The 68,032-nt window shown below is 36.6% G+C and overlaps 1 long non-coding RNA gene across 2 annotated transcripts; it reads left to right on the top strand.

The window, feature by feature from the left end:
• Positions 1 to 17,844: 17,844 nt before the first annotated feature.
• LOC308610887 lies at positions 17,845 to 43,866 on the top strand. Of its 2 annotated transcripts, none has more exons than XR_014014686.1 (3): positions 17,845 to 17,859; positions 42,051 to 42,272; positions 43,790 to 43,866. It is a non-coding gene; the product is annotated as an uncharacterized lncRNA (long non-coding RNA). The 2 variants fall into 2 exon arrangements; XR_014014687.1 differs by lacking the exon at positions 17,845 to 17,859 and adding an exon at positions 32,592 to 32,705.
• Positions 43,867 to 68,032: the final 24,166 nt, after the last annotated feature.

The raw sequence follows: 68,032 nt of genomic DNA, 5'->3' as shown, positions 1-68,032 counted from the left end.
TGAATGAGCTCAAACTGAGAATGGACTAAGGTTTCCAGTCCCTATGGTAACTGTCTGCCATGGGCAAAAGGAAATCTTTTCAAGAAAATGATAACAACATCCAGAATATGGAGGTATCTTTACAGTTTCCTAAAATAAGTTAAGCCCAATTTTAATATAAAAATAATTGGACATACCAGGAAAAAGACTAAATGATCAAAAGCTCAAAAAAAAAGAAAGAAAGAAAGAAAAAAGACAATATAAATAGACACAGGAGGACAAGAGTTAGTAGGCGTTGGTTAAAAAACAAAACAAAACAGACACATGGCAAATAAGCATATGAAAAGATGCTACACATTCCATGTCATCAGGGAATTTTAAATTAGAACAATAACGAGATACCACTACACACCTATTCAAATGGCTAAAATTCAAATAATGAAATACCAAAGTGGTTGACTATGCAGAACAACTGAAATTCTCATTTGTTGCTAGCAGGATACTTGGCAGTTTCTTACAAAACGAAACATACTTTTACCATACAGTGATCTAGTAATCATGCTCTTTGGTATTTACCCATAGGAACTGAAAAGTTATGTCTGCATAAAAACCTGCACATGGACGTTTATAAGAGTTTCTTTCATAATTGCCAAAACTTGAAATCAACCAAGATGTTTTTCAATAGGTGAATGGATAAACAAACTATGGTATATCGGTACAAAGGAATAGCATTGGGCAATAAAGGGAAAAGGCTATGAAGCCATGAAAAGACATGGAAGAAGCTTGAATGCATATTGCTAAGTGAAAAAAAGCCAATCTGCAAAGGCTATATGCATATTATATGATTGCAGCTATATGAAATTTAGGAAAAGGCCAAAGTGTGGAGACAGTCAAAAGATCAGTGGTTGCCAGAGGTTGTGGGGAGGGAGAAAAGGATGGGTGAAGCGTGGAATTTTAAAGGCAAAGAAATTCCTGTGTATGGTTTTGTAGTGGTGGATACAGGTTATTGCACATTTGTCAAAAATCATATAATGTACAAACCAAAGAGTGAAGTCTAAAGTAAACCATGGACATTAGTTAGTAATAATGTATCAATATTGGTTCATTAACTATAACAAATGTCTTACGCTAATGTAAGATGTTAATAATAGGGAAACTGGCTAGAGAGGTAAGGAGGTATGAGAACTCTGTCCTTTCTGCTTAATTTTTCTGTAAACCAGAAACTTCTCCTAAATAGTCTGTTAATTTAAAATACAAATCTAGACCTGCATACAAAACTTGCACATAAATCCAACCACAGCAGCATTATTATTCACAAGAGCCCCAAAGTGGAAATAACCAAATGGCCATTTACTATGAATGGATAAATGAAACACAGTAATATCCACACCATGGAATATTATTCAGCCATAAAAAGAAATCAAGTACTGATGCATGCTACAACATGGATGAACCTTGAAAACATGCTAAGTAATTGTATGATTCCATTTGTATGCAATGTCCAGTCTAGACAAATCTGTAGAGACAAAGTATATTAGTGGCTGCCTAGGGTTTGGAGAAATGGGGGAGTGAGTGACCTATAATAGATTCTTTTTCTTTTTGGGGGTGGATGAAAGTTCTAAAATTGATTGTGGTGGTAGATGCATAACACATTAAATTGTACACTTTAAATAATATGGAAAGTAAATTATATCTAAATGAAACTATTATTTAAAATTATGATTAATGTATTAAAAAAAGGACATGTACAATTTAAGCAAAAATTATCTGAAATGCAACCAAAAGAAACTTCTAGAATTAAAAAAGTTGAAATTAAGCACTCAGAAGATTGGTTGAAGAGTACCTTAGTCAAACAAAAGAAAGGAATACAAATGTCAATTAAAAAATAACTACACAAAAATTTGGAGGGAAAATGATGGAAAACAGAGAAGTAAGTACTTAAGACATATAGAGTATATGCGAAACACCGTGTCTAGCCAGCCGCAAGTCACACAGCCTAGGGAGGAGACACACAGCCTACCTGAATCACGAGGACTTCTCCAAAGTAAAAATGAGGTTCTGATGCCAGAAGTGGAAGGAATGAATTACAAAGAAAAAGAACAATGGTAAACTATAATGTAGATACACATCGGTAAATACATAGGTTCCCTGGGGTTGTGATCTGGTACAAACAATAAAAAAAAAAGATAAGACTCATAGTAGAGGCTGCTAGATTCTGCTGAGGAAAATGTCCAGGGAGGGAAGAGTTGATTTATTTCATTATTTTTTTAGAGTCCACATATAAGTGACATCATGCACTATTTGTCTTTGTCTTATTTCACTTAGCATAGTGTCCTCCAGTTTTATCCATTTTGACTTAAATGATAGGATTTTCTTCTTTTTTAAGGTTGAATAATATTCTATTGTATATATATACCATATTTCCTTTATCCATTAATCTACTATGGACACTTAGGTTGTTTCCATACCTTGGATCTTGTGCATAATGCTACAATGAACATGGGAGTACAGATATCTCTTCAAATCATGATGATGTTTCCTTTGGATATATACTCAGAAGTGGGAGTGAGGAGGAACTTATGACACAAATCGACCATGTGTAAAAGATATTGTAGGAATGAAAAAGTCTGAACACCTAGGAAGAGTGTGGAGTATCTGGAAAGGTCATTGTTCAAGGTCATACATAGTTTAAAATTATGACATTTCAGTGAGCCTGTGTGCATGAAGGCTTCCTTATATTTTGGGATTTGAATACAGTGCAAAGAAGTGTTGCTAAATTTTCGATCAACATCAAAAGAAGGGTGGAAATGTTTTTTCTTTGATTATGAAACTGCAGGAAAGGCAAGCCTAGAATTCTAGGCCCACTAGAATTTTCCCTGATGATAGTGCTAATTTAGGAGAAGAAGAAGGATCCAAGGCCATAGAACAATTTTGAAAGCAAAATAAGACTGCTGAGTCTTCACCCAGTGTATGAGATTAAGTTTTAATGGCGTATGATGAAGTGGCCATGACACAGCCGGCAGAGCTCGTTGAGTTGTTGAAAATGGCTCTTGAAGCTACAGAAAATGGACAGTAGACATAGAAAAAGAACAAGGTAAATCCCAAAGAGTGGAAGGACAAAATTAATCAAGAGGAAAGTCAAAAATAGAGAAGAAAAGCAGTAAACTTGACAAATAAAACCAAAAGCTTGTTCTTTACAAAGATCAATAAAATAAGCAATATTTGGCAAATATGATAGAGATGGGACTAGCTATAAAACAGAGAATTTTTTTAATTATAAAAGAATACTATGGTAGCTTTATACCAACACATTTGAAAATCTGGACAAAATGGCTGATTATTGATTAGTTATATGCAGCCATTATTTATACCTGTTTTGAGTAGAGAATACAAGAAGCTTTATGAAAATAGAAAATATAATCAAAGATATACACCTTAGAAAGACATGAGTTATTTTCCAATGTATATAAAAAAATTAGACGAGTCCTAATACAAAAATCAGATATGGGGCTTCCCTGGTGGCACAGTGGTTGAGAGTCTGCCTGCCGATGCAGGGGACACGGGTTCGTGCCCCGGTCCGGGAAGATCCCACATGCCATGGAGCGGCTAGGCCAGTGAGCCATAGCCGCTAAGCCTGCGTGTCCGGAGCCTGTGCTCTGCAGCGGGAGAGGCCACAACACTGAGAGGCCCACGTACCACAAAAAAAAAACAAAAACAAAAACAAAACTGAGTGACAACTTAAATGATATATGAAATATTTTGCTGACTTACAAGAACATGCAGAATTAAATATGACCCAGTTGAAATGTTAATTTTATTTTAATGTGTATGTTGGGGTGGAGTCTTCAAGGTGCCAGAAAACAAGCATTCACCCATCCTGTTTGGAACTGCAGCACACAGACACCTTCAATTACCAGTTCTGTTTATTCTACAGAATCATCTTGAGAAAACATACTGTTTTTTATGGACCTGGTATATATCTTAATTAGTTTGAAGAATTTCCCAAATACCTGTTAATATATAGTTCTCCAATTCCAATCTTGTCACGTCCTGTACCAGTGACACAGCACATAGGAGTTTTATTTCTCTTTCTTTCTCTGGGTTGTTCACAACCCAATGAAAGAACAATGGAATAGCATCAAAGAGATCAGGGTTCTTGACTCAGATTTACCATAAAATAATAGTGTCCTCTTGGGAAAAGTATAGTTATTCTAGGCCCCTTTCCTTTTCTTTCCTTTGACAGAGCTGCACTAGATGACCCCAAGTAACATTGCACTCTTTGCAGTAGTAGCTTAGATGTTATTGGTTTTCTGAAACAAATGAAGACAATGACACATGAAACTGTGCAACATCTCTGTAACTATGTTTTCTTAGAGTTGCCTCCATTTTGCAGATGATAAGATGGCTGAGCACAGAAATAGATGTCTTGACCAGAGGTTCCAGAGTAGATGGAACTGAACCTCAAGTTTCCTTCTTTCCTGAAGCTCACTTAGCCAAAACATAGGCTTCTGAATATTAAGCTGTAAAGCATATTATCAGTATGCTTTAAAAGAAGCGGTTCTTCTAGGATTTCCAATTAATAGCAGGAGGTTTTGAAATTCTTCAAAGATCATCTAATTTTGTGAGATTTACAGTTCTATTTTCCTGTCAAGCAAGTTGTATTAGTGCCAGATAATCATGTGAGCTTCCGGATGCTTCTCTGAACCTCTTGAAGTTTTCTTCTTGCTATCTGAAATTCATGCCAGATAAGCCTTTTTCTAGAGCGTAGGTACAGACTTGTGTGTTTTTATACAGAAAAGCGATGCAGTGAGTCAGGACGGGGGTTAAGCCCTCATTCTCAGAGTGGTGTTGAGCTCCTGGTGAAATATAATCATCATTTCCTCAGAATCGAAAAGCAGTTATCTCTAGTTTTTAATCCCATTAACTATTTATACATTTATGTATGATACATGTATTTATTGTACCTACTAGGTGTGTTCTCTTTGGGAAGTACAAAGCTCTTTGAGACATAGGTTGTTCATTTTTTTGTTTTCCCACAAATACTGTGACCTTTTGAGCAGGAAGGTCTATATTTTACTAACATCTAGAACCAGCAGTTAACACGGTGTCTAAGATGTAGTCAATAAATATGAAATACATAAATGAACACATTTTTAAGGAAGGGCCAGGACATGAACAAATAGAAATTTTTCATTTTCAGTCACAAAGCAACCAGAGACATAAAACTGATACAGACAACAAGTGCTGTGGTCATTCAAATAAGGCATAGAATAGATAGAACAAGGATCTCCTCTATGGCACAGGGAACTCTACTCAATATTTTGTAATAACTTATAAGGGAAAAGAATGTGAAAAAGGAATCACTGTGCTGTACACCTGAAAGTAACACAACATTGTAAATCAACTATACTTAAATTAAAAAACAACAGACAACAACAACAAAAAAAACCCGAAAGAGGTCATAGAAGTTTTTATGAGATTCCATAAGAGAAGCCAAATGAGGACGGGAGAGACGGCTTTTGAATCAATTCGGAGGAGAAGTTACAGAGAAACTTGTCTTGGACCTGAACTTGAGTTTCCATTAAAATTGCATCGCAGAGATATTACAGATGAAGGTAATCACATAAACTTACTACACTGAGACTTGCAGAGGTTATGAGTGTTGTTCAAGATCCCAAAGCAAGCGCATAGTGGAATCAGAATTTTAAGTGAGGCCTAATGAACTAAAAACAAACAAACAAAGAAAACAAGCCCTTTCTGTGATACCATGTTGCCTTTGAAGTCGTTATTTTGGTGGGTTGGTAGAAACTGGTTCCAATGTTTCTTACAGGAATGACTAGTTCTGTCCCCACAGCGCCCCCCCACCCCCGAGTTGATCCTCAAAGTTTCCTTTAGAATGGACTTGCTAAAATGCAGACCTGCAAGTATTCATGACACCTGTGTCCAATCATTTCTCCTGCCATTGCCTACTTCACTTCTGGATTATATGAACAATTCACTGTCTTCATTTATGCTTTTCCCTCCTCCAAGAATTCCTTTCTCCCTATAGGGTACCTGGGCAACCCACTTCATTTTTCAAACCTCAGTTTACACATTATGTCTTTTGTGCAGTCTTCTTTTTAGTGTTGTGATCACACGCTCCTTTTTGCTACCCTTGCACTTCTGCATTCCTGGTTGTTGCACTCGCTACACTGTATTGTGATTGTATTTTTTTCATATATCTGTGTTCTCCTGGGCAACATTCCTTGGGGCCAGGGACTACCTTTTTTCATCTATTGATGTTGCCTTAGCGTGTTACTTGTTGCGAAGTAGTTAGTTATAAAAATGAGATTTGATTAAATTGAAAATTGTTATGCACATATTTGTTATTATCATTTACAGATATAACAGGAAAAAATATTAATGTTGGTGCTGAAAGTTCACTTCTAGTAAATGGTGGTGGTACATGACTTCACTTATATTATTTTCTCCACTATTTTATATCTTTCTACCTAATATCTCTTCTTCATTTCCATCTCTTTCTTTATTACTAAACCAAGAAAAACAGGGATGAGGGTAGGGCTAGGCCATACTTGGCTGGAATAGTAAAGAAATTGTGTGGGGTTTTGGTGAGAAAATCCTGAAGCATACAGGTCTGCATCTTCCCTTTTTTTTTTTTTTTTTTTTTTCCTGTACGCGGGCCTCTCACTGTTGTGGCCTCTTCCATTGTGGAGCACAAGCTCCAGACGTGCAGGCTCAGCGGCCATGGCTCACGGGCCCAGCTGCTCCGCGGCATGTGGGATCTTCCCGGACCAGGGCACGAACCCGTGTCCCCTGCATCGGCAGGTGGACTTTCAACCACTGCGCCACCAGGGAAGCCCCTGTTTGAAGTTTTTTGATAAATAAGATTCGATAACACCATTTTATAAAAACTTAGTTGGACATTTCTGAACCTCTTTTCTTGTTTCCTTATGGAAGAAAGCTGCTTGTTAAGGGTTAATACTAATTCAATGGGGGCAAGATTTACACAGGACCAACCCTAGCATTCATAGTGTGTGGCACAGGAAACAACTTTGAATGGCCATTTCAAGGAACAATATACTTAAGTGTATACAATGAATAAAATGGATGAACTACACAAATTTATGAGTTGAAAACCATAGAATCATAGAATTTTCTCACTGTAAAGGCTCTTACTTTTCCAACTGCTTAACTTCAACCTCTGTTAAAGCACTTCAGTAACAGGGAGTTCTTGAGTTTAAAATTCAGTCGGTCCATTTTGTAGTTGAAAGGTTCTACTTGTCAAAATATTCATCCTTTTATCAACCTAAACCTGTCTACTTGGTCTAAAATCTTCAGTGTGGGACAGTCTAAACCCTTTTTCATAGGACAACTCCTAAAATAGTTTAGAGCGACCACCTACTTCTCTCCTGGTCTTGCTTCATGTCATCTATTCCCAGTTCCTTCAATTACTTCTTATATAACAATATTTTAGATTCCCGACACTTTACTGAATTCATCACTTTCTTCAGTATAATAACTCATTTGCTGAATGGGATATTTTGATCCTAAAGGGATTTGTTTACTGTTTTCTGAAAAGAATTAAAACATAAAATGTCCAATCAACCAATAATTCTTCACCTAACATGATTCATATACACCAATTGATAAGGAAAATTTAAAAATTCAAATTACTTCATTCTTAAAGAGTGATCATAGTATGTCCTTATTTATAATGTGCAGGAAATATGAATTTTCTTTCTGTGCATCTGTAACAGTGCCCTCTTGCAGGGTACAGAGGATACTCCATTGATGCTGCCTAATGATGTGTATGTGATATCCTGATATTTACTAAGAAGTTAGACATTCAAGAGGATTTTTTGTTCCCAACAGACATACATATATGAATTTTTATTCTCTATGTTTTGTGTGTTTCTAACTTTTATTATTCATCTATTGGCACTTAAGTGCATTCACCAAACTGCATCATAAACATCACAGCAGATTACTTCACTTTACCTTTTATGAGATTATTATACTTATCAACCAATATCTGAGCCCTTAATATGGGCAAATCATCCTAGCCTGTTAAGCACAGAGGTACAGAGCATGGAGTTGAAAGGGCACACACCAAGATTTGAACAAATTACTTAATCTCTCTAAGTCTTCATTTTTGTATGTGAAAAATGAAAATAATTACAATGATTGAACTCATAAGGTGGATCGTAGAAAACATCTAGGTGCTACATGTAAAGAGCTTGTTTGACTACCTGACAAAAATATCCATTCTTTATTAACATGATGGTGATGATGATGATGATGAAGCTACCAGCAGGTGTCCTTATTAGGTCGGTAAGAAGGGTGAATAAGCCACAAGATCATGTCTGTGAACATTTGCATTCTAAGGCTACACGGCCTTTGCCTTCCCAACTCCGGCTCCACTCCTCATCTGTTTAAACATCTCCCAAGATAGCTCAGGTCTTCTCCTCTATGAGGCTATTCTGAACGACTCCTCTAGAATGAACTTAAAGTACATTGCTTGCACTCATATTAATTTATATCCAGTACAAACTTCTGCAGTGGAATTGATTACACTTTATTGCAATTTTTGGCTCTATATCAACTTGCAACTCTTTTGAGGAAAGAAACTGGGTCTTATTCCTAGAAACGAAAACAGTGACAAGCAAATAAGTCATAAATGTCTAAATCAGCACATTGAAGTTATTTTTTCTAGAATGTTAGGGAAAACACTTAAGGGAAAGTCAGATTCATTGTTGTTCACACAGTCCTAAGAATGGACTTTCTCATAACTTGTATAATTCTATATGTAACAAGTGAAGATTAATCAATGGCAGGTTTTCCTTCATTTATATTTATATAATCTTAAGCTAATTTAAGAAAAGCCATCTCATCCTTCTGAGTTAAGTTACAAACATTAAGCATTTTAATATTTAAATAAGAGTGAGACTAGCTTTCTTCACAATTCTGTGTTCTCATATTTTAAAAGGATGTCAAAATTTAAACTTTTTTGTCTATCATCTTCTTCCAGATTCACTTAAAGTGTGGTTCTTAACATAATCCCAAGTTCTGAAACTAATTGAAGGTTAAACATCTAGTGATTTCAACCTCTTTTGGTCAGCCTCAACATTTCCTTCAAAAATAATTCCCACTGACCACAATATCTATACTTCCTGTCTATTTTTCCCTATAAAAACAAGAAAAAATTCATGGTGACAGTTCCAGATTCATCCATGAGGGGGCAAACATGTCTCATACACACAATGAAGGGAAAACTAGTAATAAATTAGTTACACTGGGAAAAAAATGGACATGGTGTCAATAGCAAGATTTGGCCCATATTAGAAAGAAAACAGTGATCCATATCTGTTTGAAGATAATATGTTTGTTTAATTTTTACATTTTACTCCTATTTCCAATGCCAGAGGAAGAACACCTGAAGGATGGTGCTCGGTGTAATAGTCAAACAAATGTCTCTTTAGAGAAAAGAAAAGCGCTTGAAAACATTGCAAGCTCTGTTAAACTTATTTCTAGTCTAACAACTTTAACATTAAAAGTAGTCTTGTAAAATGCATTTCTGAAAGACTTTATCAAAAATGCATACCTCACCTCAGATAATGTCACTGAATTAAGGATCAAGAAATTAGAGACAGGAATTCAGCTGAAAGAAACATGGAGAATTCCTGTGTAACAGAGTGAAATGTGGAGGTTCTAGCTGTGTTTGCCCTTACCATACCATTATCAGTCAAGATTTTCAGTTTTGTGTTCCAACCTGCAGTTAAAATCAAGTGTAGCGCTCAAGGCGTAATTCCTCAGTTCTCTGCTTACCCTGATTAGAGCCCATGGTCTGTCATTAGAATCACCCTTTTGCAGAGACACTGTGAAGTCCCTTGGCCCTCACTCTTAGTCATATTGGCAGTGCAAAATGCCAGCCCTAGTGAAATAGAACTTATGCCAATTCAGCATCTGGGCCAAACAATTAAACATGGCTGGAGAAAAAAACGAGCAACCTTTCTAATTTGCCTCATTGAAATTCATAATCATTTTACCCCATGTGAACTCTTAGTACTTACTAGAAAACTGATTGCTGAATCAATTCTCTTTTCTTCTGTCCTAGAGAACAATTTCATAACTCCTCTTTCTTTACGTCTATAACATGTCTTCCTCTAAATTCTCAGCTGCTTCCTAATTCTCTGAGAATACAGGAGGGATCAAAATCGAATATCCGTGAACTCCAAACACCAAGTCTACCATCCTGCCGGGATCTATCTGAAACCACGTGTTCTGCCTTCCTTCGTCCTTGGGCAGAAGAAATGTTTGTCCTCTGTTCTAAGGCCGAACCGTCTACTCTGCACTGGATCCCTCCCTTCTGGCCGAATCAGGGATTTCTCTTCCACTATGTCTCCTCTTCCCTGTATCTTCCATTGTTTGCTCTCTCCCAGATGCTTTCACTAGCATGCAGAGATCTAATCCCGCTCATCTTAAAGGGAAAAATTCCTTCTCTCTTCCCACATCCACTTCGAATCATGGCCCCATTGCGCTGCTCCTCTTTAGAGCAAAATGACTCAAGCAATACAGCTCTAATTGATGTTTCATTGCCTTATCTCCCACTTACCTATTCTTGTCCTCTCCACTACACAGAAACTGTTCTTCTTAAGGTTATTAGTGACATCTATTATATGTTGCCAAGTCCTATATTAAAGGATCAGTTCTCATCTTAATCTACCAGTAGGATTAATAATAATGCCCTCTTCCTTCTAACACCTGCCACTTGGCTCATGAGACAATTCGTCTTATCTCCCTGCTCACTTCTTATATCCTTTGCCGAATCCTCTAGAGGATGGAGTGTCTCCTGGCTCAGTCCTTCAACGTCATGTATTCTCTGCCTACACCTACTTATAAAGTGATTTCATCTTTAAATCTAGAGACTTTAAATACCATGATTTACCGATTTTCTTCTACAGCCATGATAATCTCTTGCTGCTGAAATTCAGACTAGTATATCCAGTTGTCGACTTCACACGTCCACACATGCCATCACAAATTTAGTATGTCCAAAAACAAATTCTTAATCCTCTAAAGTTCTCTCTTGACCATCGCCTAAAAGACCCTAAGTGATTTTTCGCTAACCTAGCTTTCTAACCTTATCTTCTAACAATTTCCCCTTTGATCATTTCACTACAAACAAACTAACCTCCTAGTCTCTGGAACACATAAAGTATAAGCCCACCCACCTGCATACACCAAGCCTCTTTTTCAGTGTATTCATACGGTTTGCTCCCATACTTCTTTCAAATCTCTGCTCAAATGTTCCCTGACCACCCTATATACTTGCCCTAAACCTTGCATCGTTACGCTGCTCCTTCATGGTCCTTCCACTAACTAACATGCTATATTTATGTATTTATGGTGGTCTCCTTCCACTGGAACGTAAGATCCATAAAGAAGAGATTTATTTGTTCACTCCTAGAGCCTAGTGCTCTAGTGCCTAGAACAGCAGCACATATTAGACACTCCATCAATATCTGCTGAATGGATGAACATCAACTTGCCTGATGACCAAACACAGTTCATTGAAACTTACTTTTTAATCAAATTTCAATTTCCTCTTCTTATTAGCTTAAATTTGATTTGAAAAGCTGAATGTTCATTTTTATAAAAAATGAATAATTATAGAGACATAATTCTTTATAAATACTATTTAATAATCTATTCATTACAAAACAAAAGTTTTATTCAAAGTATACCTTTCTCCAGAAGGGATTTTTTGGTTTTCTTAGATTCTTTAAAAACTTAAGGTTAAAAAATTTAAAGAGCAATGCCTAAGTACATTGTTTTATTTCATGACTTTTACATGATGATTTATTTTTAAAAGGGTTTATTTGAGAATTACTTACACCACACTATTGAATGTATCATATGCCATTTACCAAGCATCTCACTTAAGTACACATACATTTCTCAATTAAATCTAGGCTTCCAATTATAGAATACTACCTGTATTATATAGGTCTGGTATTATATGTGAACTCCTTACCAGGAAAAACAAGGTGAATTCTTAGCGATGTCTAAAGAAACAGTTACTGTTCTGTTTGTAGTCATTTCCCTTCTTCCATTTTCCTATTTCTGTTACAGATATTCAATATGAAATATCAATCTTCATATGAATGATCATTTTCTTGTATTCTTGTATCTGTGCTTTCATATTAATGCAGGAAATTTTTAGTCCAGCTATAATTACTTGAACGCAATTCTATTTCTATTACTATAGCTTTGCCATCCCTGGACTACATTTGTGCATATTTTACATGATACACTTTCTGGCCTCATTGAAAGGGTAGATGTTTATCATAAAATTTTAAGATTTCTGTAGAGTATGATTAATCAACCTAAGCTGAGCAGCTACCACACACACACACACACACACACACACACACACACAAAGGTACTATTAGTATAGAAATTCTCCTCCTACCCTTTCTCATAAGTCAAAATTATGTAAAACAATATTGATTGTCATGCAGTGAGTGCCCAGTTCTTTCCTAGTAAACTAAGTTCCCAGCTTTAGGCAGACCCCTATGTAGTGAAGAGGGCAGGAGACTTGGCAGTCAGTGGATGATAGATGCCTGGGCCAAATCACCCTGACAACTCCTCTCCATAATAAATCTGAGAAGCTAATCTCTGCTAAATTGTTAATGGCTGCTAATCAGATACTGGATACATGGTTACCCCTCTTGATAGTATATTTGCATTTAAATGAGTCCTTTCTGGAAGGACTCCTTAACCCAAAGGAGTGGTTCTAATGCTGACAGCTTCAGGCACCCAGGGCCTCTGGCTCAGGTTTTCATATTGTCCTTTGCGGATACCCATGATATCATGAGGCCATTTGATCTCTAATTCCAGAATATCAGAAAGGAATTACTGCAGACCTCAAAGTCATGATCCGAAGATTGTTTTTTAAAAAAGGGTTGTTCAATGAAAAGTCATAGATTAAAAAACTGATCTATTTCACCTCACCCTAGCCACTATTCATTAAATTAAATTATCTGGCAGACTGGTGTATGTCAAGTTCCAAGCAGATAGATTCAAACCGTACATGTTGACGTAAGACATTTCTCATCTCATTTTTTTTCTTTCTCTTTTCCCTATGTCTCTCGCCATGGTATAGTATCTGAAGCAGTTATTTCCTGCCATTTAATATCTTTAATTTTTGTTTTTTCCTAAGCATCATCAACACTGATTGATTGTCTTCTATGAGTAAAAAGCACCTGGCAAGGGTACTTTCATGGATGAAGGAGCCTGAATTATCATGAGAAACTATCTATACCTCCAGTGAGTCTGGCTTCACAGAGTGAAAACTATACAAGGAAGGACAATCCACTATGTTATGTAACTGTCCCAAATCGCCACACTTAATCCCCACTGTCTCAAACAAATTGAAAGAAAAGATTAAACATCTACTTTCACTCTTAAGGACAAGCCTATGTAATAGCCATTGTTCTCCTTATTTCAAAAATGAGACAAAGTCAGGCTGTGAATGGAAGGATCCAATCCCCAGTCTGTTCAACTACAAAACCCCTGACCTTCAGGGTCATCCTTGTCTTCTTCTCATCCTCTGTCAACCTTATATGGACCTTTACCTCCAACACTGATACCTAGCAAATCCTTCCACTACATTATAAATTATTAACCATAAGGTTTAGCATGTTCTCTCTTCCAAGGTATTTAAAACTTTAAAGGAGAAAGAAGCCTGCCCAAGTGGACAAAGCTAACACTTATCAAGCATGAGCTCCCAACATTTGCACCAGACAATTTCACATCATCTCCTTAGAAACTGACAATAATCTTTGTGAGGTTGAGATCCTAACCTTCTTTTTACTGTGGATCCCTTTGACAATATGGAGGCGCCCATTTAAATAGTCTTAAAATAACACTTTTAAGTTCATAAAATATAATAGAATCTCAAAAGAAACTAGTTACTATGTTTTTTTTTTTTTTTTTGCGGTACACGGGCCTCTCACTGTTGTGGCCTCTCCCGTTGCGGAGCACAGGCTCCGGACGCGCAGGCCCAGCGGCCATGGCTCACGGGCCCAGCCGCTCCGTGGCATGTGGGATCTTCCCGGACTGGGGCATGAACCCGTGTCCCCTGCACCGGCAGGCGGGCTCTCAACCACTGCGCCACCAGGGAAGCCCAGTTACTATGTTTTAAATGCAGTCATTAGCATATTTTAAAAACCAAATTTGTGATATAGAAACGAATGGGTATTTAAACTCATTAAATAACAAGATACAACAGAGACTCTATTAACTACTATACTTAAAAATAGTGATGTTGGGGTGATGGATTAACAATTCTGATACATGTGTACTGAAATTGAACAATTAAATAAATAGATGGTGGATGGTCGTAGCCACATTTCTCAATATTGAAGTATGAATTTACAGATAAACAAGAGGAGAAAGCTAAACTAATCTCAGCATTAATGGATTATAGTTGCAGACATCAGTATACACTCAGCTCAATATAGATATAGATAGTTATATATAGAAATATTTATTGATATGTGTATATACATGGGTTACTATACATATATATTTCTTTGTTCTCTCAGTGAAGAGAGCCTAATCAAATAATACCCCATTAGCAACAGCACATCTAGAGCCCAGATCTTGGTTTCTATTACTACTCTCCAATAAAAGGAATCAGGGCTCCTCAGAGAAATGACTACTTCTAGGACTGGGGCAGGAAATACACAAAATGAGCCTGGAGCACCTTGTGGTACCAGAAAGTCAGGAAATGTTAAACACACACACAAACATGCATGCTAAACACATATACACACAGATACACACACACACACAAACTCACACACCCCAAAGGGAGTATGTCAAAGGAGCACAGGCGCCAAAAGCAAAAGCTCCCAATGGCCAAAGCTGGAACAATTCAAACAACAAAATAAAGTAGTATTGGATTATAACCCAAAGGATAAAATAGATATCCACGAGTCTATACTGATATAAATAAATATCAATAATTGAATAAATTAATATTTTGGGGAAATAGACAACTCTGTGTGGAAGAATTCCAAATACTTTATGTACATATCTGTCCTCAAGGAGGTGGATCATAACTCTCCACTCCTTGGGTTTGTGCTTCACACAGTGACTTCCTTCCAACAAGTGTAGTGTGGAAGGGGTGGGGGAGTAACTTTACAGTGGAGAAATCTGAGACATGACCCCAGCCAGGTTATCAAGGTCAACGTCAACAGCCAAATCACGTTGACAGCATGTACCCTTGAGAAGATGTTATAAAAAAGGCACTCTATCTGGTTGTCCTCCCAATAAACCATAATCCCAGTCTTACCATGAGAAAAGTATTGGACAGTTTACATTAGTGAGGTATGCTACAAAACACTTGATCACTGCTCCTCAAAACCGTCAACGTTGGGGCTTCCCTGGTGGCGCAGTGGTTGAGAGTCCACCTGCCAATGCAGGGGACACGGGTTCGAGCCCTGGCCTGGGAAGATCCCACATGCCAGGGAGCAACTAAGTCCGTGAGCCACAACTACTGAGCCCATGTGCTGCAACTACGGAGGCCCACGCGCCTACAGCCCGTGCTCCACAACGAGAGAGGCCACTTCAATGAGAGGCCGGCGCACTGCAACGAAGAGTAACCCCCGCTCTCCGCAACTAGAGAAAGCCCGCGCGCAGCAACGAACACCCAACATAGCCAAAAATAAATAAATAAATAAATAAATAAATAAAAAACTGTCAAGGTTATCAAAAACAAGAAAAGCCCGAGAAACTACCACAGCCAAGAGGAGCCTAAGGGGGCTTGATAACTAAATGTAATGTGGTGTCCTGGATGGAAGCCTGAAATGGAATTAAGGACACTAGGCAAAAGCCAAGGAAATCTGAATAAAGTACAGACTCTGGTTAATATTATTGTATTAATATTGGCTCATTAATTGTAAAAAAGGTACCACATTAGTGTACGGTGTCAATAATAGAGGAAATTGGGAATGAGATATATAAGAACTCTTAATTTTTCTGTATATCTAAAACCATTCTAAAATAGATATAGTCTATTAGATAAAACAAAAAAGGTAATGATGATTTGATTGTAACATCAGAGTAGGGATACTTTGAGATATCTATAAAAAGTGCCTTAGGAAATTGTCTGTGACATCTGCTGGGGATATAGTCACAGGTACTCCTAATATTATTGTGGTTTGTTGTCTGCATTTAGATTTAAAGGACATGCTAAATACTAAATTGCAGTTAGAGGTTAGTGAAATTAAAGATGTAATATTCCCATCCAGATTCCACATACACTTTGATACATATTAAGAATCCCCTGCTCTTTGGTGAGGTCTAATTTTATGAAAGTGAAACTCAGAGAGATGAATTAGGTTGTTCCAGCTTTTAAAAAGCCCACATTCTAGGGTCAAGAATTCTTACTGAGCCTTGTTGAAACTGTTTGCTACACTACCTCCTAATTTTGGAACTGCCAAACAGGGAGCTGGGAACTCTTCCTAGATTAAAAGTACTGCCTTGGCCTTGTGCAATTATACTGTTTAGGTTGCTGGACAAATCCAAGGATAAAACTGGCCAGGACCTAGTGATGGGCAATTCCAAAAGCAAGCTGAATGTGAGAAGTTCACTCACAGAGAACCCTAGTGTCAAAGAGCCTCTCTACTTGGGAATGGCTCAACACTGGGAAAATAAACCCTGGTTCAGCTGTAAAGAGAGCACATCCTTGGCCTTTTTTCCACCCTTAAGTCCGGAAACTGATGATCTGGTCAGCTTAGGAGAGGGAGGGAGGGAAGGAGGGAGGGAGGAAGATGAGAGAGAGAGAGAAACCTGTTAATAGCTGGTGCCAATTTAAAGAGAGAAGGAAAGGGCTTATTATATACGTATATGCTAATATTATTCTTAAAGCCAATTCTGATCAATCCTTCGGGAAAGAAAGAGATGCAGCCATCTGTTAATGTGGCTTCAGCCTCTTTGTTTCCAAATGTTACAGCTGTCACCAGACCAGCCATTCCACTTGGGGCGAGGCCAGGGGGTTAGAGGGGGAACATCTGTCCACTAAGGACACCACTAAACAGCAACAAAATCTTGGGGCGACCCCTCTCTCTTTCCTCGAGTGCTTTCGCTAGCCGGTCCTACTTCCCCACTCCTTTGGGAGTTTCCTGTTCCATTACGTAGGCAAGAGGGCGAGAGGTCCCAGCTTTCCTAATTGTGAGTGGTTTGGCTGGGTGTGTACGTGCGAGTAACTGTGTGTGTGTGGGGGGGAAGTGGAGCTCGCTACAAGGGGCTTAGAAAAACTAGTCGCCAATTTAAAATATTTTCGGAGTGTTTGAATGATATCTTAAGAGCGAATCCCACTCTCAAATTCAGCGAAATGAACAATACAGATAAGGACGATGAACAGGGTGGAAAACCCACACAGCGGAATGGAGCCGTCCATGCCGCGGGAGTGACGGGGGAGCGCTCCGAGGAAAGGCGCTCTGCAGGGAAAGTCACTCTGGCTCTTCTCTCTCGGTCCACCAGCCGGCGACGCTTCTTCTGTAAAAGCATTCCTAGAAAATAACCCTACAACCGGGAAGGGTAGCGATCGTGGAGCGCAGTTTCCAGGAGCCGGTCCCCGGAGCCGGGAGAGGTCCCTCTCCCCCCGCGGCTGGCGCGGAATGTGGCGATACGGCCTGGCGCGGGGGATGACTTCCGGCGGCCGGCGCTCGGCGGCGGGAGCAGCTGCTACAGCCGGCAGGTGGGGTGGGGGCCGGCCGAGCTGACCACGCACAGACCCGGCGCGGCGGCACTGTGGCCCCGGGACAGCCCGCGCCGGGGACATGCGCTGATTCGATCCCTCCGGAGACTGTAAGCACCCCGGCTATTATTAGCCTTGGCCCCACTGCGCGGTGCTTTCTGCTTGGTTAGTAACGGGGTTTGTAATACAGAGGGAAGAAGGGGAATATCCCTGCCGCCTTCTGCAATGGGCAAAGGAGCAACAGCTGGAATTGAAATGTTAATCAGCCAAGTGCTTGAGATTATTGGAGGAGCGGTGTTACTGGGCAAACAAAGAAGGCGGTCAGCCTCTGTAATCTTAAGATAATCAACCATTGCCGTGCCACACTCGCTTAGATATTGAAGAGGATTCAGAATGTAAAATAATTTGAGTTGCACTTTTACGTTGCTACCTTCAACCTTCGCTTGGTTAATTTGTGGTTTGCGAGCAGCAGGTTCTTGTCAGCAGCCTGGAGAAGTAATCGGAAATCTTCCCTCTCCTTTTGCCTTCCTCAGTCTTCTCCCTTTCCAGTTATCAGAATGGGTCTGCACATTTCAACGTCAAACACCCACTTCAATATTGAACCTTTAGAAGGAATCTCAAATTAGAGGAGAAACTTACCTCCTGGAGTTCAGCTTGGGTTGAGCAGCACTTGTCCCCACTTTTCCCTTCATTTACCATCTTCTCTTGTCAATCATTTCATTGATTCCTCCCACCCCCACCCCGGGGATGCTGTGCCCATTAATAAGCCAGCTCTTGTCAGCTCCTGTCCACCACCTCTGTTCCGTGACTGATTTTTCAAGGACCCAGAACGGGCATTGCCTTATACCACGTTTGGACTATTACCTGTGTCCTTCCCCAAAATGCATGGCATGAAAAATCCTTTAAGCCCAGTACCAACATGGTTTCCGATAACTCCCTTCATTGTAGTCACTGCAGCTACCAGATGGGTTTCAAGGACAGCAGAATCTGTTGGGGTGTGAGAAAGAGGGCTCTACCTACATATTTTACTCCATGTGCATAAGAATAGGTGGAAGTAGAAATGCAACTGTCAGTCTATCCCGTTTTTCTTGAAGCTTTTTTAGTCCAGCTAGGTTGTGAGACACCTAGCTGGGTAGGGTATGGGGCAAGTCCTCCTGCAAAAGCAAGCAGTGTATTTGTCCTAGGATTCCCCCAGTAACCTAAAAAGAGTTTCCAGAGAGGCTTTTCCCACAGGTAGTCAGAAAGCCAGGGGAGGTGGCCAAGGTAAACCTCAGGTTATTTGGGCATCTTCAAGTTAGTCTCCCCTTTTATGGGTTCTGACCTAGGATTTCCCCACAGACGCCTTTCTGCTGAGCTCAAGTGCCCATTCTTGTTGCCCACCTAGGGATGTACAATTGAATGATATTCTGTGAAATGGTGAAGATTGCTATGGTGGGGATTGCAAATGTGCCACTTCACCAACAGAGAACAGCTGCAGTAAGCCAGACTGTGTGGTGTCTGTGTGCCAATATTCCATTTAAAAAGAGATTTGTTATCTTTAAATCTGAAATTAAAGAGACAGTTTGACTCAAAAGACCATGGATTTTATTTTAACAAATTAAAATAGGAGATCAATGAAAAAGAGGGCCAGGGTTTATAGCTAACCTTCTTACCTTCTTTTTAAATATTGCTTTTAGAACAAGATACTGGTTCTGAAAAATCATGTTACTTCTATTATATATCATTATTGTTTTTCTGATTACAAATTCTCTTTGTAAATACACTTTGAAGAGATTTGAGTTGGTTTCTTTGTCTCTATCTTCAGTATATGAGGCAGAAGGAGTGGAGAGGGGTGGGCAAATCCCACTCCAAATGGCCCACTCAGAGAACTGTTCCCCAGACCATGCAAACCTCTGGACCAAAATTTTTTTGGCTTGTTGTTATTATCATCTTTAAATGTGGTTTGGGTTTGAAATATTAAATTTTCAATATTCTAAAATTTTGACTCAGGCACACCAAGTAGAAGAGAGAACAGAGAACAAGAATAGCAAAACTGTTTTCCACCTTTCTTACCTAATTGTAAAATATTTAATTATATGAATAATTATTCTGAATAATAAGTGAAAACATATTAAAATAATAATTCATTTTTAAGAAAGTAGCCCAAGGTTTATGAAATACAGGTTAGTGCAATTGAGCTTAAGTACAGTAAAAATTTCTGTAATTTTAAAAGGTGTTTTTATGTTGACTATTAGTACATGAAAATATGCTAATGATGGTTAGAAATTGAAATGTCTGTTACTTGGTTTCTGAAGAAACTGAATTCTTTGGCAAGAAATGGGACAGGATTAGGGGACTGGAGACGCCAAAGCCGGCATCATACCTGCCAGTGATTTTATAGGTGAGATGAATGCATTAAGTTATGGATTAGGGCTGGAGAAACCTTCTGGGGAAGAAAGAAAACAAGATAGAAAATAGAATTTGTTATTTTAGTGCAACTAAGATAATTAAATTTAAGGTATTTCTGAATTTGGACTTCGTTATATTTCAACAATTTCTGAGGAAAGTTTCTAAATTCAAAGCCCTAGGTAGAAATAGTTGTATGATTTCCTAACCGAAACTGATTTATGACTCTATTTCCTTTGTTAAAAACGTTTCCCAGAGACAGGCAAAATTAATTGCCCGGTGTTAAGGAGGAGGAGTAATACCAAATAGAAGGATTTACACTATTAGTTTCTAAATGAACTGTAGGAACTTTTTTGTAGATTTGACAAGATAGAATTGAAATCAATCTGTTGCTTTCCAATCACGTAAAAAAAAAACATTTAGTCTGGTGGGTGGTCAGTGTTCTCAGTAATTTAAGACTTGAGTACCGATTTAGGATTCAAAGTTACCTCTCCTTACTTATCAAAGATAAGTTGACCATATGTGCGTGGGTTTATCTCTGGGCTTTCTATCCTGTTCCATTGATCTATCTTTCTGTTTTTGTGCCAGTACCACACTGTCTTGATTACTGTAGCTTTGTAGTATAGTCTAAAGTCAGGGAGCCTGATTCCTCCAGCTCCATTTTTCATTCTCAAGATTGCTTTGGCTATTCGGGGTCTTTTGTTTTTCCAAAGAAATTTTGAAATTTTTTGTTCTAGTTCTGTGAAAAATGCCAGTGGTAGTTTGATAGGGATTGCATTGAATCTGTAGATTGCATGGGTAGTAGAGTCATTTTCACAATATTGATTCTTCCAATCCAGGAGCATGGTATATCTCTCCATCTATTTGTATCATCTTTAATTTCTTTCATCAGTGTCTTATAATTTTCTGCATACAGGTCTTTTGTCTCCTTAGGTAGGTTTATTCCTAGATATTTTATTCTTTTTGTTGCAATGGTAAATGGGAGTGTTTTCTTGATTTCACTTTCAGATTTTTCATCATTAGTGTACAGGAATGCCAGAGATTTCTGTGCATTAATTTTGTATCCTGCTACTTTACCAAATTCATTGATTAGCTCTAGTAGTTTTCTGGTAGCATCTTTAGGGTTCTCTATGTATAGCATCATGTCATCTGCAAACAGTGACAGCTTTACTTCTTCTTTTCCAATTTGGATTCCTTTTATTTCCTTTTCTTCTCTGATTGCTGTGGCTAAAACTTCCAAAACTAGGTTGAATAAGAGTGGTGAGAGTGGGCAGCCTTGTCTTGTTCCTGATCTTAGTGGAAATGGTTTCAGTTTTTCACCATTGAGGACAATGTTGGCTGTGGGTTTGTCATATATGGCCTTTATTATGTTGAGGAAAGTTCCCTCTATGCCTACTTTCTGCAGGGTTTTTATCATAAATGGGTGTTGAATTTTGTCGAAAGCTTTCTCTGCATCTATTGAGATGATCATATGGTTTTTCTCCTTCAACTTGTTAATATGGTGTATCACATTGATTGATTTGCGTATATTGAAGAATCCTTGCATTCCTGGAATAAACCCCACTTGATCATGGTGTATGATCCTTTTAATGTGCTGTTGGATTCTGTTTGCTAGTATTTTGTTGAGGATTTTTGCATCTATGTTCATCAGTGATATTGGCCTGTAGTTTTCTTTCTTTGTGACATCCTTGCCTGGTTTTGGTATCAAGGTGATGGTGGCCTCGTAGAATGAATTTGGGAGTGTTCCTCTGAAATTGTTTGGAAGAGTTTGAGAAGGATGGGTGTTAGCTCTTCTCTAAATGTTTGATAGAATTCGCCTATGAAGCCATCTGGTCCTGGGCTTTTGTTTGTTGGAAGATTTTTAATCACAGTTTCAATTTCAGTGCTTGTGATTGGTCTGTTCATATTTTCTGTTTCTTCCTGATTCAGTCTTGGCAGGTTGTGCATTTCTAAGAATTTGTCCATTTCTTCCAGGTTGTCCATTTTATTGGCATAGAGTTGCTTGTAGTAATCTCTCATCTTTTGTATTTCTCCAGTGTCAGTTGTTACTTCTCCTTTTTCATTTCTAATTCTATTGATTTGAGTCTTCTCCCTTTTTTTCTTGATGAGTCTGGCTAATGGTTTGTCAATTTTGTTTATCTTCTCAAAGAACCAGCTTTTAGTTTTATTGATCTTTGCTATTGTTTCCTTCATTTCTTTTTCATTTATTTCTGATCTGATCTTTATGATTTCTTTCCTTCTGCTAGCTTTGGGGGTTTTTTGTTCTTCTTTCTCTAATTGCTTTAGGTGCAGGGTCAGGTTGTTTACTCTAGATGTTTCCTGTTTCTTAAGGTGGGATTGTATTGCTATAAACTTCCCCCTTAGAACTGCTTTTGCTGCGTCCCATAGGTTTTGGGTCGTCGTGTCTCCATTGTCATTTGTTTCTAGGTATTTTTTTATTTCCTCTTTGATTTCTTCCGTGATCACTTCGTTATTGAGTAGTGTATTGTTTAGCCTCCATGTGTTTGTATTTTTTACAGATCTTTTCCTGTAATTGATGTCTAGTCTCATAGCATTGTAGTCGGAAAAGATACTTGATACAATTTCAATTTTCTTAAATTTACCAAGGCTTGATTTGTGACCCAAGATATGATCTATCCTGGAGAATGTTCCATGAGCACTTGAGAAAAATGTGTATTCTTTTGTTTTTGGATGGAATGTCTTATAAATATCAGTTAAGTCCATCTTGTTTAATGTATCATTTAAAGCTTGTGTTTCCTTATTTATTTTCATTTTGGATGATCTGTCCATTGGTGAAAGTGGGGTGTTAAAGTCCCCTACTATGATTGTGTTACTGTCGATTTCCCCTTTTATGGCTGTTAGTATTTGCCTTATGTATTGAGGTGCTCCTATGTTGGGTGCATAAATATTTACAATTGTTAAATCTTCTTCTTGGATCGATCCCTTGATCATTATGTAGTGTCCTTCTTTGTCTCTTCTAATAGTCTTTATTTTAAAGTCTATTTTGTCTGATATGAGAATTGCTACTCCAGCTTTCTTTTGATTTCCATTTGCATGGAATATCTTTTTCCATCCCCTTACTTTAAATTTGTATGTGTCTCTAGGTCTGAAGTGGGTCTCTTGTAGACAGCATATATATGGGTCTTGTTTTTGTATCCATTCAGCCAATCTGTGTCTTTTGGTGGGAGTATTTAGTCCATTTACATTTAAGGTAATTATCGATATGTATGTTCCTATTCCCATTTCCTTAATTGCTTTGGGTTCGTTATTGTAGGTATATTCCTTCTGTTGTGTTTCTTGCCTAGAGAAGTTCCTTTAGCATTTGTTGTAAAGCTGGTTTGGTGGTGCTGAACTCTCTCAGCTTTTGCTTGTCTGTAAACGTTTTAATTTCTCCATCAAATCTGAATGAGACCCTTGCTGGGTAGAGTAATCTTGGTTGCAGGTTTCTCTCCTTCATCACTTTAATTATGTCCTGCCGCTCCCTTCTGGCTTGTAGAGTTTCTGCTGAGACATCAGCTGTTAACCTGATGGGGATTCCCTTGTGTGTTATTTGTTGTTTTTCCCTTGCTGCTTTTAATATGATTTCTTTGTGTTTAATTTTTGACAGTTTGATTAATATGTGTCTTGGTGTATTTCTCCTTGGATTTATTCTGTATGGGACCCTCTGTGCCTCCTGGACTTGATTAACTATTTCCTTTCCCATATTAGGGAAGTTTTCAACTATAATCTCTTCAAATATTTTCTCAGTCCCTTTCTTTTTCTCTTCTTCTTCTGGAACCCCTATAATTTGAATTTTTGTGCATTTAATGTTGTCCCAGAGGTCTCTGAGACTGTCCTCAGTTCTTTTCATTCTTTTTTCTCTATTCTGCTCTGCATCAGTTATTTCCACTATTTTATCTTCCAGGTCACTTATCCGTTCTTCTGCCTCTGTTATTCTGCTATTGATCCCATCTAGAGTATTTTTAATTTCATTTATTGTGTTTTTAATCGATGCTTGATTCATCTTTAGTTCTTCTAAGTCCTTGTTAACTGTTTCTTGCATTTTCTCTATTCTATTTCCAAGATTTTGGATCAATTTTACTATCATTATTCTGAATTCTTTTTCAGGTAGACTGCCTATTACCTCTTCATTTGTTAGGTGTGGTGGGTTTTCATCTTGCGCCTTCACCTGCTGTGTGTTTTTCTGTCTTCTCATTTTGCTTATCTTACTGTGTTTGGGGTCTCCTTTTTCAGGCTGCAGATTCGTAGTTCCCGTTGTTTTTGGTGGCTGTCCCCAGTGGCTAAGGTTGTTTCAGTAGGTTGTGTAGGCTTCCTGGTGGGGGGGACTAGTGCCTGTGTTCTGGTGGTTGAGGCTCGATCTTGTCTTTCTGGTGGACAGGTCCACGTCTGGTGGTGTGTTTTGGGGTGCCTGTGGCCTTATTATGTTTTTAGGCAGCCTCTCTGCTAATGGGTGGGGTTGTGTTCCTGCCTTGCTAGTTGCTTGGCATAGGGTGACCAGCACTTTAGCTTGCTGGTCGTTGACTGAAGCTGGGTGCTGGTGTTGAGATGGAGATCTCTGGGAGATTTTCGCCGTTTGATATTATGTGGAGCTGGGAGGTCTCTTGTGGCCCAGTGTCCTGAAGTTGGCTCTCCCACCTCAGAGGCACAGCACTGACTCCTGGCTGCAGCACCAAGAGCTTTTCACAATGTAGAGAACATATCATGGGAAGCACATAGAGAGTTGTTAAGCTACTCCACTGTATGATAAAATTCTTGAATTATTACATTATAAACCGGTCCGGGGAGGAAGGCGCCATCCGGGAGCGCGTAAGGGCTGCGCGGCGCAGGCGGCAGGCAGGGCCGAGCGGTGGTGGCGGCGCTGTCCTAGGAGAGGTACTGGAGCCGGGGGACGCCGAGGCGGCGACAGCGGCGGCGGGGGCGCGGGGCCCTCTCTTAGTGTCTTAATGAACAAAGGATAACTGGGCCTTTTTTGAAGTCTTTGCTTGAGTTGAAGACACAAAATGCAACCTGTACTCTTATAGTGTTTTCAGTTTATCAGCACACAAACTTATAAACCGTGAATTTCCCTAAAGTTATTATACCATTTAGAAGATGTTTGCTTGGACGTTTACTTAAAACCAAACAGTTGAGGTCTATATGTCCAAATAATTTCCTTCTCTCTTGCTGTCTCCATTTCAGTTTCCTGAGTTTCTGGGAAGGCCTGGTCTCCCCAAAGGAACGATTTCTGGTAGAAGTCTGAAGGTCTGACCCAAGAAAAAAAATCCAGTATAGCCAATGAATTGAGGACAAGAAGGTTTCCAGTGAGGAACATTTAACCTCATACATTACAATCACCTTAAGTAAGGTGTGCTGATAGCTGGATATGATTTAATTTCTTGGAAAAAGATGCATACATAACCTACCCCACAAGGAAGCTGTTCTCAATTCCCTTAGTGGTTGTGGTGTTTATCAGAGAGTGCCTTGGGGGAAGATGAATACAATAGCAGTATGATGCTTTTCTTTTCATTTTTAGCTCATTGTTGCCACGTACACTTGGTGATCTTGGTGCCTGTGGTTTAATCCCAGGAGGTTAGACATGTGGAACAGCACATTAACCCTTTTTAGTATTTTCTCCCAAGACAAATCATCTTTATAGGTTGTCTCCATGGTCTTCTAGTTGCTTATCAAAATTAAGCATCAAGTCTTCTAAGTGAGCAATACCCCAGTCAGTGTGAGGAAATCAGCTTGGTTCTTATTGGGGCACAAATTCTTGGTCTTGGCACAAAGTGAGTTCACATAGGGAGTTAGAAGGAGGAGAATGGGGCATGCGAAAGGGGAGTTCTCTGTTCTCATTTACCTATGCATGTTGAAACTCCACTAACAGTTTTATTTCCATTAGCAATTTGTGATAAAAACTTAGGGTAAAGGGAATAATGAAGCTGTCCCATTATATGGCAGGACAAAACATAGTAGTGACATCAAAATCAGGGCCTATCCATCTCATTTGCAGTTATGTACTCAGTGTTTAGCATAGCATTTGACCCCCCATCAGTATTCAATAAGAAGATGCGTGTTGAATGACTTAGGGATGAATTAATGAATGAAAAAAGTTAATATGGTAGAAAATGTGTTTTATCCTTGTATTTTCGTGTGTTGACTTCTGTATTTCAAGACCCAGCACTGTAACTGACACATAGAATATAAGCAGTAAAATTTGCTGAAAGAATGAATGAGTCCCCACAATTCTAAGAATAATTTTAAGACCAACACAGACCCCATATGTGCCAAGGTCTATGACAGAAGTATCCAGAGAAGAAAGCCTGATCTCAGCTAGTGGTAGAGCTGACAGAATTTATCTAGTTTTAATAATTTACAGCTCATCCCATTACATCTAGGCATAGTACCTTCGTGAGCCATACTGTTAAATGTTGACTGAAAAAAAATGCACAACCTAAAAGTTGAGAATTATGTTTTATTTGGAGGACATACTGAGGACTTAAATCAGGAGACAGCCTCTCAGATAGCTCTGAGGGACTGTTCTGAAGAGGTAAGGGAGGGCACAGGATATTTAGGGGTTCTTGCAAAAAAACCCCAGGTAGTTGGAACATCAAAAGATTACTGTTAATTAAAGAAACTAGACATCTTAAGTTAATAAATTTAGTACTTTTCTATATATGGTGAGATGCAAGAATCTGGTCTCATGGAAATCATTCCCTTGATATACACTTTAATTATCTAGGGCCAGTATCCTGTTTTCTCCATCCTGAATCCCCTCAGGGTGCAGCATTGGTGGTGGCTTCAGTGGCTGATGGCTTGATGGCTATAACATCCTTTGTTACTAATACCACAGGCTACATTCTTTGTCCACGTAAATGACTTGAATATGGATAGTAAATCTGTGGATTTGCAAAAGGTAATTCTTGGAGCATTTTTAGAAGGACAAAGTTAAGGGCAATTTCAGAATCACTAGCAGCTAAAATTGCTATTTATACTTTTCCACCGGTAGGTAGTAATCTGCTGTTTCTATCTTCAGTATTCCCAAGGGATAACAAAAGCCATTTAATTCAAGAAAGAAATGTAAACTTTAGCACAATGCAACTTCCACAAAACCAAACACACAGACACACACCCAACTCTCGCAGATATGAAGTAATAATCTAAAATAGAATCCTGGAACTAATTGCAAAAAAAGAGCAAATGTACTCATATTGGATTTTATTCTTTTATTAATGTTTGATACATATATATGTATTTATTAATAAAATTCAGAGTTGCTATATGGAGAAATAGCTTTGTACGAATATTGTCTTTGTATGTGTTTATCAATAATGTATGAGATTGCCTCCTATGCTCCTTTTCCTTTATTCTCTTGCAGGCAGTAGATGTAGTTATCAGTTGTTTTTAAAATTTCTAGGCAGCCAAAGGACTAGTATCACTTAAATAAAGAAGGCAAATTGTCCCAAAGTAGGAACAATTTTCCTTCATTATGGAACATAAAGTCCTCATATGAAGGAGGAAGAATTTCATAGCTAAAAGCTTTCAACTACAGAAGATTTATGAGTAACTATGTATGTTGTTTCAAAGTGGACTCTCTATAATTAATGTCTAGGGGTTATCTTTGGTATATAATGGATTTTGATTTTTTTTATATTATTAGATAATATACAGAAGAATATATTTAATTGTATGTAACTTATGAGAAATAATAAAAACTCCTGCAAACACACCACCAAAACTAAGAACTAGAATCAAAACTTCTGCGTCTTCTCTCTGTTCTCTACCCTGATCCCACCTTCCTGCTTTCACCAAAGAAATCACTCTGATCTTGGCTTTATGTTCAACATCCACATAATTTTGCTTATTATTGAGATTTATAAAATTGATATCATACTTTAGTCTTCTGTGCTTGCTTTTTTACTCAACATTATGTTTCTAAGGTTCATCCACTTTGCTTTAACTAGTGTTCATTCATTTGTACTACTGTGTAATATTTTATTGTATAAATACAAGAAAATGTGTTTATTATTCTATTAATGATATTTGGGTTGTTTTGGGCCTATTACGGACAGTACTTCCATGAACATTTATTTTAATGTTTCCTGGTACACATGTGCAAGATTTAACATAAGTAAAAGAGTAGACATACTAAGAGTAGAATTGCTGACTTGTAGGGAATTCAAATATTCAACTTTAAAAAATAATGCCAAAATGTTTTCCAAGTTATGGAATCAATTTTCAGCCCTTTTGCTCTATAGCTTCACCAGTTAGAATGGCCATTCTAGTCTTTTGTTCCTTGTATTAGTCTGCTCAGGTTGTCCTAGCAAAATACCTCAGATTCAGTGGCTTAAAAAACAAGAGATTTATCTTCTCACAGTTCTGGAGGCTGGAAGTCCAGTATCAAGATGTTGGCAGTTTTGGGTCCTCCTGAGGCCTCTTTCCTTGACTTGCAGATGACCACTGCTTTCTAGCTATGTCCGCACATGGCCTTTTCTCTGTGTGTATACATCCCTCGTATCTCTTCCTCTTCTTACAAGGACACCAATCATATCAGTAAGGGCCCCACCATTATGACCTAATTTAACCATAATTATGTTTTTAAAGTCCCTGTCTCCAAACAGCCACATTGGGAGATGGGGCATCAACATACGAATTTTAGGGAACACAATTCAGTCCATAACAGTTTTAATTTGTATTTCCCTAATTACTGACAGGCTGAGAATCCTTTCACTTGTTTAATAGTTGCCTCTGTTTCCTATTCTGTGAAGTCCAGAGAATATCTTTTGTCCATTTTTCTACTGTTTATCTTTTTCTTACTTATTTCTATGGTTCTTTAAATACAAGCAAATAATCCTTCATCAGCTATATATGACACAAGTAAGTTATTTCATTCCTTCTCACTTTCTTAATGTTGTCTTTTGATAAATAGGGGCTCTCAATTTTAATGAAATCAAATGTATCTTTTAGCTTAGTGTCTTTTTGTTCTACTTAAAATGTCCTTCCCTAGTTTAATGCTACCCAGATATAGTATATTTTCTTCTGAAAGTTCTAGTGTATCTTTGTTTTATATTCAAGCCATTAATGCACTTACAATCGACTTGTCTGTATTATCCAATTTCTTTGTTTTCTTATGAATAATTAAGTTTTCCAGGACCATTTTGGAATGAATGGATTTTTTAGGTGTGTCTGAGCTGTTCTTGACCATTCACATAAATTTCAGAATTGGCAATCCTGTAAAACCTCTATTAAGTATTTTTATTGTAATTGTATTGACTATATAAATTAAGTTGGGGGAAACTTACACCATTATGATGAGTCTTTTCTATCCATAAACAAGATGTACCTCTCCATTTATTTAAGACTTCTTTAATATCTTTCAGTAAGGTTTTATTTTCTCCATAAATGTCTTGCACATTTTTATTTAGATTTATTCCTAGGTAGTCTTTTTTTTTCCATTTTAGATAATTTTTAAGCTCTCTCTTTGTTCCTGGATTATAGAAATCCAATAGATATTTGCATCTTGAGCTTATATCTAGCCATCTTGCTAATATTGTTTTTTAGTAAGAGAGGATTTTCTTAGCAAAGAGGAATAAATGTAAAATTAAATAAAAAGGTTATGGGTCAGCTCTGGTCAATAGAACTTTCCATGATAATGGAAATGTTCTTAGTGCTGTCAAAAACTACAGCCATTAGTCACATGTGTTTTTAAATTTTTAAATGTAAGTTCAATAAAATTAAAATTTCAGTTCCTAAGTCAAACTTGCCCACATTTCAAGTATTTAATAGCCACTTGTGACTAATGGACACTATACTGGACATTGTATCTCTAGACTATTAGACTGTGAAGCCATGGCGTCCCGGGATTTTATCTTTGTCAATGGCATAGTGAGATCTTTCATGTGACAGTTATTCTGTTATTAAAAAGAGAAGTTACTTAACCTAGTCATCCCTAACTTTTTGAAATAATCCAACATAGCTTTCACCATCCATGAATTTCTTGAATCATATTTATGTTTCTAAACTATTTCTTGTGTCAAGTGTTCACTTTGTAGCAAGTTCACTGTCCTAAAATGGCACATACCAAAGTATCAAGAGGTTCCCTTATTCCTGATAAGCTGTGATTGGATGAAGAAGACCTTGTTACCCTGCCTATCTGATTTTTGTTATAATCAGATGTTAACCTGTATCAGTCTCCATATTCAAAATTCACCTTCAAAATTATATGTTATTCACATGATGGTTGTCTTTATTTCATTTAGCTAGTATCATGACCTTATAAATGCAGTTTTGGTCATTTTCTACTAAAACCTCATATTTATCTGTGTGGAAATACATCTCCTACTTGTTTGCCCTCTTATAAACTCTTCCTGTAATTTAATCCTCATGAGCTTTATTTCCTGTAATTTTAATTACTTAATATTTTGTAAAACATTTAAGAGATCACTGGTATGCTCTTTTTTTCAATCATCTACACATTTAAACAGTGTGTTGCAATAAGAAATAGTACTGGTAATCAGAAGACCAGAGTCCTAGTTTTACCCATAAAAATGAACTATATGTGCATTTAAATAAGTTTTATATAAGGTTATATAAGGTTTATTCTGATTCTAAAATTGTTATGATTATTTAGAAAATTATGTTTGAAATATGACATTATTCAAAACCAATAGAGGTTTGAAATCTATTAAAAATCTACAAAGAATTCAACTATTTCACCTTTTTCCCTGATTTGATATTAAACTGTAATCCTTCATCTTTCACTTACAGCATGCTGTAGCTGCTGTTGACACAAAGACAAAATATAATGTCTAAATATTGTGTACTTGTTTTTTAAATGAATACTTTTGTTTAAAATTGTCTTTTACATAGATTCTTGATTCCCTTTTCACAACTTTTCCATTCCCCATGCTACTGCAATCAATCACTCATGATAGAAAATTATTCTCTTTTCTGTTTGCTAAAGCTCTTTTTAAAATACCAAGTTTCAAATTATCATCAATTCAAGAAACTTTGGGAAATGAACCTCATAATTTCCAGAATGAATATTTTGTTTCACTGGCTACCAGGACACCATCCTCTCCTAGATTTCTCCCCTCTCACTCACCATTCCTTGGCATTCTCCCTTGGTGATGCCTCCCATCCCTCAACATCTGTTAGAAGGCCCTAAGGCTCATTCCTGGCCCCCTTCACTCTCCATCTACCTTAACTACTCATGAGTTTTAATCTAGTCCCATTACTTTAATGGGAAGATGACTTATGACTCCCCAATTCATACTTCTAGCCAAGCACTCACCTAACCTCCAGACTCCTAATTCCAATTTCCCACTAAATATCTCCAATCTATGCATAATAGACATCTCAAACTTAGCAAATAAAACTAAATATTTTGCTTTGATCCATCCACTGCACTCCAGTTTTTCCTGGCTCCATAACTCATCCAGTTGCTCAGGCCAAAAATGTTAGATTCATCCTTAAACTCTCACTTTCCCACAATTCCTATGTCCAGTCCATCAGAAATTCTTGCCAGTCTAACTTGAAAATACATCCTGAATCCACCTACCTCTCACCTTACTCTTGCCGTCTTTACTTACTCCAAGCCATCATTGCTTGCCTCATCTAATGCAATAGGCAGCCTCTTCCACAACCTCCTTGCTTCCTCCCCTCTTGCCCCAATCCTTATAGTCTATAACCAATACAATAGCCAGAATAATAAAAAAACCCCATAAATCATATCACATGATTTCGCAAAACCCGTTCCCATCACTTTAGAATAAAAATTAAACTTTTTACCTGTCCTACATGCTTTATTCAGTATTTCTTCTGCCCTACTCTCCAAGCTCGTTTACTACTACTATTCTCTCACACACACATCCAGATTTTCTTTCTGCAGTGGCCTTCCCAACATCAGGGCCTTTGCACTTGCTATTCCCTAAAACCTGGAAGAGTTTAAAAATCTGTAAGATTTCTCCAAGAAGATCTTAGAAGGCATTTACATTTCATTTTGTAGAGACATTTGGTAGAAGACATTTTTGCAAAAGATAGATACATTTTACTTTGGCGGCTATTCACACATCTAGCAATTTCCAAGTTGGTTAAATAACAAATGTGAATTGATGAAGCTAAAATAAAAGAACTGTAGTTGGTGAGACCTATGTGTTTTAAACCGTGAACTTTGAGGAATTGTAGACATGCAAACTACACCATGGTTTCAGTGTTAATGTGTGAGAGTTAGCTAAGGTATTTTTCAAATACTCATTACTCTCTAAAGAGCTTCTGAGCAGGAAATCAGGACAGGACCTGTGGACCTGAATTTTATCCAGTACCTCAGTTGATTCTGTTGCAAATGGTTTTCAGTCAGCCCTTTGAGAGACACCAAGCTGGGGTATTTGCCCAGATATAATTGCCAGTGGTCATACAAGACACCAATGAGATACAATCGAGAATCAACAAATGACTGAAAAGAGTGACAAAAGAAGAAGAGGATCCAGTCAGGACCAGTAGAGACGCTATCCCAAGCACTCTTGGCTAGGAGTTTTACAAATCCATTCATATACATGGACTGATAGTTAACAGCCAAATGGCACTGCATATTTTTGTAAGTTGCTGAGTATTAAAGTGTATGGCTAAGCATCATAAGTTTTGTTAAATTATATTTTGGTTGCTATAAAATTAGATGTACATTGTGTGTCATAGATGTAGGGATACAGATGTGTAAATATATGTCGTTGTTTCAGTTCTTCAGCTGATACTTCATAATGTCTTTGTAACTTCTAAATGAAGGACCTCTTCAAATATTGTTTAGAAAAACAAGAACCTGTTCATCCCTGTCCACCTCCTTGTTTTCATCCCCTTCCTTGTCCCTTCCCTTCTTTTTTTAAATATCTTTATTGGAGTATAACTGCTTTATAGTGTTGTGATCCCTTCCCTTCTTGAACAAATTAGTCCATTAAGTGAGGTAAAATAACCCTTTGTCAGCATGGGGGAGGTGGGCATTCGAGGAACCACATGACTTGGCATTGGGTCTCAGAGTCTGAGAAAGGGGAGAGGATGTCTGCATAAGGGAGCCTGGAGTTGATTGCTGAAGTCTGATTCGTGTGAAAGGGCATCCACATGAGGAAGTGGCCTTGGCAACCACTCTGTACAGATAGTCATAACCCGTGCCAGGTGGAGAAAATGGGTGGGATGGGAAAGTGGCAGCTACAAGAATTTACTTAAATACAGGAAGACTGATCAAATAAATAAGGATATTAAGGATATGGTAATCAGTGTTATTTTAATATCTGTGGAGGGAGTTAAAATATGAAAAGGGCAAAAACTAAAATGAAAGGGCGTTGAAAGGGAATGGAGGATGTTAATGTGAACACATGATTTTTAATATAGAGACATTATAGAAATAAACATAGACAATATGTTTGCATGTGTTTATGAATGTATTTGTGAATATGTGTAAATGGTTATGAATATGTTTTCATATGTGTATATGTATATATGTACCTAAATCCCCTAGCTCTGCCTATTGAGAGTACCTGGGACCACTACTTCCCAAGAGCAATGAATACACCTAGTGTCCAGATCTTGGTTTCTAAATACAGCTCTGCAACTGAAGGAACTAAAGCTCTTTGGAGAAATGGCTAATTCTAGAACCACTACATGGAAAATATAAGATGACCCTAGAACATATTATAGTTTCAAGAACTAAGGGATCAGCCATAAAAAGAAATGAAATTGAGTTATTTGTAGTGAGGTGGATGGACCTAGAGTCTGTCATACAGAGTGAAGTAAGTCAGAAAGAGAAAGACAAATACCGTATGCTAACACATATATATGGAATCTAAAAAAAAAAAATGTCATGAAGAACCTAGGGTTAAGACAGGAATAAAGACACAGACCTACTAGAGAATGGACTTAAGGATATGGGGAGGGGGAAGGATAAGCTGTGACAAAGTGAGAGAGTGGCATGGACATATATACACTAGCAAACGTAAAATAGATAGCTAGTGGGAAGCAGCCGCATAGCACAGGGAGATCAGTCCGGTGCTTTGTGACCTAGAGAGGTGGGATTGGGAGGGTGGGAAGGAGAGCGATGCAAGAGGGAAGAGATATGAGGATACATGTATAACTGATTCACTTTTTTATAAAGCAGAAACTAACACACCATTGTAAAGCAATTATACTCCAATAAAGATGTTAAAAAAAAAGAAGGGAGATATCAAAGAATAGTTGGGAAACATCAAAGGATATAGAAGCCAAACTGAAGGGGTTTCCACTGGACAAATCTTGAACAATCTAAGCCTCAAAATAAATAATGGGGGCTTCCCTGGTGGCGCAGTGGTTGAGAGTCCGCCTGCCGATGCAGGGGACACGAGTTCGTGCCCCGGTCCGGGAGGATCCCACATGCCACGGAGCGGCTGGGCCCGCGAGCCATGGCCGCTGAGCCTGTGCGTCCGGAGCCTGTGCTCCGCAAGGGGAGAGGCCACAACAGTGAGAGGCCCGCCTAACAAAAAAACAAAAAAACAAAAAACAAAAAAAAATAAAAAATAAAAAAAATAAATAATGGTAGAAACGTATTATAGTCAATTGAATAAAATAGGAGTCTATGAGTTCATACTGATTTTAATAATTAAATTGAGTAAATTATGTTTGATGAGGAACAGGATATTTACATAATTACAAAGTGCCTTACCACAAAAATTATTAATAATGAAGGAGAAAAAAATAACGTTACAATGGAGAAGACTGGGTGATACACCTTAATGAAATGAGTAACATGATATTCCAGTAAGGCTACAAGTTAAAAGTTTGCCGAAATTGTTTGATAGGAAGCAGTGAGAAGAACAAAGCTTCACCACTGTGTTATTCCTGCCAACTACACATATCCTGAATAATCATGAGACAAATACAAACAGCTAAATCCTACAAAATAACTGATCCATATTCTTTAAGATTTTCTAGTTCATGAAATTCAAGGGAAGCCTGAGAAAATTTTCCAGATTAAAAAACTAAAGAGACAGGACAGCTAAATGCAACATGTGACACTGGGCTGATCCTTTTATTATGAAGGACATGATGGGGATAATTGACAAAACTTGAAAGGGGTCTGAGGATTAGGAGCTCTGTGGTCATGTGTCAGTGTTAATTTCCTGATTTTCATGATTATATTTGGATATGTTTGTAGGAAATACTAGAGGATTTGGGGGAGACATTGCATTGTGTTGGCAACTACTCTCAAATGGTTTGGGAAATAAATTATTTGTATTGTCTTTCAATCTTTCTTTAATTTTCGAGATTGTTAAAAGAAGGCAAAGAAAGAGGAGAAGACCCCTGAGTCAGGTAACCCTCCTTTTCCTGGCGACTGCCATAGTTAAAAGCTCAGTTAACAATGGTGGTCAGTTTTTCAGTCTATTTGTGCTAATTTCTGTTACTAACAACATAGCATCTTATTTTCTATTTGAGGTTTTTGGATTTTTCCTAATTATACTTTTGCTTTTTATTCTATCAAATGTCTATGAATTTGATAAAGTCCTCGGTATTAAAACAAAATCAGTAAGATTCATAAAAATAAAAATAAGTTCTTGGAGAAATTTATAAATTTCTACCTACATACAAATTGGAGTAAGTTGGCAAGAAATGTATAAGGGGAAAATACTATAAGGAGCACTCCCATTCAGAAACTCAAAATGGTTGCACGTGTTTCTCCTGTAAGAGGTCTGTGATGAAACAGCAGGATGAAGGCTATATGTCCAAACTTAAATGCAATCTTTTAAATCACCTTTCATGTCAGGCCGTGTAAGAACTGGGCAATTCAAGAAGTAAATTAGAACAATCCTTATTTTCAATAATTTCTTAGGTCAACACTTAGAATAATGAAAAACTTATCTTTAACTCCAAGAAATCTGGACAGTTATTAAAGCAAATGTGTTGTCCTACTGGCCTACACCTGGTTATAAACAGCAGTACGACTTCAGAAAACCCTTGACGCTGAGTGGACTTTCTAAATATATCTTTTTCTTTCTATAAAGGTGCTTTACAAGAATGCTATCTTTTGTGAAAATGTGGCCTTTATAAAGGGTACACTAAGGTCTGTGACTTTTAGACCTAGAAAAGATTTGAAATATTTTCTTAGCCTGGGAATCCACATTTTAGAGGCATAGAAAGAGAAACCCAATGAAATTAGATATTTTGCCCACCATCAAATGGCAAACAAGTAATAACGACAGCACTCAAGCCTCTGTCTTCTGAATCCATTGAATGCAGCATAAATAGATTGCAATAACTGCTTATTTTCATTGTCCTCAACACTACATTTCTTCTGTGCCTTATCCCTCTTCTTTTAAGACGGATGACAACATTATCTGCAAACTTTATCTATAACTATTTTTTTTTTAATTTTGCTGTTTTATAACTCATTTTTGAAAAATTCTGTTTCTATGTTGAAAACGTGTAAGGACATTTACCTTCTTTCTTGAAACAACTTTGCCTGCATTTATCACATTTTATTGTTGAACTATTGTGTAGCAATAAGTACAAAAGCACATCTAGTAGAGGAGATAATGTCAGAGGCAACAAGGTGTGTGTATGGGGGGGCGGGGTTAGAGTTGACATGCCTTAAGGGAGATGAGTAGAGAGGGAAGAGAATAGAAATTTTATTTATTTGAAAAAAATATGATGGCAAGTTAGAGAATTTTGGCTAAACTTAATACAATATAGCTTTCCTTAACTTAAATTCTGGGTTAACTTCCATTGTTTACATTGCCACAGACTAGGGAATAAACAAAGCAAAAAGATTTTTGGTAACACCATTTTGTGTTAATTTCGTAAAGATCTCTACAAGACTTTTTAAAACTAAATTGAAAAACGAAAGTCTTGTCTTTAGCTTATTTTCCCTGCATGCTTGCACTTTAGTAAGTTGATAAATGACATTTAAACTCAATAGTTATGATTAATTCTGTCCCACATTTTTTAAAAGCACTGGGGATTGTGTGCGCATGCATGCACGCACCTTTACAACCAGTAAAATAAAGTTCTTGATCAAAAAATTATTATCATTTAGACTATTGAATAAAATCAGATATGATAGAGGGGCCAGCTGTTGGTAGGTTTAAAAGTCACCGTAGGTGATTAATTCATGCAGCAGTGCTGCAGGTCTCTCTTTAGATGAAGCGCTTAGAAGTATAACCAAGCATGGCTCTAATTTCATATCTGAGACCTGTTTTTTTTTTTGCGGTACGCGGGCCTCTCACTGTTGTGGCCTCTCCCGTTGCGGAGCACAGGCTCCGGACACGCAGGCTCAGCGGCCATGGCTCACGGGCCCAGCCGCTCCGCGGCATGTGGGATCTTCCCAGACCGGGGCACGAACCCGTTTCCCCTTCATCGGCAGGCGGACTCTCAACCACTGCGCCACCAGGGAAGCCCCTGAGACCTGTTTTATTTAGAGTTCTTTGGCAAGTGCTTGCTCTATATGTTTTTATAGTCTTTGGTTGTGCTATAAAAACATCAAAATTATGAATTAATAGATATGCAAAAGTGAAATCCTAGAAGATAGGATAAACATGAAGTCCTCTAATTATCACTCAAATAAGTTTGGTTGACACAGAACTGGGAATCAGATAAAGACATTAATAATTCATAATGCTGAAATTAAAATCTTCTAGTTAGTACAAAAGAAATCCTAATTTGTACCACAAGGTAATGAATTCAGTACTTTTCATTTGTTAAATATTTGCTTATTACCCTGCACCGTGCATATAACACTGTTCCCAAATTTGGAGGGCAAACAGGAAAAACAGACACTCTCTACCCTCAAGTTGTTTATACTGCAGTCAGTGAAATTTCTCTACTTTGAGATCTTTTAATTCCTCAGTTCATTGTAACATCTTCCTCAGATGAATTGTTTTTTATTTGTTAAAACCAATGTTTAGCACTTGAAATAGTTTCTTCAATGTTCCTGATAGTGAAATAGAGTCATAATGCTAATTTCCAATACTAATTATAGAGTTGATAGGAGAAATGCTCAAGAGTGATAGTAAAGTGATTTCGATAATCTACAAAATGTCTTGAGGTTTCCCAGATAACAACTTGTCTCCCAGACAAAAATGCACTTATTATTTATATTCCAAGCTTATAAAAATTTTTTATTTTAATCATATAGAGATTTTACAACATCTTTTAATTCACATTTTAAGATATTTTGTTCAGTAGATTATCTCATTTTGAAACTATTGATTTAGATATTCATACTATGTAAATATTAGTATATATTTCTCAACGGCTAGATTAGTGCTTTCTTAACTACTTAAATTTGTTTAATTCATATTGTTGTTCTTAAGCATTTTTGTTACTCACTGGAGCCTATCCTACTGACTTCAAAAAGCCTGAATTTTCACTGTATGGAAAATCTTTAAAATAACATATAATAATGGTAGAGAAGAAGAGTATTTAACATTGTGCTGAGATCATTCCATTAATAAAGAGATTAATCAATAATTCTAACATTCAGACATATAATAAAAATGAAAAACAATCATAATACTGAGCAATGACATTTTCACTAAAGGGAGATATTAAATATTGTATAGGAAACTAGTATCTGCAAAGCAGATAAGTTGGCAATGATTATACGTATATTTAAAATATGTTGAAACAGTCATAGACAGTTTTTCTTTTTGGCTGAAAACAGGCATATTGAAGTGTTTAAGCACTACTTCAACTGGACTAGATATTTAGACACTATACAGAAAACACATGATTGCAGAAGAGCAGATATTAGCAGGTGTGTGAATGTGTATGTCTTTAATTAATGCATTTTCATTCATTCAAAAAGGAGAAGAACGCCAAATTTACTTTAAAGGTGGCATTGTGATACGTTAAAGTTCCATTCTTAGACTTCTGCTGCTGTTGCTGTTCCTTCAGTATTCACCAAAGAGTACCGTCCTGTCATTTATCCAAGTTAGAAATCTAGAAGCTATCCTAGGATTCTCATTGTAGGGTCCCCTACCTTCATGCTCCCCACTCAATAAGTAACAAATTCTTGGCTCTCCTGTAGAGGAAAGCTCTCTCCAGTGTACGCCTGCTCTGTCACTCTCCGGGTCCAGCATCTCTGCCTCAGCCTCCCATTGAAGTCACTTCTAGTTCATTCTGTGCCATTTTTAAACCTTCCTCAGTCCTAGGCAATTGCCCTTTTAGAAGCTTTACCCTAAATGTTATCAAATGCATTAAAATGTGCCCAAGTCACATATCCAATATAATTTATAGATAACTATATATGAAAGTTGAGTAACATTGCTGTTGTAGTAATATTAGTTGGAAATATTAATTACACAAGTTTTGATCTCAATTTTGCAGATTTTTTTTCATACTCTGGAGCCATTTTTTTCAGGTGTCAAACAATTTTCTAAGTCTTTCGCAAACTCCTAGTCCCTAGTGAGTGTGCTTTTACTGTCACAGGGTTGAACAGCCCAGACAACAAGATGTCTGACGATGAAGACCATCACATGGATGAGTAAATCAGATACGTGGAAGTTGGAATGCAAAGTGTTTGTAGGAAAAAATTACAAATCAAGGAAGAAATTGCAGTGTCAATTAATATGATGTATATCAGATGATAGTATTAAAAAGCCAGGTGAAAATAAAATAACTTAATAATGTACATATTTGTCAGATTGTTCACTAGTGATATACTGCTCAGTGTAAGGTGAGAACCACAGATATTATCTTCTGGGAAAAAAACCCTTTAAGCCCTAACAGATTCAGTTTATAAATTTCCTCTCTAATAAATGAGGAATAAAATAATTTACAATAAATTAATTATTTCTTCTTCTGAAGGTACTAATACCACAAATTCAGTCAGAAGATGGATCAAGTTTTTCGTACATTTCTCTCATTTCACATTTTTTAAATAAATGAGAGTATATTTGGTCTAATGACTACCAGAACAACTATCTGGAAATTGTGACTTCATTATATGTGAGACAGTATTTTAGGAGATATAGATGTATATTTAGAGGGAGATATAAATACATAGCATATATACACAATATTTAAGAAGACACAGGAAATGTGGGATAGCTCCAGACTGCTACACCCTATGTTCTGAGCTGCTCCGAAAGGCAGTTCCTTTTTTTTATTTAACATCTTTATTGGAGTATAATTGCTTTACAATGGTGTGTTAGTTTCTGCTTTATAACAAAGTGAATCAGTTATACATATACACATGTTCCCATATCACTTCCCTCTTGCGTCTCCCTCCCTCCCACCCTCCCTATCCCACCCCTCTAGGTGGTCACAAAGCACCCAGCTGATCTCCCTGTGCTATGTGGCTGCTTCCCACTAGGTATCTGTTCTAATGGGAGTTCTCTGGGCACAAAGGGCATTATTTTCTGTAATGAGATTAGAAGAAAGCATTTGCTAATAATTGCTTCTATAGCAACTAAAAATCTTGGAATCCCTCCTTACAGCGTTTTGAAAATCCTAAAGGGGATGTTGTCAGTAACAAAAAAATTGAAGACTGATAATGTATTTAAATTAATCATTCTTCAAATTCATCTGCCCTTTCGCCTTTTAAATTGATTCATGCTTCTCAGAAAATAAAATATGCTAATCCGCATATCATTTTTTCCACTGCGTAGAGCAACTATATCTAAAAACAAAAATACTATAATTTTAGTTTCCTTTACTATATTCCTCCACAACTTGTGTTGTACTTTCATATTTTCTTTTCATTCTGCTAGTGAGATATATATACATATATGTATATATACACATAATATTTAGATTTTAGATATTTGCATTATGCAGGGCAATCCATAAAATGGATAGATGCTGAATTTTAATACCATTGAATACAATTTTCATAATTTTATACTTTAATTATTTTTGGAAGTACAAACCAGAAAGAGTAAAGCAAATTTGAAATGGAAAAAGATGATCAAGCTGGCATTTTTCATTTCAGACTTTATATTTGGACTACTCAGTGGGACAGATAATATTATAATAACAGAATTTTTGCTTTTGCAGGGAGGTCAATCTTTGCTTCTGCATTGCCTCATCTCTTTTAATCCCATCCAGTTTATTTTTCATCTCAGAAACTATAGTTTTCATCTCTAGGAACTCAATTTGGGTTATTTTTATATCCTCTGTATGTCTATTTAAGATGTTGATGCTTTCCTTTTTGAACCTATGAAAATTAGTTATAATAACTGTTTGAATGTCTTTGTTACCTGATTGTACCATTTTTCAGTCTGTTTTTATTAATTAATTTTTCTCCTTGTTATGGGTTATATTTTCCTTTGTCTTTGCATCCCTGGTAATTCTAGATTGCATGTCAGATATTGTGAATTTTACTTTGCTGGTTGCAGGGCATTTTTGTATTTTTTTTAATATTTGTAACTTTGCTCAAAGAGGTAGTTAAGAAATAGTTTGATCATTTTGAGGCTTCCTTGTAAGCCTTATTAGGCTGCAACTGAAACAATTTAGTCTAGAGCTAATTTGGTCCCACTACTAAGGCTATACCCATTGAATAGTCTGTGTATTTAATACTCTAGTTGATGCTGCATGTATTAAATTATATCAAAACATATTTGTATAATCTTAAAGCAATAAATGCAACACATAAAAATATTAAAAAATTTTAAAAATTAACTTTTATTAAATAAAACAAAAATGTTTTCTTCTAGTAATTTTAGTATTTTAACATATTTAAATACTGCATCCCTATGAAATTCATTTCGTTAATAAATATGAAAAGAGAATCCACCTTTATTTTTTACAGGTGACCAGGGACTTGTTCAATCACCAACATTTAACTGTACTACACAAAACATTATGCCACTGGTTTTTATGGGTTATCATTATAATTAACAGCTTTATACAACCGTTCTCTTGTGCTGTTTGTTGTTCAATGTGTAAAATTATTGTTTAATATATATATATTTTTTACTTTTAGCAGTTTAAGCCAGGAGAGTAAATCCAGTTCCTATTACTCCATCCTGTCCAGAAGCACAGGTCTTAAGTGAAATTTAATACCGGAGAAACAGTTCCAAATTTTACAACGGATCTATCACTGGTTGTTAGCATATCTTCCCACACCCAAGACACCAAGATAACTTCTACTCACTGTTAAAGCTTTATGATGAGCAAAACTTCCACCACTGTGCTTCCTTAGCATGTGAGTATATTTTTAATTTACTGGCTATATATATTCTCTAATTATCCATTATTTTGTCCTTCTTTTTGATTAGATATTGATATCCACATTTTCTTTTCTAATAGCTCACAGAAATTTCTCTCATTAACAACACCAATAGAAATAACAATAAAAATCACCTTGGGGGACCAAATTAATTATCACATTACCAAGTTTTTATTTTGCTCCCATAAAACTTCTGCAAAATACAACCACTATCTATCATCAGTATTATTAGAACAAAAACAAGGCATTCTAATCTCAAAAGCAAAATATTTTATTTAACTTAATAAATTTCACATTATATAAATTTTCTCATAGCATCATCCTTAATTCCTCAGTATTCACTAATTTGGGGGGATTTTTCTTTCAGTTATTTAAGACTAAGGATGATTTTATTCATCTCTACAGCCTGGTACATATATGTACAATGTTTGTCAAAAGGTGGATATTCAAAAAAATTCTTGACTAAATTATGGTAATTCATGTGATCAGTTCTGCAGTTCTTAAAACTTTAAATTACTTATTAATTCTAAGAGAAAGTCAGATAATTTTTAGAAGGATTTCCAAACCATGCTAAAGTGTCAGCCTTCATTTCCTTGTCTGAGGGAAACAGGATAGAAATAGATGGTTTTAAAGTTCTCCAAGCTTCTGTGTCCTTTATACATCCACAGTTTTAATCCTTATCATTTTCAAGATTTGCTAAATTATTTGAGGTGATCCATTCTCTTATTAAAGTTACATACTTTATGTCACATACTGAGCATATTAACAAATAACTTACTGATAAATGACAATGCCCATAACATCAGGTTAATCTGATTTCCATGAAATGAGCTATAACTTCAAAAATGTTAATTCATCTAATAAGGGTGATGATTTACATAATGTTGCCTAAAATATTTCTCTTGATTATTTAAGAGAGTTTTCCTAGGGGTAAATAGCTGGGAAGTCAATAGAAAAAAAATACAACCATGATTAATTTAATTCCAGTCTAAAGGACACCATATATAATGTATTTGAGAAAACCAAGTCACTCTTATAGATTCAGATAAATGGCTGTATATATGAGATATTTTTAATGTAACCCAAATTATAAGAAATAGTCTTTTGGTATAGAAGCAACCCCTCTTTTACCTAAAGGAAAATATAAAATCTGAGTTCATTGAAAATTTGCCTCATTGCCCTCTGTTAGTTTGTGCCTGCCCCATCCATAGGGGCCCCGTTAAGAACTATTCTATCATCCATACATCAGAAGAGAATGTCTGTGTTCTATGTTGATAGTCAGTCTAAACAAATATTTATACAGTTGAGATCAGAGGTATAAAATGTCAGTTCCAAATCCACCCATGATGGCACATATACCAGAGAGATGACAAAGGTTATACAGGCCTGTGAGATACTTGAATCATATTTTGCAACCCTTGAAAGAATTCAAGTTCGAGATTAGCAGAAACCAGGCTCAGTTCTGTCCATAATCCCCTTTATCTGTCTTCTAGCCAACAAAATGAAAACCTGAAGCCAACTGACAAATAGAGTGTGAAGGGCCTTCTACTGGGTTTAAGAAAAAACTGAGACTTGCTATAGGTAGCAATTATCTTTTCTATTACTATTATTGTTGATGTTGTTGTTATTCATAGAAATAATTTTAAAAACCCTAAATAACATTATTCTGCTGGATTCTTTACTATATGTAACACAATAAATTAACTCGCTTCGTATTACACTGGGCATATAACATGAAAACATGTGCAGAGAACAGAAATCAGTATCTGTAAAGACAAATGCCCCTGTGATACAAATATCTATTATTTTAAGTCCAGAAAATTAGATCTATTAAGGTGTAAGAGTATTTCAGTACAGTCCTGCTAAAAGTAAAGCTTAAAAGTAAATCAAAAGAAAAAGGAAAACTGATGCCAGTTAGATACAAAATATAAGATTATGCTATGTATATGGATAGAACTCTGAATGAGGTCACATGTAGGAAAAGCAATATTAGTGACAAATCAACTGATGTCCTTATTGAGCATAGACATTCCAAGAAGGGTGAAGAGTACTGTATATTAGATGTAAGACTCATAATATTGAAGTTAGTTGTAAAAGAAACAAGGTAAATGCTTTCAGTCAATAGGATAGGCTGAACTGATATTGAGAATCCTTTCTTCCAATCTGAACACACAGTTTGTTATACTTGTGTTTTCTTTTATATGTTGCTTTTACATGTAGCAACACATAAAAAGCAAATCAACAAGCAATAAATGAACAAGCTTACAAAAAGGGGGGATCCACAGTCTCAGGATTTAAGGGGAAAAAACAAATTCAACATTAGAGTAGTGAGGAGGAGTTGAAACCAAGAAATTCAAGGAGGGCCTGGAAATAATAAGCCTTGTTTTTGAGGGCTGGCTTTAAATATCCGTTGTCTTATCAGAAAACAGGTAGATGCTGTTGCCTTATCAGAAAACAGGTAGATGCTGGAAAACAATAGAATAATATCTTCAAAGTACTGAGGACGTATAGCTATCCAAATTAAAATTCTATACCTCATTTTAAAAAACTACTCAAGAACAAGAAGTAAAGAAATTTTCATTCATAGACAAAGAGGAATTACCACCCACAAACTGTAACAACAACAAAAAATGACTAAAGCAGTAGCAGCAGCTATTAGAATTGTCTGAAGGCATTAAAAAATATTCTGATGCCTGAAGCCAATATTTGGAGATTCTTTTTTTTTAACCAAAGTGATCTAGGCGGTGTTTCAATAATGGGAGCTTTAAAAACTTCTCACATAATTCTCATGTGTTTTAGGCAAGATTGGAGACCATTGTACAAAGAATGCTCTTCAGTAAGAAAGAAAATAAGCATAAAAAGAAGTAGGAGGGTGCACTGAGCAGTGACCAGCAAAGAAATTTGTAATGTTGGAATGAACCTGAATAACGGTTGAGTGTAAAAAATAATAGCCACTGGGGGTATGTACAAAGTAAAACTAAAACACTAGATAATATACTGAAATACTGGAGATAAGATTTAAAATTTGAGGGGTCCATGAACCGCTTAGGAGGAAGATGAGATAATTAGTTTTCGACTTTTTAAAGTTAGAAATATATGTCGAATTTTTCAGAAAACACTAAAAATGAATACTTCATATATGATTCATAAAAAGGTAGACCATAAAAAGAGAATGAAAAATGTGTTTAAATGAAGTTAGTACCGGGAGGGATAAAACATGGAAAAATAAAGGAGAAATAGATCAATAATCACAATACATTTGATCACAGAGACAATAAAAATAAATTTAAAAATTGCAGTTTATGCTGCTTACAAAAGACATATATAAACTATTTTTAAGATGCAGTACCATACTTCACTGAAAATAATTAATTATATACATGATAAATGATTTTCAAGATTACATATTTGGCATGATGACATGTATACAAATTTTTAAAACTCAAAGCAATCATGTATTTTTCATGGATTCATTTGCATATAGTAAAAAATTCAAGCATGGATTCAAAGTATTTATATTCAATTCATGATACCAGTTATCTAAGAAAAGGAAAAATGGGACTGAAATGAGAATAGAGAGGAGAGAAAAGAAATGTGTGTGTATCTGTGTGTGTGTGTGTGTGTGTGTGTGTGTGTGTGAACACATGTACAACAGTCAAATATGTGCTTCTTTCACAGCATGATTCACTGTATTCCATCACAATATTAATAAGATTTCATACAATATGGGCATCTCTGCAGAAATTAAAATTGTCACCTGCTTATGTGTATTGGGCAATGAGCTCACCTTACTATTTCCATCCATTCTTCAATTAAAATCTAGAAATGTGAATGGGCTGTTAGAATTTAGTTAATGAGCCAATTATCTTTACAGAACATGCTAGTTATGCACAGCCTTTCCTTGGCTTAATTATGTTTTAAAATAGCAGGCATTCATTTTACGTCTTTAATTGATGGCTATCACACACAATTAGTTTGAATATTCTTATCAATATGCTTGAAATATATTTGGTTGAATCATTGGAGTAATCTTTTTTGAACTTACCCAAAAGTATGTATTTAGCCTTCCTAAACACAGTGGCACATTTCCAAATACAAAGTAGTTGCATTAGAATTATTCCTAATATGAAGACGTTCAATATTTGTGGAAACAAATTTTCTCTTGAAAACTTAGCTTCCAGACGGAAGAAAAATAAGGGTAGAAATGTATTTAAAGGCAAATTTGAAGATGAGAAATCAAAATTCACATTCCATAGTGAAAGAAAAAGGGTTAGTAATTATATAGAGAAAGGCAAATACAATGCAAAAATTATTGGAACATATTTTGCTCAACTACAAACAAACTTACGTGGTAAGTTGTAGCTTCCATTATTGCACCAATTTTTAGCATATTTTAATATTTTCATTTTGAAATGAAAAATTTAAAAAGTCATCTATTGTTTTTTTAGAAAGTAGAGTGGTTGAAGTGAAATAACTTCCAGAAAATGTGTTAAAATGGGGCTACAAAAGACTTAGGAGGACATAAGCTTGGTTCTTATTATTGACAGTTTGCAAATCAGCCATGGGAATACACATTATTTCCAATTTAAAATGAATGATGATTCTATATACATATATATGCATCTTATCATATTGATTATAAACCAAGTAAAATCTCATGAAATCTAAGTATGTTTGAAAAACTTAAACCTATTTTTATGTTTTTCCAAACACTAGAAAATGAAAGCAATTTCTGTTGTTTGTCATTTTCTTTTGGACTCTCTTGGCTTCCTGAAAATGATTATGTCAAGAAATTGGAGAAATATTCGTAGGAAGCAACAGAGGCCATGACAATAGAGACCTACACTGCTTCTTCTTTAGAAAAAATAAAATAAAAATTCCTGTCTATCCATTTCAAATTACACTCAGGGATGCTTATAATATAGAATTTGAAAATTGAATACATACTAGTTGTCAAGTAGTCAGCCCGTTTGATTACTCATGCATTCCATCCTAAGTATGTTGTTCTTAGAATTCAGAGGGGTCCTTTAATCACACCCCCCATCTTGACCACTCACATCTCCAGATTTTCCTACTTCATGGCATATTGGTGTTTAACTTATTAAACAAATATTTGTTGAACAATTACTATGCATGCTAAGCAATGGGGATCAAAGATGAATGAATATTCATTTGTCTTTAAGGAGACACAGTCTACCGGAGACAGGCAGAACTGTGAACAGATGACTGCATAAAGAGGCAAAGTCAAGTCTTATTTATTCAGAGGAAGAAGTCCCCGTGATCAAGCAACAAGTAAAATCATTTCATTGTGCAAGACATGGATTTGTGATTGAAAATGCACAAGCATATTTCTCTTATTATCCATCATAGATGATCACCTATTATAATCAGAGAGATTTCTTAATGGCACAGCATCTAGAGGAGGACGTCATGCACGAACCTGTCACATTCAGAAAGTAAGGAAGTGGCACAGTGGGAACAATTCAGGAGAGTAAATAAACATGACAGTAGATTTAAAATCGACTTTAATTGTTGTTACTATTATTAATCTATTTGGGCAAGTAGTAGTTTTCATTGATGTGAGCATTTTTTCATCCACGACTTGAAATCAGACATTAAATATTAATATTATAAAAATATTACAAATTGAATTCATTCACAAATTTATAAAAAGAGATCAGCACCAGAGACCTATTTATTGGAAACAAAGTAGGTAGAACAATCAAACTCATTTATAGTTCCTCCTCAACCAAAGTGGACAGAAGTTTTATATGTAGAGGTCAATCCTGGGCCAGAGGCTATTTAATATTTTCATCAAGACTAGGATGATAGAAAAGCATGTGGATTTAGTAATTTACAGTTCTCTTTAGTTGATAAGACTGATTAATATTTTCTCAAGATCAAAATTCAACATGACCATAATATGACCTTGACAAATTGGAGAAGTGGTTTAAAACAATGCAATTTAATAAGTCTAAGGGTCAGATATGGGCTTTAAAGGGATTGGAAAGGAAATGGAAATTATAATAATGTAGGTGATACCATGCCAGTGAGAATGCATTTGTGTGTGTAATATAATATGTAACAAATAATATTGAGTATGACTTGAGTCAAGAATATAGCAATAGCTTTCATTTTTTTCTCTCTCTTACCATGGCATAGTGCTTACTCACTCACGAATATTTCTAATACATTTCATCAAAATTTAGTCATTAATGGGGCTTCCCTGGTGGCGCAGTGGTTGAGAGTCCACCTGCCGATGCAGGGGATGCGGGTTCGTGCCCCGGTCTGGGAAGATCCCACATGCCGCGGAGCGGCCGGGCCCGTTAGCCATGGCCGCTGGGCCTGTGCGTCCGGAGTCTGTGCTCCGCAACGGGAGAGGCCACAACAGTGAGAGGCCCGCACACAGCAAAAAAAAAAAAAAAAAATTTAGTCATTAAATCCTGTATCCCTGCTGATAAAATTAAAAGTAATTCTAAGATATATAAATGAAGAGAAGGGTATAAAGGTACAAATAAGTGGGTGAATATTAATGAAATTACTTTGTATTGTGCTTTACAAATACGACTTATGCATTTATCTTGTTACTAACACATTCATTCATTCATTCATTCATCAATCATTACATATTTATAGAACTTCTACTATGTCCCAGGCACTGCATTAGGTACTGGTAATACAAGGTGGGGAAAAGCAAGCATTGTCCATACTTCTTAGAGCCTGCAGTCTAAAGAATAATTACTAATTGTAGTAAATATAGACAAGATACTATGAGCCATGGAACAGGGAGCCTTTCTCACCTGGAAGGATGAGGAAAGGCATCCCTTGTGAAATGTCTTCTTAATTGATGTATGTGGTAGGTAGCCTAAGGGGACAAGGGAGTAAAGGAGTAAGTATTTCTTGCAAAGGGGAAAGCAAATATTAAGAATTTGAGCTTCAAAAAAGGAATGCTTCACGTTGATATTACAGTCTCAACAAATACAATTAAATTGCTGGCTGTTAATACATTGCATAAAAGTGGATTTCTGCCAAAATTAGGACATATACTTAGGATTAAAAATGTGCTCTGTGATATCAGTGAGATTGCTGTGAGACTGGAAGAAAAAACGTACAAAGAGGTTATCCTCTGGACCCAGTGGCACTGCTGTACATCAAGGCTTTTGCTGAACTAGAAAACCTGCTATTGATATTGAGATGCTCTTGAATGAAACAATGACTTCAAATAAGAGTTCCAAACTGAAACTCAGAAAGACCACCAATCTGACATGACTTAAATTTGAACTGCTTCTCAGATAGGCAATTTATACTTTGGGGTAAATGGAAACTGGGCTTGGTTTCACTAATGATAAAAATGACATTTTGCTATTAAATTTGGTTTAATATTTTCATTTTACAAATCCCTAACTTCAAAAACTCTCTAAGGGAAAGTAAGGGGAAAAGGATAGGACTCACTTGTTTAGTTACATTACCTTGAATTTTAATTTAAATTGAGCTGCGCTATCTCCACCAATGTTTGACTAGAAGCCTGCACAGTGAGTAGTTGTAATGGAGGAGATTGGCTCATTTTAATGGCCACATCTGATGGATCTCAAAGAAATTCAGGTAAAACAACTCTTTGCATAGTTCATAGTCAATTATTTATACTTACAGAAAAATGCCAAAGCATAGACAACTTTAAATGGTGGATAATCAGCAACATTCACATTTTTCCTTGAGGTTTGCCAGGATTGTACAAACACATTTAGGCTTTGAAAGACATGTTTTGGAACTTTATTGGAGGTATTCTAAGAAATACCTTCATGTTAAAACAATTTCCAAATATTTTAGGAATAACTAGAATCTCTCTGTAAATAATTCATGCCTTAATTAATTATTATAATTATGAGAAATTAATACTGAAGTATTTCAGAAAAATGACATATTAAGAATGTGACACTGCTTCCATGTCATATAAGAGCATGAGGATATCTCTATTATGAAACTTACTGCATTTTGCTACAACATTTTTGTCTATCTTCTCTTCCAGATTACAAGCTTCTTAAAAAATAGACTGTGCACAGATCTAACTTTCTGGCCTACATTTGCAGCACTGGAGACTACTATTGAAATATTAATTCAAAGGATATTTTAGAAAACATTATAGACAGAACTCTACCATAAAAGAGCATATATAAATATAGCATATTTTCTGATGTTATTGAATCATCTTAAATATTGGTTAATGCAAATTTCAATCTCTAAGGCACTTCTACAACACACCTGAAAAATGATCGTCATCTTGTACTTGAATGTCCTCACTGAGAAAGAAATTGCCAACTCAAAATAAGTTTATTTCATTTTTAGGAAGCTCTAATTGTTAGAAAACTCACTCTTAAAATGAGTTAAAATCTCTATTCCTCAACTTGTATGCATTTTCTTGGTTTTTAAATTAGGGGCAACTTGATCTTTTTTTGATTTTACAGCTCTAACATAGGTAAAGCTGGCTTTCAGGTCCTTTGCCCCCTTACCTACTCTTCATAATTATTTTTATTAAAAGAAATATATTGTGGTATAATCTAAAAATATACTAACTTGAATGTACACTTTAATGAATTTTGACAAATGTAAATATTTTGTAACTTCTGTTTCCATCAAGGTAGACAATTTTCCTATTACTCCCTTTGCAGTTTTCCCTTTCCTCTTTGCAGTCACTCTCTACTCCATATATGATACAGGCAACTGCTGATATGTTTTCTGTCGCCAGAGATTCATTTTTCCTTTTCTAGAAAGTCATATAAACAGAAACATAAAGTATATACTCTTGTGTGTCTAGCTTTTTTCTCACCATAATGTTTCTGACATTCATCCTTGTTGCATTCCTCATAATTCTATCCTTCTGCTGTATGATATGACATTGTATGGATATACCACAACTGGTTCACCCATATAAATCTTGTTGGAGATTTTCTGATGATGGCCATTCTGACCGGTGTGAGGTGATACCTCAATGTAGTTTTGATTTGCATTTCTCTAATGATTGGTGATGTTGAGCATCCTTTCATGTGTTTGTTGGCAATCTGTTTCTCTTCTTTGGAGAAATGTCTATTTAGGTCGTCTGCCCATTTTTGGATTGGGTTGTTTGTTTCTTTGATATTGAGCTGCATGAGCTGCTTCTAAATTTGGGAGATGAATCCTTTGTCAGTTGCTTCATTTGCAAAGATTTTCTCCCATTCTGAGGGTTGTCTTTTGGTCTTGTTTATGGTTTCCTTTGCTGTGCAAAAGCTTTGAAGTTTCATTAGGTCCCATTTGTTTATTTTTGGTTTTATTTCCATTTCTCTAGGAAGTGGGTCAAAAAGGATCTTGCTGTGATTTATGTCATAGAGTGTTCTGCCTATGTTTTCCTCTAGGAGTTTGATAGTGTCTGGCTTTACATTTAGGACTTTAATCCATTTTGAGTTTATTTTTGTGTATGGTGTTAGGGAGTGTTCTAATTTCATACTTTTACATGTACCTGTCCAGTTTTCCCTGCACCACTTATTGAAGAGGCTGTCTTTTCTCCACTGTATATTCTTGCCTCCTTTATCAAAGATAAGTTGACCATATGTGCGTGGGTTTATCTCTGGGCTTTCTCTCCTGTTCCATTGATCTATATTTCTGTTTCTGTGCCAGTACCATACAATAAATGCTGGAGAGGGTGTGGAGAAAAGGGAACCCTATTGCACTGTTGGTGGGAATGTAAATTGATACAGCCACTGTGGAGAACAGTATGGAGGTTCCTTGAAAAACTAAAAATAGAACTACCATATGACCCAGCAATCCCACTACGGGGCCTATAGCCTGAGAAAACCATAATTCAAAAGGAGTCATGTACCAAAATGTTCATTGTAGCTCTATTTACAATAGCCAGGACATGGAAGCAACCTAAGTGTCCATCATCGGATGAATGGATAAATATGTGGCACATATATACAATGGAATATTACTCAGCCATAAAAAGAAACGAAACTGAGATATTTGTAATGAGGTGGATCGACTAAGAGTCTGTCATACAGAATGAAGTAAGTCTGAAAGAGAAAGACAAATACCGTATGCTAACACATATATATGGAATCTAAGAAAAAAAATGTCATGAAGAACCCAGGGGTAAGATGGGAATAAAGACACAGACCTACTAGAGAATGGACTAGAGGATATTGGGAGGGGGAAGGGTTAGCTGTGACAAAGTGAGAGAGTGGCATGGACATATATACACTAGCAAACGTAAAATAGATAGCTAGTGGGAAGCAGCCGCATAGCACAGGGAAATCAGCTCCGTGCTTTGTGACCACCTAGAGGGGTGGGATAGGGAGGGTGGGAGGGAGGGCGACGCAAGAAGGAAGAGATATGGGAGCATATGTATATGTATAACTGATTCACTTTGTTATAAAGCAGAAACTAACACACCACTGTAAAGCAATTATACTCCAATAAAAACGTTAAAAAAAATCTTGTTGGATATTTTGGTCATATCCAGTTTTACCTATTATGAATAATGGTGTTACACATTTTTTGAACAAATTTGTGTGACATGAGACTTCATATCTCTTGGATAAGTATGAACTATTAGGTAATTGCTTGGTCATATGTAAATGTATATTTAACTTTAAAGCTTTCTTGCTACAAGCCCATTAACAATGTATTCATGTTTCTCTAGGTCCACACCAAAAGTTGATATTAACAGTTTTCTAAATTTTAGACATTATAGTGGTATGTAGTGGTATCTCATTATAATTGTAATCTGTACGTCTTTGATGGAGCAATCTCTAAATCTATACAAATTATATATACTTAATATATATGTTATATACAATATATGTCAATATTTTAATTAATTTTTTATTGGAGTATAGTTGATTTACAATGTGTTAGTTTCTGCTGTACAGCAAATTGAGTCTGTTATACATATACATACATCCACTCTTTTTTACATTCTATTCCCATATAGGTCATTACAGAGTACTGAATAGAGTTCCCTGTGCTATACAGTAGGTTCTTATTAGTTATCTATTTTATATATAATAGTGTGTATTTATATAAAAAATATAATTAGGCACTTAAAAATAAAAGGAAGATATGCAAATAGCCAATAGGCATATATTCATAGATACATGTACTTTACATTTATATATATAACATATCCATAGATATATTTTTTCCATTTTCTCCCATTGGATTGTCTTTTTATTTTTGAAGTGTAAAAGTTCTTTAATCTGTATATAAGTTCTTTGCCAGATATCGATATTGCAAACCTTTTCCAAGTTTGATCTTTTCTGTTGATTTTCTTAATTTTGATTTTTATACAATAGAAATTTTTTAAAATTTTGATACATACTAAATTGTCAATATTTTATTTTATATTTCATAATTTTTGTATTATCTAAAAATTGTTTTCTTGTCTTTAGACCATGTGTTTCCCTTTGTTTTCTTCTAGATGTGTTATAATTTGGGTATTATGCTTAGATCTATGAGTTAATTAGAGTTATTTTTATGATTATTTCATATAAAGGTCATGGTTACTTTTGTCTGTATAGATATCCAATTGTTCTGTTATTCCTCAAAAGCAGTGCTATCCAACAGAAATATAATATGAGGAGCATATAATTTTTTATCTCATAGTAGCCACATTGAAACTGTAAGAATAAAGACATAAAAATAATGTTACCATATAATTTATATTACCTCATATATACAAAATAGTATTATTTCAATACATAATCAATATAAAAATATTAGTGAAATGAAGAATAAAGTTCAATGAAAAACAAACTACAGTGTCTATAAAAGGTATACCACAAAGTAAAAGTGTAAATTGTCTGTTAAATCTGAGAGTGAGCAACTAAGAGAGAAGCAAAAAGGCAAAGTTACGTATGAGATGTGGGATCTAAACCACTGGAGGATAACAATGATTTTAGAAAAAGAAAAAGAAAATAGTATAAAATACAGTGATAAACTTTATGAATAGGAGCATATCGACCAGAACAAGGGAGGTGGCAACCTACACAGGATTACACAGCACCTAGAATGATGTCTTTGCTGTCGGGCTTGATACGTTGCAAAGATGTGTGCAAATTCTGCTTCCCTTCTCTTAGGGATCACAGTCCTTAGATGCCTGTTGTAAATTTCTACAAACATATGATTAATGTATTTTGCAGTTTTCTAGTTGCTAAAGAAGGGCAGAAGTCTCTTATCCTTAATGGACAGGATCGGATTGTGGCATCCAAGGTTGGGAGTTTCTTTCTGGTACTTTAAAAATGCCATTTTATATTATTTTGGCTTACAAATCTTCTGACAGGTCTTCATGACTCATACCTGTATTTTCACATACATAACGTGTCATTTTTTCTCTGGTTGCTCCTAAGATATACTCTTTATGGCTGTGTTCAACAATTTAGTTATGATGGTAGTGGTGTTTCATGAGATTCATTGGCATTTATCTATTGTTAAATAGTTTTCATCAAATTTGACCTTTTTTCTCACCATAGAAGATCTACAGGTGACAAGTTAGCATATGAAAAGATATTCAACATTATATGTCACTAAGGAACTGCAACTTAAAATAACAATGAGATACCACTACACATCTATCAGAATGACCAGAATCTAGAACACTTACACAACACCAGATGCTGATGAGAAAGTGAAGCAACAGGAACTCTTTTTTTTTTGCTGAAGTATAATTGATGTACAATATAGTGATTCACGATTTTTAAAGGTTATACTCCATTTATAGTTATAAAATATTGTCTCTATTCTCTGTGCAGTACAATATATCACTGTAGCTTATTTTATACATAATACTTTGTATCTCTTAATCCCCTATTATACTGCCTCCACTTTTCCCTCTCCCCACTGACAATCACTAGTTTATTCTCTATATCTGTGAGTGTGCTTCTTTTTGTTATATTCTCTAATGTGTTGTATTTTTTAGATTCCACATATAAGGGAATTCTTATTCCTTGCTAGTGGCAATACCGAAAGGTACAGTCACTTTGGAAGACAGTTTGACATTTTCTTACAAAACTAAACATGCTATTTCCAAATGATCCAGCAATCATGTCTTTGGTGTTTACCCAAATGAATTGAGAACATATGTCCACACAAAAACCTGCACACTGTTTACAACAGCTTTTTTGATAATTAGCAAAACTTGGAACCAATCAAGATGCCCTTTGGTAGGTGAGTGGGTAAATAAACTGTGGTACATCCAGACTGTGGAATATTATTCAATGCTAATAAGAAATGAACTATCAAGCCATGAAGACCCATGGATGAACTTTAAGTGCATCTTACTAAGAGAAAGAAACCAATCTAAAAGGCTACCAACTGTATGATTCCAACTAAATGACATTCTGGAAAAAGCAGAACTGTGGAGATAGTAAAAAGATTAGTGGTTGCCAAGGAGGAGAAAGAAATAGATGAGCAGGCAGAGCACAGAGGATTTGAGGACAGTAAAACTGCTCTGTAAGACACTACAATGGAGGACACATATCATTATACATTTGTCAAAATCCATAGAATGTACAACAGCAAGCATGAATGGAAACTATGAACTTTGGGGGATGATGATGTATCAGTGTAGGTTCATGGATTGTAACAAATGTACCATCTAGTCTGGGATATTAATAGTGGAGGAGGTTGTGGAAACTGGGAGTATATGGGAACTCTCATTCTTTTCACTCAATTTTGCCATGAATATAAAACTTCTCTAAAAAAAAAAAGTTCATTATTTTAAAAGTTTGACTTTTATTTTTCAAATACCTGCATGATTTACCTCTTGATATTATCCCATAAGTAAGTGAATCTCAGTTTACTGTAGTTAGACTTTGTTTTCTCTTTATTTCAAAGATTTGGTATAAAAAAGAAATGTAAAAATGTAAAAAATTTTATTAATAATTTTTAGGAATCAGTAATTACAATGATTCTTCCAGTAGAGCAGCTTATACACCTTCGTATAGTTGCATTTAAATAGTAACTGTAAAGAAGGAAAATATTTTGTATATGCTTCTTACTCAGTCTTGCTCATTATGAAAACCAGAATCTTGACTAGAATTGTAAGTTGGAAATCCTTATTATTTTTTTCTTTTTTTAAAAAATTAGTTTCTGCTTTATAACAAAGTGAATCAGTCGGAAATCTTTATATTTGAAAGGAATTTTTAAAACACAGGACTTGATGGAAAATATAAAAATATCCATGAAGAATAACTTAATATAAAAAGTAACACTATAGGGCTTCCCTGGTGGCGCAGTGGTTGAGAGTCCGCCTGCCAATGCAGGGGACACGGGTTCGTGCCCTGGTCTGGGAAGATCCCACATGCTGCGGAGCAGCTGGGCCCATGAGCCATGGCCGCTGAGCCTGAGCATCTGGAGCCTGTGCTCCGCAACGGGAGAGGCCACAACAGTGAGAGGCCCGCATAATGCAAAAAAAAAAAAAAAAAAAAGTAACACTATATTCTATATTATCATAACAGCTTTTTCTGTGTGACAGGTATATACAATATATGTAGCATTTGATAATAATTACTAATAATTCATGTAGAAGAACTAGAGCTGCATCCTTGCCATATTCATCATCTCTCTAATAGTCAACTATTTTTTTTGCAGTACACGGGCCTCTCACTGCTGTGGCCTCTCCCGTTGCGGAGCACCGGCTCCGGACGCGCAGGCTGAGCGGCCATGGCTCACGGGCGCAGCCGCTCCGCCGCATGTGGGATCTTCTTGTACCCGGGCACGAACCCGCGTCCCCTGCACCGGCAGGCGGACTCTCAACCACTGCGCCACCAGGGAAGCCCCCTAGGTTCTTTTATTAACTTAACCTTTTTCTACCTCTCATTGAAATCTTGCTAACCACTGTTTATTAATATTCTTTCCATGTGCTTTTATTTTCACTATGATCATCCCTGAGTACTTCTGGGAAAATAGAATTTTGATGGCCCACAGATTTTTTTCAGAAAAAGCAACTTTTAGATTCTTTGCAAGCTGTAAATGGAAATATGAATACCACTCTTCTTATATGAGAGCTTTAACATTTAAATCATTGTGTGCAATATTTGTGGAGACTGTAACAGTGTAAAGTTATTCTTCCGCCAAATGCTGCCTGATAGATTCTTGAAAAAGCATTGCTGTTAATAAATAACTTCTTATCTTGATAAAACTTCAACATTTCTGTTCCCAAATGTGGGAATAATATATAGAAATACTTAAGTGACATCAAGATAAAATGCCATATATATATGTATATATATATGTGTGTGTATATATATATATATATATATCTCATTACTGATGTAGAATCTTTGTTTAAAGACAATAACTTCAATAGCAGAGGGAACTTTACCATTGCAGGCTTCAGGTAACCTCTATATTTCTCAGATTTCATGCTAAATCTTAAAATGTGCCATATTGTGTCTGAAGCTATTTTTTCAATAGTCCATTTTCTTAAATGAACTAGCAAAGCAGTAAATACTGAGGAACATTTTGGCTCCCAAATCCTAAAGCCATTCTGATTATGCCTGGATGATCATGGGGACATCACTGGAACTACCAGAGGACTGGCTGAAATACCAGTGTTCTGGCCGGCTTATAAATTAGAAATTATACAGAATCCAATTTTATTTTTTTGTTAAGTCGTTCCTATGAGGCTTTTGGGATGTCAGTGTAAAGTCCTTTGATGTGTAATCTTTATCCATTAGATAGGGAACAATGCCAATCCCCGTCATAAATACTTTCACAATCTGACACTGAAAATCCACTGTAGGGCATAGGACCTGCAAATAGGATATGAATCACACACATCCATCCACTCATTCAGACAATCCACAAATACTCATTTTTAAGTCTACTATATGCCAATAATGTACCGGGCTCGAAGATGCTAAACCATGCTAAATGCTGAAACAGACATACTCAGTTCTGGCCCTCCTGGAACTTATGACCTACAGAAGTGCCTTCATTGTAAATGGTCAGGTCTCAGCCAATGCTATTATCATCAGCAGGTGACCAGATGATAGAGCTTGCTTTCTAAACAAGCTCCACACTCTTTGCTTTCAACATTTTTGCTTTCCTTCAAGGCACAGAATCCAGTGGTCAGTTACTCCCAGTTAGTGAGGTTTGGGGAAAATGTACCCAGTGAACAATTCCTTGCGGCCTCACTCTTTCCTCACACTCCCCTCTGTGCTCTTGAGCTAAAGAGACCCGGATTCAAGTCACTTGCTCTAACCTTATTAATTTAAAATAGGGCTGCTCCTGCTTTGAGGATTTCCACTGGACCAACACAGTAGCAAAGCAGCACTGAATCAGAAGCAGGTAAATTTCAAAATGACAGCTCTAAAAATATCCACTCTCCTTTTGTTCTCCTCCTATCCCTTTGCTCTGAACACCTCTGCCCTGAGGCTTTGCCTTTACCCTCCTCTGATTACTGCTCCAAAAGGGTTTCCAAGAGCGGGGAGTATTTATGGTTTCATTTGCTCCCAAGTCCTTGGTGGAAAAGGATGCTTGCTTCCTGATTCTTACCAATTCCACATTCACATCGTTAACACAAAAATCATCATTTAAAAGAAAAATTTCCTCACCTTCATATATCTTCTGGGCCAACACTGAAAGAATATTTTCAAAGAAACAATATCCTCTTTCCTTTGCTTTTCTGAGTTTCACGTTCTTACCTCCAGTCTCATTTTCAACCCTTATTATGGGATGCATCACAAAAATAGAAGAAGGTTCTTTGTGCTTTCCCTGTACCAGCCAATTACTCTAATTTCTTCAATCTCTAACGAACAGAATGCAAAATCAACACAAAGCCTGATTATGCGACCTCTTCCAAGGGAAAGATCTGAGACTTGTCTATTTACTGATGAAGCTCAGTGTGTATTAAGGGTTGACTGAAGCAATCATCAGGAATTTTCATCCCTTAAATTAGTGTTTTCCACCAGATGCACATCTTTCATTTCGGATAATATAACTTTTAAGCTCAGGATACAACTGGACAAAAGAAAAGAAAAAAAAGGTAACCAACACAACATCTGCAGTAATAACACACTAACAGCTATCATCCTTCCCTGAGGAATTCAGCCTACTTTATGGACACAATTTAGTACAAACTCATAAGAAAGCTAACAAAACCCAAAACCACGTCACAATAGCGTAGCGAGGTAAAGGTCAAAACTTATTACTGCCAGGCCCAGCAGACCATGGCACCTACCGGAAAGAGCACAGGACAGGAAAACCTGGAAGCCTGTATTCCAGTTTCGGTTACTCCTGTAAGCATTAATAGGATCTGAGTGAACTCAGCCTGCCCTGCTTTTTCCTTTTATAAAAGCCTACATCACCCTCTCAGTAGAGTGAAACGCCACATCTGAAAAGTTGCAGATCTCTTTAGGAAAGAAACAAAACTCACGCTTTCCAACCAACATGGAATAATTCAGTCAATGGAGACTTAATAAAAATCTGCCATAAAGCAACTGTTTACTTGAAATCTATCTTTTGTGGTATAATTTATTGGGGTAAGGAGTGTAAGGAAATCATAATTAGAGTTACCAATTATTCCAGAAATCAAGGTCACTGAGTTCAGATTCCAACTTTGACCTTGACCCAGGCTTACAGAGACGTAACATGTCCCAATACCTCATATCCACCATACATGGGAGAAACAAGGTATGCAGACAGATCCCCTTATGTAGTGGTTTTAATACAGGGTCTCAGATTCGTTGCCATTCTTCGCATCCAGATGGGGCCATTTTCCCTTGAATTTAGGCAGGCTTTCCATGGCTTCAAACAATAGAGCAGGGGTCAGTAAATTATGGCTGGCGGGCCAACTCTAGCCCTCTACCCGCTTTTACAAATGAAGCCTTATTGGAACACAGCCATGTTCCTCAGTATATGTATTGTTTCTCTCTGTTTTCACATCACAGCAGCAGAGCTAAGTCGTTGCAAAAGAGACAGTATGGCTTGTAAAGCCTAAAATATTGAGGGTCTGACACTTTATGGAAAAAGGTCCCCAATGCCTGCAATAGTATATAATGAAAGTGATGCTTTGTAGCATCTAGGACTAGATCATAAAAGGTCATGCAGCTTTGGCATGATTCTCGTGGAGTGCTTTGACTCTGAACACTCATTCTTGGGCTACTCTATCTTGAATCCTAACTACCACGTTATGAGAAGTCCAAGCCACATGGGCAGCCATCTATAGGCACTCCAGGCAACAGTCCTTGTTGGGCCCAGTCTTCAAGTCATCCCATCTCAAGAGCCAGACATGGGAATTAAAATTATCTAGATGATTCCAGCCCCAGCCATTTCAATCCTCATGAGCTGAGGTTTCAGATATCAGTCATGGAGTAGAGACAAGCCATCTCCTCTGTGTACTCTTTGAACTGCTGACCCACAGAATCTGAGCACATGTTAAAATGTTTGTTTGTTTCACCACTAAGTTTGGACTTCTTTATTATGTAGCAATAGACAACTAGAGCACTGTGTACACAGGAGATCTACATTTCACAGAGCACATACTTTTAGATGTGAATGTTGACTGCTCAATTTCTAAGAAGAACGTACACACACACATAGGTACAAAATGTTTATGTATATGTAAATATTAGACCTATATAAACTAATCTATATTATCCATAAAATGAGGGGCCCTTGATAATGGCTAACATTTCTTTTTGGTATTTATTGTGTTCCAAGAACTGATAAATTCTTGCATTGTATGAATTTTCTCTTTTAACCCTCATAACAACTCGCTGAGAGAAGTAATGCTATCTCTATTTTATAGATGAGAAAACTGAGGCAAAAACAGATAACATGTTCAAGAGAACTCAACAAGTAAATTTTAGAGTCAAGATTTGAACCCGAGTTCTCAAGTTTTAGATCGCTTACTCATGGTCACCAAGCTATATACTGAGGAAGGGGATGAATGCTGAAGCCATCACCTCATGCTCAAGTAGTTAGACAGAAACTTAGCAGGTATGGTTGAAAGAAGACAGGACTTGGAGTCGTAAGTCCAGAGCCTGAGTGATGAAATGAATTCTCCTCTCATCTAGATACAGGTTTGTTTTTAGAAAATGAAGAAGATCACTGCATATTTTGATTATTAATTTCTGTACTTAATGATGACCAAAGAGTGGAAGTTTACCAGGGAGCTATTTTGCAATGACATAAATTATTGATTCAAAATCAAACTTTTATTATAAATTATTGAGTCAAAATCAAACCTTTATTAAGTCTCCCTTGCATCAGAAATCTTTCCCACTCTTCATTTCTTTTTAAACCCTTTCCTGTCTACTCTTGGCCAAAGCTTGAAGGCTACCTTAACATTTGGAAATAAAATAATGAAATAGTCGTAACACAGCAATTCCAATGCCTATTGAAACAGAAGCTCTAAGTAATTTTTCAGATAATTTAGGAAATTAAAAATATTTACATCATAGATGCAAAGACAGAAGTTATTTGTGTAATAAAATAAATGGTGAGACAAAAAGTTTCTGGTCAAGTAGATTTGTTTAAATATGAACACTAATCTGAGTTCTAACCCTGTGCTAAAATCCAGTGACAGGTTGCATACAGCTTCTAAAAGGATAGTTCAGTGCATTGGGTCAAATTCATGCCCTAAAATGTGGTATTATTAATAGTAATAGAAGACAGAGTGTGACTGTCTTCTGTGGGACATAGATGAAGACCCCAAGATAGACAATATCAAGGACAAGTTATGTAGAATAAGGTATTATCTCAGTCCTTGGAACATGTCATCCAGGATAGAATAAGAAGTAGATTTATTATCAAGTACATGAAGCCAGAGACAGTAAGCAATGAGTGGTAGTTGGTTAAAATAGACAGGTTTTAGAAGTAGAGGCACGGATGTAGAAAACAAACTTAGGGTTACCAGGGGATTGTGGAGGGGAGGCTAAACTGGAAGATTGGGACTGAAATATACACACTACTCTACATAAAATGGATAACTAATAAGAACCTGCTCTTCTTATTAGCACAGGAAACTCCACTCAGTACTCTGTAATGGGCTATTTGGAAACGACTCTAAAAAAAAATAAAAGTGGGGCTTCCCTGGTGACGCAGTGGTTGAGAGTCCGCCTGCCGAGGCAGGGGACACGGGTTTGTGCCACAGTCCGGGAAGATTCCACATGCCTCGGAGTGGCTGGGCTCGTGAGCCAAGGCCACTGAGCCTGTGCGTCCGAAGAGTGTGCTCCACAACGGGAGAGGCCACAACAGTGAGAGGCCCACGTGATGCAAAAAAAAAAAAAAAAAAAAGTGGGTATATGTACATGTATAACTGATTCACTTTGCTGTACACCTGAAACTAACAACACTGTAAATCAACTATACTCCAATAAAAATTTTCTAAAAAATAGGTTTTAAGAACCATAGTCAGGGAGCAGTGTGGATTGGAAAGACCTGGCAAGAAATATTTCTGCATCCTCAGACAGTGCTCCCCAAGCTGGCTATTGCAAGGGTGAGCACTTGAGAGATCTTTGACCTAAGGAGGACATGAGATTAACAATCGATCACAATGTGCATGAATTATTCTCCTCAGTGCTATCAGAAAACAGATGGCATCCTAGAGCAAGGGTCAGCAGATCTTTTCTGTAAAGGGTCAGATAGAAAATATTTTGGATTTTGTGTACCATACATCTCCGTTGCAACTGCCCATCTGCTGCTGTAGCACAGAAACCGCCATGCACAATACGTTAATGAATGGGTGCGGCTGTGTTCAAGCAAAACATTATGTACAAAACCAGGAGTCAAGCGAGATCTGATCAGTGGGCCAGAGTTTGTGGACCCCAGTTCTGGGTCAGTGTTCACAGCTGAATGAGTCATGAGGCCTTAAGTTCCAGTTCTCATTGTACTACTTTCTACCTGGGTGAACTTGGGTTCATCCTTTTATTTATATGGGAAACTATATTCATCAAGCTTCTCCAGAAAAACAGAACCAACAGCAGGTGTATACAATGTGCCCATATATATTGATAGATGTAGATCTAGATATCGATATTGATACCTATATCTATATCCATATCTATATAAAGATAGAGAAAGAGAGAGAGATTTTAAACAACTGGTTCACACAATAATAGAGGCTTGGTAAATTCAAAATCTGCAGGTTGGGCTGTCTAGAGACTCTAGGAAGAGTTGCAGTTCAATTTCTGTAAGTCTTCTGGCAGAATTCCTTTTTGCAACAGGAAAGTCAGTCTTTGTTTTATTAAGAGCTTTAACTGATTGGATGAGGCCCACCCATATTATGGAGGATAATCTGCTTTACTCAAAGTCCACCACCAATTTAAATATGAATTTCATCCAAAAACACCATCACAGGGACTACCCTGGTGGAACAGTGGTTAAGGATCCACATGCCAAAGCAGGGGACACGGGTTTGAGCCCTGGTCTGGGAAGATCCCACATGCCGTGGAGCAAATAAGCCCATGCACCACAGCTACTGAGCCCATGCACCTAGAGCCTATGCTCTGCAACAAGAGAAGACATTGCGATGAGAAGCCCGTGCACCACAACGAAGAGTGGCCCTCGCTTGCTACAAATACAGAAAACCCACGTGCAGCAACGAAGACCCAACACAGTCAAAAATATAAATAAATAAATAATAAAAAATTTAAAAAACACAAAAACGTCATCACAGAAATATCCAGAATAATATTTGACCAAATAACTGGGCATGGTGGTCCAGACAAATTGACATGGAAAATTTACCACCTAAGCCATAGTTTTGTCATCTTTTACCGAGAAATTTGACTTATCTGAACTATTTTCATACCTAGAAGATACTTTCTACAGTATCTGTAGAAACATGATTTGGCTCCAAAAACCATAAGCTAGAGCATTTCATTCCAGGTCCCTCCTCAAATATCCATGATAGGTAGAAATTTGACATCAGTAGTTCTTGAAATCTCCCCAGGTGATTATAATGTGCAACCAGGGCTGAGAATCTGGAGATGTAGAGAGAATTTAAATTGAACTTTAGTTAAACAGTAAAACAAGCTCTGACTCTACTGGCTGGAGCTAGACAAGGGATATGCATTTAGTGGGATGAGAAGATAAAAAACACTAGGGTGTAAATCAAATGCTTTACACCTGTGCTTAGCTAATTGTTACTCAGGTAATTCAGACAATCTTACAGCACCTGAACCCTGAAATTCCTTAGTTCTCTTTAAAAAAATGTAACTCTTCAAGTAACTGAACTCTGAGAATCATGTAAATCATAAAGAAAAAGAAGAAATCTTATTTTCTGAGTTAGTTGATTTCATATACACTGTTTCACTGTCATGATATTAACTAGTTATCTTTCTTTCCATTTTATGTTTGAGGAAAGTAAGGCTTTAAAAATCTCAGTCATTTTCTCAATGTCACTTGTTAAGTGTGTGGTAGGCAGCATAATGGCTCCTAAAAATGCCCTCACCCTAATCCCTGGAACCTATTAATATGTTACCTTACATGGTGAAGAGGACTTTGCAGATATGACTGAAGTTATAGACCTTGAGATAGAAAGATTATCCTGAATTAACTCATGGAACAAATCTAATTGCATGAGTCCTTAAAAGCAGAAAACCATTCCCAACTTTAGAAAGCAAAAGAGAGAGATGTCCTAATAGAACCAGAATCAGAGTGATGCAACATTTTGGGTTTTGTAGGTGGAGAAAGGGGACTCTGAGTCAAGGACTACAAGTGACCGCTGGAAGCAGATAAAGTCCAGGGAACAGAAACACCCCTAAGAGCCTCCAGAAAAGAATGTAGCTCTGCCAACACTTTTTTTTCTTTTTTAACCATCTATATTGGAGTATAATTGGTTTACAATGGTGTGTTAGTTTCTGCTTCATAACAAAATGAATCAGCTATACATATACATATATCCCCACATCCTCTCCCTCTTGCATCTCCCTACGACCCTCCCTTCCCTATCCCACCCCTCTAGGTGGACACAAAGCACAGAGCTGATCTCCCTGTGCTTTGTGGCTACTTCCCACTAGCTATCTATTTTACATTTGGTAGTGTATATATGTCCATGCCACTCTCTCACTTCATCACAGATTACCCTTCCCCTTCCCTGTGTCCTCAAGTCCACTCTCTATGGCTGCATCTTTATTCCTGCCCTGCCCCTAGGTTCTTCATAACCATTTTTTTTATATTCCATATATATGTGTTAGCATATGGTATTTGTTTTTCCCTTTCTGACTTACTTCACTCTGTGTGACACTCTCTAGGTCAACCCACCTCACTACAAATAACTCAATATCATTTCTTTTTATGGCTGAGTAATATTCCATTGTATATATGGGCCACACTATTTTTTTTCAGTATGTGGGCTTCTCACTGTTGCGGCCTCTCCCGTTGTGGAGCACAGGCTCCGGACGTGCCGGCTCAGCAGCCATGGATTATGGGCCCAGCCACTCCGCAGCATGTGGGATCTTCCTGGAGCGGGGCAGGACCCGTGTCCCCTGCATTAGCAGGCAGACTCCCAACCACTGTGCCACCAGGGAATCCCTGTGCCACATCTTTATCCATTCGTCTGTCGATCCTGCCAACACTTTTACTTTATTCAATTGAGACCAATGTCAGACTTGTAAGGTAATAAATTTACCTTGTTTTGAGTCACTAAATTTTGGGTAATTTGTGTGAAAGCAATAAAAAACAAATACAGAGGTTCTACAAGAGCCAGGCTATATATTTATACTTAAGTATTTCTGAAATGAATTTAACATTGTGATTGACAGCAACAGCAGCAGCTTCCAAGGGATCCCACCACACACCTGAGGCAAAAGCAGCCTAATACAAAGCAGTGACAGCAGCAGGTCACTGCCCCATACTTGGAGTAGAGGGGGACTTCATCTACTATAGCAGCAGCATAGCCTGAATGGGAACCCATCCTCCTGTGGCCCTACTCCCATCAACATTAGCCTAGTCTGCTAGCATCTGCTGAGCCAACAGGCCCCACATATACAAACCCTCCAACTCAGCAGCATTAAGTGAGCCAGGCTCAGGGTTTCCTGAAACTCATATCCAATGGCACTGCAAAGCCCAGATATCACCTACAGTTATGAAAACATAAAAAAAACAAAAACAGAACACTGGGAACTTCAGAAAGAAAAGGGGAACAATGGAATGGGTGAAAACAAATGGGGTAAATATAAGAGACTATCATTAGTCTCATGAGTTTCTTAAATACTATATGATGGTCAAAGCAAAAATTATGACATCATGTGATGTGGTTCTCAATGTAGAGAAAGGAAATACTACAGAAAGTCATACTTTAAAACTGGGGAATATTAAGAGACCTAAATGGAAGTAAAATTTTGAAACTTCACTTGAAGTAATAAAACACTGATTGCAGTAGGCTATGATAAGTTACATATGTATACTGTAATGCCAAAAGCAACCACTAAGAAAACTATATAAACAGTATACACAAATGATTATAAATAAATTAAATTAAAATGGGCTTATTAAAAAATGTTTAAGTAACCCACAAGAAGGCAAAATAAGAGAAACACAAGATTGAGAAACTAAGGTAAAAGACAAAACAAAAAATAAAACGGTTGACCTAATCTTTAACATAGCAATAATTACATTAACTGTAAATGATCTAAATAACCAAGTCAAAGACTGAGATTGGAAGAGTAGATTAAAATATCACAAGCATGATCCAACTATATACTGTCTATAAGAAGCTTACTTTAAACATCATGATATAGGTAGTTCAGAGTAAAAGGATGAAAATGATATATCATGTGAACGTTAATCAGAAAAAGCAGGAATGGCTAAATTAATATCAGATGAAGTAGATTTCAGAGCAAAGGAAATTATTAGGGGCAAAGAGGGTCATTACGTAAAGATAACAGGAATAATCCACCTAGATGACCTAGTGATACTAAATGTGTGTGCACCAAACAACAGAACTTCAAAATACATGAAGCAAACACTGAAAAAGGTAGTAAAAGGAGAAAATTTTAAATCCACAATTATTATTTGAGACTTCAACACAGCAATTTATAGAACTACCAGACAGAAAAATCAGCAAGGATATGGAAGAACTGAAAACATCATCAATCTACAGGACATAACTGACATTTAAAGAACACACTCAATAAGAGAGGAACACATATTCAAGTGTCTGTGGAACATTCACTCATATACCATATACTGGGCGATAAAAAAACATGAGCAGATTAAAAAGAATTAAAATCATACAGAGTATGTTCTCTAGCCATGAAGGAATCAGACTAGAAATCAATAAGAGAAAGAGAACAGGAGAATCTTCAATCACATGAAAACTAAACATCACAATTCCAAATAACTCATGGGTAAAAAAGACGGCATCAAGGAAAAATTTTTTAATGCACAGAATAAAAGAAAATGGAGATATAACAGATCAAAGTTTGTGGAATGAAGTGAAAGTTATGCTAAAAGGGAAGTTTATAGAACTAAATTGGGAAAGAAAATATTTCAAAGCAATAATCTAATGTTCTATATTACAATAGTAAAAAAGGAAGAGGAAAAAACACTAAACAAGCAGAAAGAAGGAAATAATAAAGATGAAACAGAAGTCCATGAAACTGAAAACAGGAAAATGGGGTGGGGAATCAATGAAACGAAAGGCTGGTTCTTGGAAATAAACAATTTAATCAATAAAGATCTAGCAAGACTGATAAAGGTAAAAAGAGAGATGGCACAAATCACAGCTATCAGAAATGCAACCAGGGATACCATGA

This window comes from Mesoplodon bidens, assembly GCF_964165515.1.
Source record: "Mesoplodon bidens genome assembly, contig: HAP1_SCAFFOLD_190, whole genome shotgun sequence".
NCBI classification, from domain to species: Eukaryota; Metazoa; Chordata; class Mammalia; order Artiodactyla; family Ziphiidae; genus Mesoplodon; species Mesoplodon bidens.
The sequence above is the reverse complement of the archived record's forward strand: the minus strand, read 5'-3'. Positions and strand labels throughout refer to the sequence as shown.